The sequence below is a fragment of the Halichoerus grypus genome, chromosome 3, assembly GCF_964656455.1.
Source record: "Halichoerus grypus chromosome 3, mHalGry1.hap1.1, whole genome shotgun sequence".
NCBI lineage: Eukaryota > Metazoa > Chordata > Mammalia > Carnivora > Phocidae > Halichoerus > Halichoerus grypus.
The window spans coordinates 151,589,571-151,661,659 of record NC_135714.1 but is presented as its reverse complement, the minus strand read 5'-3'; positions in this window follow the sequence as shown (position 1 = coordinate 151,661,659).

Below are 72,089 nucleotides of genomic sequence, written 5' to 3'. Positions count from 1 at the left end.
CGCAGTCTCTCATGGTTCGTCTCCCCCTTCGATTTCCCCCCCTTCATTTTTCCCTTCCTGCTATCTTCTTCTTCTTTTTTTTAACATATAATGTATTATTTGTTTCAGAGGTACAGGTCTGTGATTCAACAGTCTTACACAATTTACAATGCTCACCATAGCACACACCCTCCCCAATGTCTATCACCCAGCCACCCCATCCCTCCCACTCCCCCACCACTCCAGCAACCCTCAGTTTGTTTCCTGAGATTAAGAATTCCTCATATCAGTGAGGTCATATGATACATGTCTTTCTCTGATTGAGTTATTTCGCTCAGCATGATACCGTCCAGTTCCATCCACATCATTGCAAATGGCAAGAGAGTAAATTCTGAGAGTTCTCATCAAAAGGAGAAAAAATTTCCTTTTCTTTTTATTTTATCCGTATGAGAAGATGGATGTTAGCTGAACCTATTGTGGTAATCATTTATTTCACAATATATGTAAATCAAAACATGATGCTGTATGCCTTAAACTTATACTGTAATATATGTCCATTATTTCTCAATAAAACTGGAAAAAAGTTTAAAAAAGAAAAAAAACTGAGTGTTACAAATATAGTTGCAATTTCTAAAAATGTTAAAAAATTGTTTTCTAGATAATTTTTTCCCCAGCAGCAATGGATCAAGAATATTTATTATTAAATATTTATATATAGAGTATAATTCTGTCTCATGTAATTATCATTATGTCACAACAGGATTTAGTTTTTCTGATCTTGCTACTGATTATCTTTCCGATCTTGGCTGCCTAAAACAAAAGGATATTTTGGCTTGTGATGTGTGGTTGAAAATAAATATGACAGATGCTGTATGACCAAAACAAAGACCCATCTAATTGCTTTCATTTGGGGTACAGAATTCTGTTTGTGTCAGAGCAAAAAAGCAGCCAAGTAGTGTGGTGGGTATATTTTCCTTAATAAAATTATTCAGATAAAACATACTGCGCAATGGGAAGAGAGGTTAGGGAATAGAAATATGATCATAAAAATATTTTGCATCCTCCAGAAGGTATAGACTACCTTAGAGGCAGGAAAGAACACACCATTACATCTTAACAGAACCACGTGTACTAGTCAGGGTTCCCTCATAGACACACCTAGAATACTGTTTGGCCAACTGTCTATGGCCCAGTCAAGATGACACACAAAATGAACCATCACACCATATAAATAGGAAAAAATATTGTTCCCAGCAAGCTGTGGTGGAATTGTCAAGGGTAGAAGGCGATTCTTGTTTCCCATCACTGTAATAATAGCTACACATACACTCTGATGCTCATCCCATCAATTTAAACTACTTGTTTAAGTAGTTTAAGAGGGAGAATTCACATTAGGGTCCAAGGACATAGAAAGCATCAATTAGTCCTTTTCATAAGGAGTTGCTGATGCAACAAGTTCAGGTTAGGTACTACTTACGTCATTCTATATGTTGTCATGCTCTATGTGACGGTGTCCTTCATTACAGTAGTTATTAACAATTGTCTGTGACTTACTGGTGTTGTCTGTTAGGTGGTAGATGTAATATTGAGGGCAGTCACAATGTCTGTATTTTCATTATGATTTCCCATGTGCCTGGTGTATAAGAGTAGATATTGAGTAAACTCAGATCAAAAGGAAGGGAAATATAGATAGGTAGATCCAGAAATTAAAATCAATCTAAACAATATGGAAGAGCTAAGCACATAGGAATTGGAAAAATATTTTCTATGAGAAAAATAGAATACCTTTGGCTAGAGAGGGGTGGATACCAGAGTGGAGCATTATTATAATAGAGGTATAAACTTTGGGAACACAGTATGGGAATAGAAAATGAACAAAGCTCTTTATGTGCTGAATCTTATTGGATGGCTTCAGACTGCTCTGATTTGCTTCCACAACTTATGGACCTAATTGAGCTTTGGCCTTTGGTCTCCTAGTTTTCTCTTGATTACCACCTCATTTTTAGACTAAGATGTACCTCCTGCTGAGGGGTTATTTTAATAACGTTGAGTACTAGAAGGGTCAGGTTTGGGTCAGAAGAATTGGTAATTGCAAAACTCAATGTTGCTGAATTAGAAGGGATAATTATTAGAGTCAGTCATTTTGAGGAACTGGGGAAATTTTACATGCAGTTTCTGACCTCAAACTTGCCATTTTCAGAAAGCTTCACCAGGAATGTTCCAGCCTTCGCAGATTTGACTGGGTATATTTGCTGGTCTGTGTCAATCTAATGATTTAATCAACAGCCCTCCTAGAGGACAGCAGATTGCAATAGGTAGACGAGCTTCGTATCTGTCAGAGTATGTTTTGAAAAAATGTGTAGCGGTCATGGAGAGTTCAAACATGCAAATACAGAGGTCCCAACACATGTCCAAATTTATGAGTTTAAGGCGCTTCCACAAAACAGGGGTTCGCACTTGAATAGATGAGGCCCTTAGAAAAGTCATACTGTGGGACAGGAAAAGCAGCTTGTGAGGAAGAAACCCAAAAGGGTCATTATGAGCAATGACAAAGGAGGGGGCCACAAAGCTTGAGCTGGACTGACCAGTACACTCTGATTCTTAGAGGGAAGTATGGTCAGGCTATTGTTATCCCCCTAGCCAGACACTATCTTTCTTCCCAAATGTTGATGTTCACCAGAAGGAGGAGGTCTGTGGAATAGGTAAGAAGTTTTCAAAAGCTCTGCTGTAAGAAACTTTATTGAAAAAAGTTGTTTACCACCAACTCAAGGATGGGTAAGAATACGATAAAGTCCCTGGGGAGGGCCTGGAGAAGTCTGGCTACAGGGCTGGCAGTGACTAAAATTAGCTTGATTGTTCAACTTGGTGATTACACAAGTAAAATGTCAATGGAAAGAAATGAAGAGAAAATTGTTTACTTACATTAACTATTCATTTTTAGTGTTGGCAAATCTAAATGTCAAAGATAGATCTGATCTTTATAGTGAAAGGGTCAGAAACATCACAAGATCAATTATAAGAAATAAATTAACACTGTAGTCATGGAAATGTGTGCTGTATTTTTTTTAAAGTAAATAAGCACATTTGACTCTGACAAGGAAACTGGAGCCTGTGTCGGGTCATAGCTACAGGAAGGACTTGTCAAAAAATATGATGCAATTTTCTTCTTCAGCATCAGCTGGGGACTATCTTGGAGTGTGAAGCCTACCAGAAAGGAAGAGCCGTCTCCAACAATTATCCTCTGGGGTCAGCTCTGCCAAGTTGCTTCTTCATTAATCGTCTTGTTCCTTCTTCCTGTTCTGACTGAACCCATTCCTTAACAGCCTAGATTTTATTCTCAGTAGCTCTCATGAGAGCAGCTTGTTGTGGATGGACAATAAAGAGGGGTGATGTGTGTGGAGAGCCTCTGTTTTACACAGGATTTATGGTAGCTTATTTTGCGATTGATTTCAGAGCTACCTGTTCACTAAAACCTTCCTCTACCCCTAACCACATCCACAGTTAACATGCTGAAATGAACTCTTGACTGTTTACCTCCATGTACAAAATGATTTTCCCTGTGGTGTATTTCCTTCATTTATTATCCCCAATTCTAAGGCACACAAAGAGATAAAATGAAAATCAAAATTCCCACAATTAGTTTGATTTTAATGTAAGTTGGGGAAGATGTATATACTAAGCATTTTATTTTCAATTTCATTCATCTCTAAAATAATTAAATAGCTTTTTGTTTCTTGGTGTGTGTTTCTTTTATAGACAGATATCTACCAATATCTACCAATAACACAAAAGGTGTCTTTAATCTGTGGTGACATTCTCTAGTTCACTGAACTTATTTTATTTGTTGGGAGTCTTTGGGGAAGTCTCTGTTTCATAATTGGCTTACTGATCACTCCTTGGCAGAGTTCATTAAATTAGTTTCATTGCTCTTTATGACATAGACTGATTTGATTTTGATTCATTTGCTTACTCTTATTTTCCATTATTTCAGCCTCTGAAGAAGAGTATCTTTATTAACACTCTGGAATTGTACTCCCACAAAACAAATAAACAATTGAAACTTCTACTTCTGTCAAAATTCTTTTATCTTTAAAGGTCAGCTCAAATTGTACTTCCCTTCTGTGGTTTTTCTAGATTTCTCCTGAGTCAGAAGTATCTTTTTCATCTTGTATGATCCTTTAGCACATTGTATCACTTTAAAAAAAACCTCTTTCTGTGAATGACATTTGACATTCAGGAAAAGTACATCCCAAGGCTTTAAAAGTCATGAAATGTATAAACACAATTTAGCTTACATTTTTTTCTTTCACAGCTGTAGTAATTGAAGACACTACTTTATAAATTTTCTTTCTTCTTGTTGCCACATAGTAGGATAATGGAAGATATCCATATTCTTTTTTTTTTTTGAGAGAGCATGCACGTGAGCAAGTGTGGGGCGGGGGGGAGGGCAGAGGGAGAGGGAGAATCTTAAGCAGGCTCTGTGCCCATCTTGGAGCCCACTTGGGGCTTGATCTCATGCCCCTGAGATCATGACCTGAGCTGAAATCAAGAGTCTGACCACCCAGGTGCCCTGGAGGATATCCATATTCTTAATCAATTTACTGTTTGTCACTTTTTTTCAAACTTCTATTCCATGGTAAAGGGTGGAGGTGGGAAAGCTTTTTTAGACATGTCTACTTTTTCTGCCCTTCAATCACAGCACTAGTAGCTGATTTTCTTTGGACCTTTTTTTTTTCAAGAGAGCCCCCTCATTGAGATGCATATGGTAGAAGGACAGTTAGGTTTCCGAACTATCTGAGTGCTTCATACACACAAATTAATGTCAGAGAACCCAGTTTTAATGTCTGTTAGAATAGAGCCAAAAAAAAAAGAAAGGGTTACACATCATGAACTTTTGGAGCTCTGTATGAATAGTAAAAACTGCAGTTGTCAAGGACTAATGGTCTTCTGCAGTTATTTATGTCCCTCACTGGATTAAATGTATATTTAAAGAAAAATCTGATACTGGTTGACTTTTTTTTTTAATTAAACACGCTACCTAGATCAAAACCTTACACAAAAATGGTGTTTGTACAAACTGGACTTGTTTGTGTGGGTTTGTATTTGGTGGACTGGTCATAGCAATGTGTTGTGAGGGGTTTCAGGAGAAGAATAGAAGGTGATAGTTAAGAAACAGCACTCAAAATCACAAATGCCATTGTTAGATCACGGAATTTATGTTCTACTGCTTATTAGATTTCTCATCTTGGAGGAATTATTTACTCTGAAAATTTTGGAAAAGTTCATCCACAAAATAGAGTAGAAAATAATGGTATGTACTCCCTAAAATTCTCATTAGGATTAAATTAGGTAACACTTTCAATTAATCCTGGCACTAATAAACATTCAGTAGAGAGCAGTTGTTGCTATTAATTTTAATTATGGTCATTAATCCATTAGTTATATTTATTTTCCATAAACATGTTCGTGGAGGGATATGCTCAGAAGATATTAAACAGGCAGAGAACTGAACAACAATGGAAAGCATTCTTTATTGAGGCCAAACCTACTGAGAATGTGGTGTGGGAGTCACTTGAAGCATGACAGTGAGTAAAGAAAGGGTTAAGGTATAGGCAGGGAGAGATAGGGGGCCCCTGACTAGGCTCTGAAACTCTTCCTGGCCAGCAAAAGAGCTGAGCCAGATTGAACAAGAGATGAGGGACTAGATCAGACCACTTGGCCCCGGGTATTAGGGAATATTTTTCTTGGGCGACTAGGGTGTAATCACAGAAAACAACCAAACCTCAAATAAGTTATTAAGGATGTTATCAATAGTTCTTGCTCAAACCAAGATGGCGCATGAATCTCAAGGCCACAAGCTCCCCGGTGAAGTTTTTGATAAAAGACTGGCTCTAAAAACCCCCGGTAGCAACCCATTTGGGACCCCTCTCACTCTAGAGAGCTTTCTCTTTCCTTTCTGTTCTCACCCTCACTTAATAAGCTTTCATTTCACTTCACCCTTTTGTGTCCCTGAGGTTCATTCTTCACCTCCGTGAGACAAGAACCCTGCAACACTAGGTTTCTTTCTAGTGTAGCATTGTTATTGTTGATTTTTCTTTTAAACTAGTTGTTTATCTACTATAAGCCAAATCTCCTTGCATTTGCATCCACTGATCTTGATATGCACTATTATAAAAATTACAGTATGTGTCCTGTGTCATCTGACGATTGTGCTTCATTAGCTATCCTGTAAATAAGGTTACATAGTAACAGGTGATTTTTAATTGTTGTGACAGTTTTGAACCTCATTCTAATTAAGTCTAATGAATTTTGAAGGGCATTCTCTTGCCTTAGTCCCGTGGTTGAGATTATGGACTCTGGTATTAGATTGTCTGGATTTGAAAATCTGTTCCCAAGAGCTGAGAACATTTACTAACCTCTCCTTCCTTCAATTTCCTCAATGGTAAAAAATAAATGTTAATAGTACTTACCCCTTAGGGTTATTGTAAGAACTAAATATCTTAGTACATTTAAAGTGCTTGGAACAATGTTTGGCACAAAGTAAGTGCTTAACAAATAGTAGTTATAATTATTACTAAACATATTTTTCAAGAGAGAGAGAGAAGAGGGAGGGGCAGATGAGGAGGGAGAGGGAATCCTAAGCAGACTCTATGCCCAGCATAGAGCCCAATGTGGGGCTCGATCCCACGACCCTGAGATCATGACCTGAGCAAAAATCAAGAGTCCAATGCTTAACTGACTGAGCCATCCAGGCATCCCTAAACATTTTTAAATTGCCTTGGAAAGAAATTGGTCTCATTGAACTTAATACACTTTATGTACTGTGAACTTCATATACTGTGGAGCCTGAATGCAAATATGCTTGTAGGACAGAGTTCTTTGTTTGCCTGCTATAAATTTATGTGTGTGTGTGTATTGGAGGCCGCTCCTTGTTATAAAGGTTAAAGTTCAGTGAAAAGGCAAATGGGTAGATGTACATTATGAATGGGACATATGTGATGTGCACTTGGTCCCCAAATGGCTGACTTGATGCCAGTGTTTAGTCACCACGGCTGATCAGTTGTAGTGAGCCCTTCATTGTGACGTGTTTGGGAGGCAAACTGTCAACAACAAAGCGGGGTTCTTTTTTTTTTCATCCTTAACGAACCACAATTTATTAGTAATAGGAAGTGTGCTGCACAATTTTTCAAGCCCTGGAATTACACTGTATGCCACCATTCTTATTACCTGTTCCACATTGACTTTTTAATTAATTTTATTTTACTATGTCATGTTAGTCACCATACATTACATCTTTAGTTTTTGATGTAGTGTTCCATGATTCATTGTTTGCGTATAACAGCCAGTGCTCCATGCAATATGTGCCTTCCTTAATACCCATCACCGGGCTAACCCATCCCCCCACCCCCTTCCCCTCTAAAACCCTCAGTTTGTTTCTCAGAGTCCATAGTCTCTCATGGTTCATCTCTCCCTCGATTTCCCTTCCTACTATCTTTTTTTTTTTTTTTTTTAACATATAATGTATTATTTATTTCAGAGGTACAGGTCTGTGATTCATCAGTCTTACACAATTCACAGCGCTCACCATAGCACATACCCTCCCCAATGTCTATCACCCAGCCACCCCATCCCTCCCACCCACCCCACTCCAGCAACCCTCAGTTTGTTTTCTGAGATTAAAAATTCCTCATATCAGTGAGATCATATGATACTTGTCTTTCTCTGACTGACTTATTTCGCTTAGCATAATACCCTCTAGTTCCATCCACGTCGTTGCAAATGGCAAGATTTCGTTTTTTTGATGGCTACATAATATTCCATTGTGTATATACCACATCTTCTTTATCCGTTCATCTGTTGATGGACATCTTGGCTCTTTCCATAGTTTGGCTATTGTGGACATTGCTGCTATACACATTGGAGTACATGTGCCCCTTCAGATCCCTACATTTGTATCTTTGGGGTAAATACCCAGTAGTGCAATTGCTGGGTCATAGGATAGCTCTATTTTAAACTTTTTGAGGAACCTCCATACTGTTTTCCAGAGTGGCTGCACCAGCTTGCATTCCCACCAACAGTGTAGGAGGGTTACCCTTTCTCCGCATCCCTGCCAACATCTGTCGTTTCCTGACTTGTTAATTTTAGCCATTCTGACTGGTGTGAGGTGGTATCTCACTGAGGTTTTGATTTGGATTTCCCTGATGCTGAGCAATGTTGAGCACTTTTCATGTGTCTGTTGGCCATTTGGATGTCTTCTTTGCAGAAATGTCTGTTCATGTCTTCTGCCCATTTCTTGATTGGATTAGTTGTTCTTTGGGTGTTGAGCTTGATAAGTTCTTTATAGATTTTGGATACTAGCCCTTTATCTGATATGTCATTTGCAAATATCTTCTCCCATTCTGTCGGTTGTCTTTGGTTTTGTTGATTGTTTCCTTTGCTGTGCAAAAGTTTTTATCTTGATGAAGTCCCAAGAGTTCATTTTTGCCCTTGCTTCCCTTGCCTTTGGCAATGTTTCTCGGAAGAAGTTGCTGTGGCTGAGGTGGAAGAGGCTGCTGCCTGTGTTCTCCTCTAGGATTTTGATGGATTCCTGTCTCACATCTAGGTCTTTCATCTATTTTGAGTCTATTTTTGTGTGTGGTGTAAGGAAATGGTCCAGTTTTATTCTTCTGTATGTGGCTGTCCAATTTTCCCAACACCATTTGTTGAAGAGACTGTCTTTTTTCCATTGGACATTCTTTCCTGCTTTGTCGAAGATTCGTTGACTATAGAGTTGAGGGTCCATTTCTGGGCTCTCTGTTCTGTTCCATTGATCTATGTGTCTGTTTTTGTGCCAGTACCATAACTGTCTTGATGATTACAACTTTGTAATAGAGCTTGAGGTCTGGAATTGTGATGCCACCAGCTTTGCTTTTCTTTTCCAACATTCCTCTGGCTATTCGGGATCTTTTCTGGTTCCATACAAATTTTAGGATTATTTGTTCCATTTCTTTGAAAAAAGTTGTTATTTTGGTAGAGATTGCATTAAATGTGTAGGTTGCTCTAGGTAGCATTGACATTTTCACAATATTCGTTCTTCCAATCCATGAGCATGGAACGTTTTTCCATTTCTTTGTGTCTTCCTCAATTTCTTTCATGAGTATTCTATAGTTTTCTGAGTATAGATTCTTTGTCTCTTTGGTTAGATTTATTCCTAAGTATCTTATGGTTTTGGGTGCAATTGTAAATGGGATCGACTGCTTAATTTCTCTTTCTTCTGTCTGGTTGTTGGTGTATAGAAATGTCACTGATTTCTGTGTATTGATTTTATATCCTGCCACTTTACTGAATTCCTGTATGAGTAATAGCAGTTTTGGGGTGGAGTCTTTTGGGTTTTCCACATAAAGTATCATATCATCACAAAGCAGGGTTCTTGACATGCCTATTACTTTTGCTAGAATAAAACTTCCCAGTATAGGAATCTCAAAAAACAGCTGCTTTTCATTAGTACACAATAGTGTAGTATATTTTCAGCGGTAAATCTTTTATTCAAATATTATACAGAACCCATTATATAATACATATTTTTTTTTTAAAGTACTGATGTCTTTGAAATGGAGCTTGAGTTCCAAGAGTCTCTCTTACTAAAGGCTCTACTTATCTACACTGATGGTCCTGAGACATTTTCAGGGAACCACTGGTAGTTCCTCGTATACCCTTGGCTAGGGATTTTAAGATCTTTGCTCTCCCATAAACTTAGTCATTTAGTAGCTGTTTCACTTTGGACAATTTCTCTCAATCTGGTCCTATTTCCTTAAACTTAAAGTGAGCGTAATGACAGAGTGGCTGTACAATTTTATATTCCTACCAGCCATAGATGAGTGATCCAGTTTCTCTATATCCTCGCCAGCATTTTGTGTTGTCACTATTTTTTATTGTAGTCCCAGTCTGACAGGTGTGTAGTGATATCCCACTGTTGTTTTAGTAAGCAATTCCCTCATGGCTGATGATGTTGAGCTTTTAGCATATGCTTAATTGTCCTCTGTATAGCCTCTTCAGTGAAATGTCTTTCATGAAATTTGCCTACTTCTCATTGGATTGTTTTTATTCTTACTGTTGTTTGAGCATTTATTTATTTATTTATTTGTTTGTTTGTTTTTGTTGATCTCCAATTAAGCACATTTTCCTTATAAGGATTTTATTTCTAGTATTTAAGTTAAAGAAATCTTTTCCTACCCTTAGATCTGAAGATTTTCTCCATTTTTTTCCTCTAAAAGGTTTATAGCTTTGTATTTAAGCCTGTGATGTGTTGTAAGTTTATTTTTGTATAAATTGTGAGACTTAGTTCAAAGTTTTTTGTTTTTTTTTATGCCTATAGATGTTTACATGCTCCAGTATTATGTGTTGAAAAGCAATTTTTCCTTCATTGAATTCCCTTTGTAACTGTGTCAAAAATTGTTTGAACATAGTTATGTGCATCTATTTCTGACTTCTCTAGTCAGTCTGTCTATATGCCTATCCCTTAGCAATATCACAGAATTCCAATTGCTATGGTTCTACAATATCTTTAAATTAAGAAACCTGATTCTTTCCATTTTATTCTTTTTTTCCCAAAATTGTTTTGACTATTTTAGTTTTTTTCCCTTTCTTATAAATCTTGAATAGGCTTTTCCATATCTGCAAAAACATGTTGATAGGATTTTGATAGTAATTTTGTTAAACTTGTGTATCAATTTGGAGAGAATGGATATCTTGTCTATGTTGAAATCTCCAGTCCATGAACATGGTATCTCTTCATTTACTTAATTTGTCATTGATTTATTTACTCAGCATTTTGTAGTTTTCATCAAATGAGTCCTGTGCATGTTTTGCTAGATTTAATACACCTAAGGATTACTTTTTTTTTGAGTGATGGCTAATGGTATTTATTTTCAATATCATTGTACATGTGTTCATTGTTAGTATAGAAATATAGTTGATTTTTTTGTATGTTGATCTGTATCCTGTAACCTTGTTGAACTCATTTATTAGGTAGGTACTTTCTCTCACTTCTAACTCATTGTCTAAAATACCTCCTGTATTCACATTTAGAACTGCATTGGACAGTATTGTAAGTTTGCTTATGCTGTCAAATATAATTTTGAAAACTCAAGAGGAAAAGGAAAATATATTGAATTTACCCAAGTTTTTCTTACCATGTTCTTTTTTCCATCCTGGTGTTCCTAGATTTTTTTTTTTTTTTAATCATTCTCTTTCCATTTAGAGAACTTCCTTTTGTCAGTTCTTTTAAGGCAGTTCTGCTTGTAACAAATTATCTTGGTTTTCCTTCATCAAACAGGGAACTATTTTGATTTCTTCCTAATTACTGAATGATATTTTCATGGATATAGAATTCTGGGTTGACATTTTCTTCTTTCAGCATTTATAAATATTCTGTTACTTCCTTCTGTGTGAAATAGTTTTTCATGAGGAATCTGCTGTCATTTGACTTGTTCTTCCCTTACCAATAAGGTATTTTTCTCTCTCAGTGCTTTGGTATTTTTTCTTTGTTTTTAGGTTTCAGAAGTTTGACTATGGTGTCCTTGGTGTGAATTTCTTTGGGTTTGTTAAGGGTTCAGTCAGCCTTTTGAATTTGTAGGTTTACGTCTTTTTAGAATTTGGAGAATTTTCTGCCATTAATTCCTGAAATACGTTTTCAACCCTACCATCTTTTTCCTTTCCTTCTAAGATTCTGATGACATTAATATTTGATCATTTTTATAGCCCCATACACCTATGAGACTCTGTTGATTTTTAAAAAATCCTATTTACTCTCTGTTGTTTACATTGGGCAATTTCTATGGTTTTATTGTCAAGTTCACTGATTTTCCTTTTCTGTCTATTCTGTTGTTGAGCCCATCACTGAGATTTTTCTTCCTTTTGGTTTTTGTATTTTTCAGTCCTAAAAGTTTAATTTGGTTCTTTTTTATATCTTCTATATTTCTTTTTGCCAAGTCTTCCTATTTCTTTGCTGAGAATCTCTATTTTTAATTTGTTTCAAGCATGATTGTGACTGCTCATTGTATCACTTTAATGATGCTGCTTTAAATTGTTTGTCAGATATTCCTAACAATCTGACATCTCAGGGCTGACATCTATCTATTGTATATTTTTCATTCAGTGTGTGATCTTCCTAGCTTTGGTATACAAGTGCTTTTCAACTTAAATGTGGCTATTTTATATATTATGTATGAGTCTCTGGATCTTATCAAGATCTTCTTTTTTAGCATGCTTTCTCTGAAGCGACTTTGGTAGAGGAAGGGTAGGGTGCTGACTCATTACGACCAGATGTGAGAAGTGCAGATTCCTCACTTGGTTACTCTTGACAACCAAGGGGAGGGTTTCTCATTATTTTTGGGTGAGGATAGAAGTTCTGGTTAACCGCTAGGCCTCCACTGATGCTTCCCTGGCTGAGAGGGATAAAAGTTCCTTTCATCTCCTTGGCCTTGACTTACACCATGGGCGCTTGGGAATCTTGTTACCATTGGGCAGCAGTTAAAGTCCTTAATTTACACTAAGCCTCTTTTGACTCCACAGTAGAAAAAGGGAGAAGTATCTTGTTACTGCTGGGTTGAAATAGAAATCTAGGCTTTCTGCATGGTCTCCACTGACACTGAGGATCAGGCTCTTGTTGCCCTCCTAGTAGAGATGAAAGTACAAGCTTCTTACTTGTCCTTACCTGATAACACTCAGTTGATGGTAAAGATGGGAGAGGGGAGTTAAGAACTCCTTGTTACAACCTGGCAGTGGTGTAAGTCTAGATACCCACTGGGTCTTTGCTGGCCATAATTTTTTCTATTTTTTTTCCTGCTGGTAGAACAATTATTTTCTAAATGTTTTCTGCCTTGCTAGGCTCCCCCTCCCTAGCTGATCTGTCTTCTCTCCAGCTTTCAGAATCTTCTTCTGATTGTTTTATATACAACATCCAAGGTTTTTAGTTGTAATTAGTGAAAAAAATTGGTAAAAGTGCACCTACTCCATCTTCCCAGAACCAGAAGTTCTGTAGTTTGTAAATACATAGACTTTCACTGCCTTATATTGTCTAGTCCTTTATGATTAAGGTCTTATCCTCATCACCAAAAGTTACAATAAGGAACCAAAAAACAAGCAAGGGAATTTAACATCATCAGCTGTATTTGAAGGACAGTATTTGAAGACATAGACAACTTTGTTCAGAGTAGTTGAAATCAGTGCAGCATAATTTTATTTGAAGTCCAAAAAAGAAGACCACTGAACCCCAATTTCTTTTGAAATAGAAAGCATAAATGACATATTAGTTCTGTAATTTTTTGCATCCTATTGTTCATTTAACCAGTGGAATCTGCAGTATAACATCTATAGCTACAGGGTAAAATATGTATAAACCACTAATTGAAAACACAGTTCTGTCATGTCACTATCCTCAGGTATTACAAGTTATGTTTTAACATAGGACGCTGGGATTCATCAAAGCAAATAAGCTACAGTTGAAATTTTGCTTGTTTAAAGTGTAGACTCAATAAGGCAAAATAAATTGTAAATAGAGCCCTAGATTTAAGATAACAATCAGCAGGAGACTGATAAAGGAGTTTGATGAAAACTGCAGATGGGAATGAAAAACTTCCATGTCCAGATTGATGTTTATTTTTTGACTTTGGTTTATTGTTCCTGACATTACTCTACATGATACGGAGATCACTGGGATCAAATAAATTTTTTTAAAAGATTTATTTATTTGAAAGAGAGAGAGTGCAAGGGGAGGGGCAGAGGGAGAGGGAAAGAAGTAGACTCTGCTGAGCACGGAGCCTGATGTGAGGCTCATGACCCTCTTATGACCCTGAGATCATGACCTGAGCTGAAATCAATGGTCACTTAACCAACTGAGCCACCCAGGCTCCCAGGGATTAAATTTTATATTCTTGCAGAATACCCATTTGAACCCCACAAGGACACATTTAAAACAAAGATCTATCTGTTAACATTGATGAAAAGAGCAAGTTTACCTAGCAATAATTAATGCTCAAAACTGACCAAGTTAACCTGTGTCTCATAGATTGCTGAACAACCCTCTACTACAGTTGCCTGCCCCCTACCATTCCCGTCTACCCACCCCCCGGCACCATTCAGGCTGATCTACTTGAACAAGTCTCTAAGGATCATAAAAGTTTCTGTAAGAATCCTGAATTGTTAAAGAAAATGGAGAAAAGCAAAACTGTGACCTAAAATCTGCATGATTTTTTCTGGCAAGTTTATGCAGAGATGCACAGCAGAGAATTCTGGTGCCATATAAAGCAAGGATCTACAGAAAATAGGTGCCACTGCTTGCTGTTTGCTGTGGCAGTTACTAACTTTTTACAATTTTTCTTTAAAAAAGCATCTTGATAAAATGTAAAGAAAAGTTGAAAAATCTGAGATGTTCTAGTTCTGTTTTCTGTGTTTTAAAAATCATTCCTCATTCTTTTGACAAACTGGTGTTTCTTTTCCTATACATTCCCCCCCCCCAAATCTTCTATTTATATTTAGTACATAAGGTTAAAAAAATAGAAGAAAAAGGGTGTGGTTGACTTCCTTGCCATGCTCTTGTAGTTCCTTCCTACATTCTGACATTTATTTTAATTTTTACTTAAATTCATTTTCCTAGCTCCAAGCTCCTTGGAGATTTCTCCTTCCTTCCTAAAAAGAGAGGAGAGAAGAAACTCTGGCAAACATGTTGGATATTTTCTTCTCATGTGGGAGACTTGATTGAAAGCACTCTTGACCTCAGTTTGTAACATTCTGAAAAGAAAGGAAAAAAAAAAAGAGATGATTGAGAGAAAGTGGGAGCAGGAGCAGGAGTGAGATGGAAAACCTTTCCTCCCTTAAGACAAAACAAAACAGGAAAAACATCATTAGTGAGAAGGGATACTCTTGTATGAAAATCCTGCATAAGTGGCCACATGATGTTGTAGTCTGGCTTCCAGGCTGTGTGGAGCTAGCCCGCGATAACCACCCATAGTGGGCTTATAGGAAGGGCTTGCCAGCCAAAGGATCATGTTCACTTGTGGTCTGAATTTCTTAGCAGGCAAAATCCTTAGGCCAAACCTTGGACACTTTTTTTTAATAGTCATTTTCCATGATCTGTTGATCATTAGAGACCAAGCTAAACCAAAAATACATTTGAAAATTTCAAGCTTATTTGTCCTCAGCCTCCATCTGAATATGCCCTGGTGCTTAATAGCTTAGCACACTAGCCCCAGTATAGCCTCCAGACAGGAATCAATGGGGAGTGTTTTAACTGCCCTTTACAGTTAAAATAAATAAATATGATATATTTATTAATAAAAAATGATCTTAGAATTTACAATCAGATGGACTCCCAAGAATTTGAGGGCTAATGTTTTTTCAAAAGAAGTTCGAAGTTCAAAAGAAGTGATAGCTTTTTAATGATCAATTTAGCTAGGCTGAACTATAGTTCCAGATTATTCAATCAAACATTGAATGTTGTGAAGATTTTGTAGAGATGATTAAAGTTCCTAATCAGCTGATTTTAAATTAATCAAAAAGAAGACTATCCTGGGTGGGTCTGGTCCAATCAGGTGAGCCTTTATAAGAAGCCCAGAGCCTTTGATAATCTCACACCCTGAGTTTTGGATTTGAGTTCCATGTTTAAGTTTTTCCATTTGATTGCCTTTGGAATCAGCCTCAGCTGGTGCTCATGAGGTTCCAGTCTGCTTATGATCTTCCTTTTCTAATCATCTACCTTATTGATTTTCGGTTTGTTTAGAAGGTCCACACAACTGTAAAAGCCAATTACTTATAATAAAACCCTTACTATATACTTATTACACAGTTCTGCTTCTGCAACTCATCCTGTTTCATCATCAAACCCTCAGAAAAAGTTGTGAGGCAGGCTGACAGCATCTAAGCAAAAGGCTGTGTCCCATTGTGAATGGGGAGACACTGAGTAGCCACTGCTGTCCTGCTTTGACATTCCTGTGTCATGTTGTTGTTTGAGGGCTGCTGGGTCCTCTTCCATCTCTGGGTCCTCCTTCCTCATCACTGGAGAGGAATAGGCATTTTGAGGTATTACACTGTATTTCTGTTTTTTTTTTTTTTTAGATTTATTTATTTATTTTAGAGAGAGAGAAGAGAGATGCACGAGAGAGATACAGAGAGAGCATGCGTGGTCAGGGGAAGGGGCAGAGGGAGAGAAGCAGACTCCCACTGAGTGGGGAGCCCCAGCTGGGGTTCAATCTCACAACCCTGAGATCATGACCTGAGCTGAAATCAAGAGTCGGTCGCTTAACCGACTGAGCCACCCAGGCACCCTTGTCTTTCTGTTCTTAAATGGAAACAGTGAAATAAGAAAAAAAAAAATAGGTGGATATAAAGTAAGCCAATCCAAATTGCATTGTTATTAGAAAACTTGGAACTTGGGATTCTTGAAATCTTACAAAAGACTAGAGAAAAATGGATGTTGGTACAAATTTGGGCTGACAATAGACCTCTCACTTGCTTAGCTGCTAATGCACATAACTACTTCCCATTGTAAATATAAAGTTTATGTCTTGAAGGACTATAATATTTCAACCTGTACAGCCAAGAGATGGAGTAGTCACTCAGGTGCAGAATTCTTCAGATTTATGGGCCCTCAGCTCACTCACATAAATGGACTGAGACTTTGAGACATAAAACTAGTGACTGGGTGATGAATGAACTGAGAAACAAAGCCATAAACCAAAAATGAGTGCAGATGACAAATGAATGAGTCTAGAGCCAAGGCAGTGAAATGGCTTTTTTGTTGGTAGAGAAAGCTGCTTCACATGAAATGGTTTTCATTCTGGATGGCTTCCTTCTTTATTACTCTATAACTATATGTATATTGTCCAAATAGATGAAAACAAACCTGATGAAATAGAATTCACAGTGCCTGCAAAATACAAGAATAGCTGAGACCATTTTCCTGAATAAACATTATATTGTAAGTGAGTTTTCAATAAGGGAAAAATGCCTTTGGGCAAAAAAGCAGGTAGAGATCAAAAACAAACAAACAAACAAATAAACAAAACCCAAAACAAAACAAAACAAAACCTTTTTGCCAAATTTTAGAAATACTGCTTCATAATGAAGCTAAAATGGTGAGTATTTGCTTATGGAAATGAATTTTTATTTAAAAGCACAATGATTGAAATACATATTTTCTTTTAAAGTTTGCATATCTCAATGTATGTGTCACTGAGTTCTGAGGATTTATCTTCTTTAGGTTTATCTTAACCTATCTGATTCTATCTAAATTCCTTAGCATTTGGTGACCACTAGATTGCCTTTATTCTGCCTAAAATTTTCCTGGTGTTTTTGTTAGCATTGGTTGACATTGAGTAAATTCAGAGGAGAAATAATATGAGGTCATTAATTAATTAATTAACTAATTAATTAATTAAATTTAATTTTGTATGCCAGGCACTGTGCTCTGGGCTGGAGATGTGACAGTGACCACAGCAGATTGCAGGACTTTTATCCTTGAGTCTCAGATTCACTGGAAGTCTAAAAAAGTCTAAAAAGTCTAAAATTCTAGTCAAGAATTTGATTTATACTCTTAGTTGAAAACAAATGATAATAGGGAATATTATCCTCCTTATAGCTTAAGTAAGAAAAATCCTAGGAGTACTTTATTTAATTAATTTATTTTTTAAAGATTTATTTATTTATTTTAGACAGAGGGAGAGGGAGAGAAAGTCTTACGCAGACTCTGCACTGAACATGGATCCTGACAGGGGGCTAGATGCGGGACTCGATCTCATGACCCTGAGATCATGACCTGAGCTGAAACCTAGTCAGAAGCTTAACCAACTGTGCCACCCAGGAGCTCCAAAAGGGAGTATTTTAAATACATATGGTACTAAGTTACTTCTATTTTGATATGTAAGAAGTTATATGAATTCTAAAAGATGATTATAGTTCAAAAAGCCTAGGAAGATAATGTTTTAAATGGTCATTTTACAGATAAGTTCCTACGCACATAACATGAAAAATAAAAGTATATTGTTATGAATCAAGGGCATACCTTCATAATTCTGGAGATAAAGAAAATGCTAATGTACTTTCCTAGTCTGTTATTAAAGTTTTACAACTTTCTTAATTTGGAGGCTACATTTTTAAATCTCTGATGCAACCAATTTTTTTGTACCAAGATCTGGCATTCTCATTCCATTAGAATTTACATAAACAGGGACCATAAAAAATATTTTTTTCTGACTTCAAGAAGCAAAATAAAATCTCAAACAAACAACCTAACCTTACACCTAAAGGAGGTGGAAAAAGAAGAACAAACAAACAAAAAATATTTTTTCCTGCTGACAAACAAAACAAGCGATGGAACACTGTGTGCTCCTGCAAATTCACAGAAGTCACAGATAATAAGCACATTTACAATCACCCAGCAGCAAGGCTGAAATTATCCCTGCTCCTATTAGGCTAAAATATAATGAGCAGTGGTAGGTAACTACATGGTCACACTCCCACAGTCACCACGAGAAAATGAGATCTGTTGCTAAAATAATGAGGAGAAAAGAAGAGACTCTTCTCTACAAGATATGTCTTTTAAAAAAATGTTCTTTGCCCTCACATGATGAGAAGAGACAGAGAGTGATTTATTTTGCTTAAATTTGCTACTATAGCTACTTCCAAGCAATATAAATACATTTTTTTCCTTCTCTAATACTCAAATCCTTTAGGGTATCTGGAAAAATTCTACGGCATGTAAAATGGTTTTTATTCTACCCTGTTTGATTTCTTCTGCTTTCATGTGTGTACACACACAGTGGTTAAACAATCAAGCAAGCAAACTAAAAAACAAAATGAGAGAAAACTAGTTAAATTTGGTAAAACAGCCCATTACTTTGAGAACAAGTTAAAAATGGATAAAAAATTATATAATGATTTTGAAATTCAATCCTTTGGACAAATTTTGAGAGTTATTTTTGTATGAAGACTGATTATATGTATTAGATCTCTAAATGAGCGTGAAAAATATCAGAAAATTCCAAGAAATACCTCAAAATAATGATTTCTTGGGATTCCAGAGTTTAAGTGTATTTGGGAAAGTGAAAAAGGAGAAAAGTCAAGGAATTCTATAGACTCCAAAATGGATATTTTCAGTATACTGTATCTTGAAATATTTTTGATCTTTTTTCCCATTTCAAATGGAAGAAAGAAGGCATGGACAAAATTGAAGCCCAGCCATGGCCATGATACTGACCCTTATGATTATGTTTCTTTAAAGTCACTTTCATTTGCCATTTCAAATTCCAAAGTCACTTCAAATTGCCACTTCCAAATGTGGTCTGTGTTATGGACTGAATGTTTGTGTCCCCCTCAGCCACAACCTCCAATGTGACTGTATTTGGAGGCAGGGATTGTAAGTCATAAGGTTAAATGAGGTCACAGGATGGGGCCCTAATCCCCTAGGACTGGTGCCCTTATAAGAAGGGGAAGAGACATCAGAGCAAGTGCTCTCTCTCTGTCTCTCTCTCCGTTATATGAGGACTAAACAACTTAGTACCATATAACAGCCAGGAGGTGGCTGTCTGCAAGCCAGGAAGAGAGCTCTCACCAGGAACTGAACTGGCCAGCACCTTGATCTTGGACTTACCAGCCTCCAGAACTGTAAGAAAATACATTTCTGTTGTTTAAACCACTTGGTTTATGGTATTTTTTAATGGTAGCTCAGGCAGCCTAAAATAAATAAATAAATAAATAAATAAATAAATAAATAAATAAACAAACAAATAAAAATCAAACTCTAAAAAAAATCAAGATCCACATACTCTCAAGTCTGGTAGCCTCAGGATGGGTGAGTTCAACCCCTGAGGCCAGGTTTCAGGGCCCTGAGGAGTCATTGGAGAGAAAGAGTCATTAGTCAGTGGTTTATAAAGCTCAGGTTCAGGCATTGACTTAGATTGCACATGAGAAATTCTTGCTAGCTACCAGAGACATTTTTTGAAAAAGATTTTGCAAGGGACTCATTTACTTATAAATGTGTAGGGTCTAGAAACTGCTGAGTTTCAGACATTAATGTGGAAATGACTTTATTTGTATTCTCAGGCCAATGAGAACTGGGACGTTCTTTATTTTATTTTATTTTATTATGTTATGTTAATCACCATATGTTACAACATTAGTTTTTGATGTAGTGTTCCATGATTCATTGTTTGCATATAACACACAGTGCTCCATTCAGTATGTGCCCTCTTTAATACCCACCACCAGGCTAACCCGCCCCCCCCACCCAGAACCCTCAGTTTGTTTCTCAGAGTCCATAGTCTCTCATGGTTCGTCTCCCCCTCCAATTCCCCCCTTCATTTTTCCCTTCCTGCTGTCTACTTCTTCTTCTTCTTTTTTTTTTAACATATAATGCATTATTTGTTTCAGAGGTACAGGTCTGTGATTCAACAGTCTTACACAATTCACAATGCTCACCATAGCATACACCCTCCCCAATGACTATCACCCAGCCACCCGATCCCTCCCACCCCCCACCACTCCAGCAACCTCAGTTTGTTTCCTGAGATTAAGAACTCTTCCTATCAGTGAGATCATATGATACATGTCTTTCTCTGATTGACTTATTTCACTCAGCATAATACCCTCCAGTTCCATCCACGTCGTTGCAAATGGCCAGATTTCATTCTTTTGATGGCTGCATAATATTCCATTGTATATATATACCACATGTTCTTTATCCATTCATCTATCGATGGACATCTTGGCTCTTTCCATAGTTTGGCTATTGTGGACAATGCTGCTATAAACATCAGGGTACACGTACCTCTTCAGATCCCTACATTTGTATCTTTGGGGTAAATACCCAGTAGTGCAATTGCTGAGTCATAGGATAGCTCTATTTTAAACTTTTTGAGGAACCTCCATACTGTTTTCCAGAGTGGCTGCACCAGTTTGCATTCCCACCAACAGTGTAGGAGGGTTCCCCTTTCTCTGAATCCCCACCAACGTCTGTCGTTTCCTGACTTGTTAATTTTAGCCATTCTGACTGGTGTGAGATGGTATCTCATTGAGGTTTTGATTTGGATTTCCCTGATGCTGAGCGATGTTGAGCACTTTTCATGTGTCTGTTGGCCATTTGGATGTCTTCTTTGCAGAAATGTCTGTTCATGTCTTCTGCCCATTTCTTGATCGGATCATTTGTTCTTTGGGTGTTGAGTTTAATAAGTTCTTCATAGATTTTGGATACTAGCCCTTTACCTGATATGTCATTTGCAGATATCTTCTCCCATTCTGTTGGTTGTCTTTTGGTTCTGTTGATTGTTTCCTTTGCTGTGCAAAAGCTTTTACCTTGATGAAGTCTCAATAGTTCACTTTTGCTCTTGCTTCCCCTGCCTTTGGTGATATTTCTCGGAAGAAGTTGCTGTGGCTGAGGTCAAAGAGGCTGCTGCCTGTGTTCTCCTCTAGGATTTTGATGGATTCCTGTCTCACATTTAGGTCTTTCAACTATTTTGAGTCTATTTTTGTGCGTGATGTAAGGAAATGGTCCAGTTTCATTCTTCTGCACGTGGCTGTCCAATTTTCCCAACACCATTTGTTGAAGAGACTGTCTTTTTTCCATTGGACATTCTTTCCTGCTTTGTCGAAGATTAGTTGACCATAGAGTTGAGGGTCCATTTCTGGGCTCTCTATTCTGTTCCATTGATCTATGTGTCTGTTTTTGTGCCAGTACCATACTGTCTTGATGATGACAGCTTTGTAACAGAGCTTGAAATCCGGAATTGTGATGCCACCAGCTTTACTTTTCTTTTTCAACATTCCTCTGGCTATTCGGGGTCTTTTCTGGTTCCATACAAATTTTAGGATTATTTGTTCCATTTCTTTGAAAAAAGTCGGTGGTATTTTGATAGGGATTGCATTGAATGTGTAGATTGCTCTAGGTAGCATTGACATCTTCACAATATTTGTTCTTCCAATCCATGAGCATGGAACGTTTTTCCATTTCTTTGTGTCTTCCTCAATTTCTTTCATAAGTATTTTATAGGTTTCTGAGTACAGATCCTTTGCCCCTTTGGTTAGATTTATTCCTAGGTATCTATGGTTTTGGGTACAATTGTAAATGGGATCGACTGCTTAATTTCTCTTTCTTCTGTCTGGTTGTTGGTGTATAGGAATGCCACTGATTTCTGTGTATTGATTTTATATCCTGCAGTTTACTGAATTCCTGTATGAGTTCTAGCAGTTTTGGGGTGGAGTCTTTTGGGTTTTCCACATAAAATATCATATCATCTGCAAACAGTGAGAGTTTGACTTCTTCTTTGCTGATTTGGATGCCTTTTATTTCTTTTTGTTGTCTGATTGATGTGGCTAGGACTTCTAATACTATGTTGAATAGCAGTGGTGATAGTGGTCATCCCTGCCATGTTCCTGACCTTAGGGGGAAAGCTCTCAGTTTTTCCCCATTGAGTATGATATCCGCTGTGGGTTTTCATAGATGGTTTTTATAATATTGAGTTTTGTACCCTCTATCCCTATACTCTGAAGAGTTTTGATCAAGAAAGGATGCTGTACTTTGTCAAATGCTTTTTCTGCATCTATTGAGAGGATCATATGGTTCTTGTTCTTTCTTTTATTAATGCATTGTATCACATTGATTTGTGGATGTTGAATCAAACTTGCAGCCCAGGAATAAATCCCACTTGGTCGTGGTGAGTAATCCTTTTAATGTACTGTTGGATCCTATTGGTTAGTATTTTGGTGAGAATTTTTGCATTCATGTTCATCAAAGGTATTGGTCTGTAAGTCTCCTTTTTGATAGGGTCTTTGTCTGGTTTTGGGTTCAAGGTAATGGTGGCCTCATAAAACAAATTTGGAAGTTTTCCTTCCATTTCTATTTTTTGAAAAAGCTTCAGAAGAATAGGTGTTAATTCTTCAAATGTTTGGTAGAATTCCCCTGGGAAGCCATCTGGCCTTGGGCTTTTGTTTGTTGGGAGATTTTTGATTACTGCTTCAATTTCCTTAGCGGTTATAGGTCTGTTTAGGTTTTCTATTTCTTCCTGGTTCAGTTTTGGTAGTTTATACATCTCTAGGAATGCATCCATTTCTTCCAGATTATCTAATTTGCTGGCATATACTTGCTCATAATATGTTCTTATAATTGTTTGTATTTCTTTGGTGTTGGTTGTGATCTCTTCTCTTTCATTCATGATTTTATTTATTTGGGTTCTTCCTCTTTTCTTTTTGATAAGTCTGGCCAGGGGTTTATCAATCTTGTTAATTCTCTCAAAGAACCAGCTCTTAGTTTAGTTGATCTGTTCTACTGTTCTTTGGTTTCTATTTCATTGATTTCTGCTCTGACCTTTATTATTTCTCTTCTCCTGCTGGGTTTAGGCTTTATTTGCTGTTCTTTCTCTAGCTCCTTTAGGTGTAGGGTTAGGTTGTGTATTTGAGACCTTTCTTGTTTCTTGAGAAAGGCTTGTATTGCTATATACTTTCCTCTTAGGACTGCCTTTGCTGCATCCCAAAGATTTTGAACAGTTGTGTTTTCATTTTCATTTGTTTCCATGAATTTTTTGAATTCTTCTTTAATTTCCTGGTTGACCCATTCATTCTTTAGTAGGATGCTCTTTAGCCTCCATGTATTTGAGTTCTTTCTGACTTTCCTCTTGTGATTGAGTTCTAGTTTCAAAGCATTGTGGTCTGAAAATAGGCAGGGAATGATCCCAATCTTTTGGTACCAGTTGAGGCCTGATTTGTGACCTAGGATGTGATCTAATCTGGAGAATGTTCCATGGGCACTAGAGAAGAATGTGTATTCTGTTGCCTTCGGATAGAATGTTCTGAATATATCTGTGAATTCCATTTGGTCCAGTGTGTCATTTAAAGTCTTTATTTCCTTGTTAATCTTTTGCTTAGATGATCTGTAAATTTCAGTGAGGGGTGTGTTAAAGTTCCCCCCATTATTGTATTGTTGTTGATGTGTTTCTTTGCTTTTGTTATTAATTAGCTTATATAATTGGCTGCTCCCATGTTAGGGGCATAGATATTTACAATTGTTAGATCTTCTTGTTGGTTAGACCCTTTAAGTATGATATAGTGTCCTTCCTCATCTCTCTCTCTTTTTTTTAAAAGATTTTACTTATTTATTTGACAGAGAGAGACACAGTAAGAGAGGGAGCACAAGCAGGGGGAGTGGGAGAGGGAGAAGCAGGCTCCCCGCTGAGCAGGGACCCTGGGATCATGACCTGAGCCGAAGGCAGATGCTTAACGACTGAGCCACCCAGGCGCCCCCTTCCTCATCTCCTATAGTCTTTGGTTTAACATCTAATTTGTCTGATATAAGGATTGCCACCCCAGCTTTCTTTTGATGTCCATTAGCATGGTAAATGGTTTTCCACCCCCTCACTCTCAATCTGTGGGTGTCTTTGGATCTAAAATGAGTCTCTTGCAGATAGCATTTCAATGGGTCTTGTTTTTTTATCTAATCTGATACCCGGTGTCTATTGATTGGAGCATTTAGCCCATTCACATTCAGGGTAACTATTGAAAGATATGAGTTTAGTGCCATTGTATTGACTGTAAGGTTACTGTTACTGTATATTGTCTTGTTCCTTTCTGGTCTATGTTACTTTTAGGCTCTGTCTTTGCTTAGAGGACCCCTTTCAATATTTCTTGTAGGGCTGGTTTTGTGTTTGCAAATTCCTTCAGTGTTTGTTTGTCCTGAAAGTTTTTTTATCTCTCCTTCTATTTTCAATGACAGCCTAGCTGGATATAGTATTCTTGGCTGCATATTTTTCTCATTTAGTGCTCTGAATATATCATGCCAGTCCTTTCTGGCCTGCCAGGTCTCTGTGGATAGGTCTGCTGCCAATCTAATGTTTCTACCATTGTAGGTTACAGATCTCATATATGTACAAATATAAGGGTTAATTTTGATGAAGGGGTGGAATATGACTGTAGAAATAAAAATTATAAAAGATTTTAAAAAAGGAATTGATAAGAAGTTAGTTGAAAAAAGCAAGAAGAGGATTTAAGAAAAAAAAAGGGAGAGGATGTGATCAGGCAGGAGACTAGAAGGAAGCCATAGACTAGAGATTTAGGGTATATTTTGGTCTGTTAGAAGAAACTGTATCCCAGAATTTTAAAGAGAGAACAACTTATATATATATATATATATATATATATACACACCAAAAATAAGGTTAACTACTATGAAGGGATAGAATAGGACTCTAAAAATGAAAAATAAAAAAGATTTTTTAAAAAAGGGGTTGATAAGATGTTGGTTGAAAAAAGGAAAAAGAAAAATTTGAAAAAAAAAGAAAATTAAAAAAATTAACTTTGAAAGACTAAAGAATAATGGGAAAAAGGCCATGAATTCTATGTGCAGTATTTCCCTAGTGCTGGCGTTCTGCCGTTCTCACTGATTGGTAAACTTGGTCTTGGCTGGCTGTTCTTGCTGGTCTTCTGGGGGAGGGGCCTGTTGCCGTGGTTCCCAAATGTCTTTGCTGGAGGCGGACTTGCCCCGCCCTTGCCAGTCCGGGCTAAGTAATCTGCTCGGGTTTGCTCTCGGGAGATTTTTTTCCCTGCAAGCTTTTGGTACAGCTTTAGAGACGAGAGTGAAATGGTGGCCTCCCAATCTCCGCCCCGGAGGAGCCGAGAACTCAGGGCCCCACTCCTCAGTGTGCCCCCAGTGAAAAGCAATCACTCCCGTCTCCCCGGTCTCCGGCCACACTCGGTGCTCACCCGGCCTGTGACCAAGCATTTCTATCTCTGGCACCCGACCCCGTGTGGAGTCTCGAAACCCAGCAGATCCCTGCAGTGTGCTCCTGCACCGCTCCTCCCGGGGGAGGAAGGGGTGTCTCCCCGGATCTGCCGCTTATTGGGTCCCTGCTGGAGGAGCAGTGGCCCGACTGTGCCGCGGATCATGGTTTATGGCAACCCCGAGCTGAGAGCCCATGCCTTGGCTCCCTCTCTGCAGCCAGCTTCCCCACTCCATTACCTGGGAGCTCTGCTGCACTCAGGCACCCCTGGTCTTTCTGTGACCCCGAGGGTCCTGAGACCACTCTGTCCCAGGGAGGGTTCCACCCCCCGCTTAGCCACTGGAGCGATGTCCCTCAGCAGAGCTGACTTCTAAAAGTTCCGATTTTGTGCTCTGTGACTCTATCACTTGCGAGAAGCGGCTGATGGAGGCCCTCTCCCCTGCCGTCTATCTTCCCGAATATCGCCTCAGATTCACTTCTCCGCACGTCCTACCTTCCAGAAAGTGGTTGCTTTTCTGTTCAGAGAGTTGCTGCTATTCTTTTCTTCGATCTCCTGTTGAGTTCGTAGGTGTTCAGAATGGTTTGATAACTATCTAGCTGAATTCCTGGGACCAGACGAAATTTAGGTCTCCTACTCCTCCGCCATCTTGCCCCTCCCCCCTCCTGGGGACTTTCTGATAATAACACTTATTTCCCAATTCTTGATGTTACAATTATTTATTTACTTATTTATTTTAAAGATTTTATTTATTTATTTGACAGAGAGAGACAAAGGAGAGAGGGAACACAAGCAGGGGGAATGGGAGAGGGAGAAGCAGGCTTCCCGTGGAGCAGGGAGGCCAATGTGGGGCTCAATCCCAGGACCCTGGGATCATGACCTGAGCAGAAGGCAGTCGCTTAATGACTGAGCCACCCAGGCGCCCCACAATTAATTATTTAATGAGTACACACACACACACATATTGCATACTAAAATGAAAATAGTAAGGATGGTTGTAAAAGTCATATGTAACATTACCAAAAATATTTTCTGCAGAAGAGGATAGATATTTACAACTATATATTAACATTTCATTCACCCTTTCTGCCCTCTGCCACTACCAACAAAAATGCAGCAAGAAGAACCTGTGTAATCAATTAATTATATATCTGAGATACTTTAGATATTTTAATAGAAAAGAAAGACATTATGCCTGTCATGCCTGTTATGGAATTCAACAGACTTATATGTTGAAGCCCTAACACCCAATGTCATTTTACTTGGAGGTAGAGCCTTTATTGAGGTAATTAAAGTGAAATGAAATCATTAGGTTCTAATTAGGCTCTAATTTGATAGGATTAGTGTCCTCATATGAAGATGAAAGGAATCTGGAGGAAAGGCCAAGTGAGGACACATAGAGAAGGTGGCCATCTGCAAGCCAAGGAGAGAGCCCTCACCCAAACCCAATGCTGCTGGCAACTTAATCTTGGACTTCAGTCTCCAGAATGGTGAGAAAATAAATTTCTGTTGCTTAAGCCATCCAGACTGTGGTATTTTGTTATGCAGCCCATGCAGGCTAATACAGTACCCTATGGTGGTAATACCAATGAAGATTTTGCTACAGGTGACACATTCTTTTTTTTTTTTAAGATTTTATTTATTTATTTGACACAGAGAGAGAGATATCACAAGTAGGCAGAGAGGCAGGCAGAGGGAGAAGGAGAAGCAGGCTCCTCGCTCAGCAGGGAGCCCGAAGTGGGGCTTGATCCCAGGATGCTGGGATCATGACCTGAGCCGAAGGTAGACACTTAACTGACTGAGCCACCCAGGCACCCTCAGGGACACATTCTTACATATGATATAGCTTCTTTGATTGTATTTGGGTCAAGTATTTGCCACATCTCAAACTAGTAATCTCACATAAACAATTACAATGATAAGATGTTCTAGAAAGTCAAAGATTTGAATGGCTATAAAATACTAGTAGTTATCATTGCTATTAAAATCACTTTCTTCATATCACTTTCAAAGCAAACAGAAAATAATATTTTTCTAAGAAGTGAGAACAATATTAAATAACATGACCAAATTTTAGACTACTTTCATCATATTACTTGGAAAATCCCAGATAATACAAACACATATGCAACAATAAACTGTGAAAGCAAATTTCTATTTCTATAGAAATCAGCAGTATTATTTAAACAGTTTGTAGTTTTACAACAGACAGATTTTTCTCTTGAATATAAGAATTATGACTTGCTATGTTTGGGTAAAATCCACTTTTAATTTTTTCTCTCTTATGTTACAAAAGGAATAGATAAATGTGTATTTTTAAAATTGCTGTTGTTAAAAAAGAAAATAAATTCATTAGTAAAAAAGAAAAATAAAAGATCCCTTTTATTTAATGTTCTTTAAGACCATCTCCTTCTTAAAAGAACACTGCTAATAGTTTGATGTGCAAATAAATATATGTGCACATATGTGATACACTTATACATATAATCTTTAAAAATATGATCTTACTACATATAATGCAACATGCTTTTTTACTTAACATTATATCCCGGTATCTTAGTCTGTTTGGTTGCTAGAACAAAAATGCCAAAGACTGGGTGGCTTAAAAAACAAATATTTCTTTCTCACAGTTCTGTAGGCTGGGGAGTGCAAGATAAAGGTGCCAGTTCATTTAGTAACTGAAGAGATCCTGCTTCCTGGTTTACAGAGGGCTGTGTCTTCACATGGTGGAGGGGTAAAAGAACCCTCTGGAATCTCTTTAATAAAGGCATTAATTCCATTCATGAGGACTCAGACCCCTGGACCTAATCACCTACCCAAAGCCCCATTTCCTAATACCATATCATTGGGGTTAGGGACACAAACATGCAGCCTGTAGTATCTGGATACATTTTTATGTCAGTAGGTAGAGGTCTACCTCAAAGTTTTAAAGACTTAAAGATTGCATAGTGTTTCATTATATGTAACAACTAATAATTTATTTGGCCACTTCTCTTTTGATGCACATTTAGGTTGCATCAAATCATTGTCAAATTATCTGCTGAAAATATTTCATAAAATTACACACTCACCAGCCTAGCTAGTATTGACATTATCATTTAAATATTTGTCAGTTTGATAAATGGAAGTTTTTATATTATTGTTCAAATTGGAAATGTAAAGCTAAATCTTAATCATTAAAAATAAATATACTGGAGTCAGATAAGACTGTGGCTCTTTTATATGTATTTGTTGTAAGAAATTGGTGAAGGTACTATAATTTTCTAAACTTCACTTTCCTGGGGCTCCTGGGTGGCTCAGTCAGTTAAGCATCTGCCTTTGGCTCAGGTCATGATTCCAGGGGCCTGGGATTGAGCCCCTGCTCAGGAGAGGAGTCTGCTTCTCCCTCTCCCTCCGTGTTCTCTTTCTCTCTCACTCTCTCTCTCAAAAAAAAAAAATCTCTAAATTTCACTTTCCTTATCTATAACATGGTAATAATAATACCTATGATGTTGTGATAATTACATGAATCTATACCTATAATATAATGTATTATATGTATGGCACTAATTAAATCTATATGTATATTTAAAGAAAATATTAGTAGTATCAATATCATGTCCCTATTGTTGAACTAACCCTTATTTTTACTGGTAATTTTTTGGTAAAGTTATTGTTCATATCCTTTACCTTTATGTTTTTATTCAGCATCAGTCTTCTTGTTGATTTGAGGTGTTGGCATGGAGAAGAGGTAAGGATTTTCTTGAGGGTGTGCAGGTATCTTGTCATTTAGCATTGTCATCATAGGTTTTCTGGCCTGTGGGGCCATCTTTCCCTCCATAAAGCCCAATTTACTAGTCTTCTATGGCAGTCTTCTACTTCCTGATTGTATCATAAAGACAGAGCCAGTCATCTGCTAGGGCTGTGGCATTGGGCAAGTGTGTGTAGCTGACTACAGCCTTCTCCATTTGCCCAATGGACTCCCCTTGACCCACTTCTTTCTCATCTCCAACTGCTTCTAATCTTATAGTCTTGTAACTGCTTTGCAATTTTCCAGGCCTTCCAAGGTTGGTTTGGACTTAATTTTGTTTTTATAAAAGCCCTTGTCATTTCAATGAAATTTTTGAAGGAGTGATTTTTTTTTTTTTTTGTTTTGAAGGAGTGAATATTAAAAGCAGTTTGTAGGTCAACAATATTTAACTGAAAAATAATTAGTTTTTAAAAATAAAACAACAACAATAAATGATAACAAAAACCATTGTCCCTCAGCCCTTTTAGTCTGTGGTTTAAGGTGTTGGCAATAAATAAAGCAACAAACACTTCAGGAAGAGGAGGCATTCCTCAAATAAAATTGTAGCATATTGAGAGAACCAAAACTGAGTCTTCACAGCCTAAGCTCCATTGGCATATGAGACTGAGGTGATGATTTTGAGTTGGATAACAGAAAAAGGTCTATTTTGGATATTTTGAGGTATCTGGAGAAATTGCCTGGGTATGAAAAACTGGAAAAGCAGTAAGCTCTGAAGCTTTGTTCTTCTTTCTCCTTCCCTATCCCTCCTGCACATAAGCTGGGCTGCCCTGATTTCAAGGCAGAAAAGTTATAGTCTGGGAACAAGGGATCATATATGGCAGCCCTGATTGAGAAAGAAGGATGGAGATGTTAAGAAGAGCAAAGAGAAAGTGGTGAGTTTTTACAGCTACCTGCTTGAATGAGTTGAGTTTGGGTGAATTTGAAAGCACTTAAATAAAAAAGAAACATGAAAATAAATCCCTAAGTAATTACTATCAGTATTTTACTTCATTTTGAGAAAGACAGATGATCAGAGGAGTAAGATAGAATTCATTGAGATATAATTATTAAGTGCACAATATCAGTTATTTGAATAATACATTTAGACTTCTTTTTTTATGAATAATTTACATAGAACTGTCTTCAGAATCAAATGTACATTACCTTTAATAATGTGTAAGTTGGAAAATCCCTGCTCTTTAATGACGCATCTTGATTTTTGAAATATCCACATAGAGTCAAGTTAGGGTAAAAATACACACAGAGTCAAGTTAGGGTATAAGGTTTTGATCAAATGCAACCTATCAGTGTCATGTCCTTGTAAGCTCAGAAATTGTTTTTGGAAACAAGTCCAAAAGAGTCCCTGCATTAATAGAAAATGTGGGGGCACCTGGAAGGCACAGTTGGTTGAGAGTCCGACTCTTATTTTGGCTCAGATCATGATTTCAGGGTTGTGAAATCAAGCCCCATATCAAGCTCCGTGCTGAGCTTGGGATCTGCTTGAGTTTTCTTCTCCCTCTCCCTTTGCCCATTCCCCTGCATTCTCTCTCTCTCTCTCTCAAATAAATAAATATATAAATAAATAAATAAATAAATAAATAAATAAATCCTTAAAAAAAAGTAAATGTGTATAGTAGCAAAATAAATCTCAACAGGGAAAATGAATAACTTTCTCACCTGTCTTCACCTGGAGGTGAGTGGGTGTTCACTAAGTGTTGAATGAATAAGAAAAGGGAAAGAGAAAGAAAAAGAGAAAGAGAAAAAGAGTATGAAAAAGAGTAAGAAGACACAGGCTAAGTGATGTTTAATATCAAAACATTACTATTCACATTACAGGTCACTTCTATGTACATTAACTTTAGGGCATACACAAGTAACAATAAAATAAAGACTTTTGAAAAATGATATTATTCTGAAATATTCTATTTTATTCACAGTCATTTGGTCTTTATTCTCATGCTGACTTTAAGTTGTAGATTCAGTTTTTAAGATATGTAACACCTTAGAGCTTGAAGCAAAATATACTGGGGTCAGCATAATGAGATTTCTATATTTTGTGGTAGAATTTGTTTAAGGAGACACAAGAAACGTGATTTCATTTATTCAATTCATGGATATCTAATTCCAGATGAAGAATGACAAATGGACAGCAGCATTATTTCCCATTTTAATGTAAATTTCTGTTTCCTTTCAAATATAGTTCAATTTGAAAATATTACCATTGCTTTATTTATTTATTTTTGGTTGCCTGGATAAAGTGAATTGAATAGATATATATAAACATTTGCCTCCTTTCTTTTTCAGATTTTCTTTTCTGCTTAGTTTTCTTTCCCAGTTCTTTCTGTTCTGCCCTCATCCTGAATATAAAGTATACCAGTAACTGCAAAGCTCTAGAGATATTGCTACTTTATATTCTTTATTGGTGATGAAATTCCATATCTAAGTTTTCTAAAAAATAACAAAAATTCATCATACAAAAGAAAGTATTGGGGACTCACTATTCCAAAATATAAATTTCTCACAAGATTATTTAAAATTTTTTTGGGGTGGCTGGGTAATGGACATTGGGGAAGGTATGTACTATGGTGAGCACTGTGAATTGTGTAAGACTGATGAATCACAGACCTGTACCCCTGAAACAAACAATACATTATATGTTAATAAAAAAATTTTAAAAAATTAAAAATAAAAATTTTTTTGTTTGATGTTTACACTATTACCCTGGGTTTTATTTTTACTGAGAGTGAAGTCATATAAAATAACATAGACATTGTTTTTCTAATTTCGGAGTACCTTGGGCAAAGCATGTTTGGAAAATTAAATTTGGCCTTCTAAAATATTCACATATTTCCCTAAAATCTGAGATGTGTGGGTTTAGTTCAAATGCCTGTATGCCCATTTCAGAATAGTTGCATGTTTTCATTCTTTTCTAAAATAAAAAATGGAGGGTCTCAGAAAATAGTCTCACTGATTCAAAATGAGTTAACTTTGAATGAGTTAATGCACACTGAAAATATTTAACTACGCTTCAACCATGAGAAAATATTCTCTTTTGATGTCAATGATTAGTTTAAAAATGCAACACTTCACTTACATCTAATACACAGCAAACTTTTACAAGTATCTAAACTTCTTATACCAGAGAAGAGAAAATATGAAATATTTATTGATTTCTGGAGAGGAGGTAAGTATGAAAATTAAATTTTTTTATTACTGTACTAGCTCCGAATTGCATTAGGCTCCTTGTAACCATCCTTTGTGAGAGGCTTATAATTTCTATTTTACAGATGTTAAATAGTAAACTCAAAGACATTAATGAACTCGCCTCCAGTCGCACAAATAGAATGTAGGTGAATCATAATTTGCATTCAGATGTTTCTGCAAAGAATGCCTCTACCCTTGTTGCTATATTGTACTCTCCCTCCTGTTTTCTCTTTGGACATTTATATGCATTTATCTTGATGGTAGCACCATTCTAAATATGTAATTTCCATTGTTACACAATATTCATATGAGGAAGGAATAAAGAATGAAGGGGAAATGAGAAGGAACAAAGGAGGATTGAGAGCTACAGTGGGAGAGTGCAGGCCACAAAAGAAAAGCACTTGCAAGCTCTTTTGCTTTCTAAAGGTAAGCCAGGACAACCCGTCGACTTTTAGTTTTCCTTTGCTTTGGGCCATTTCTACAGTGATTCTGAGATAAAATTTATTCCCCACGTATTTCTGAAGCCACGAAAATGCCCTTTCTGCTAGTACACAAAAGAATTCCTCTGTCATTTGCTTAAATGGACCTAGGGAATAGAAGGGGACTGTCCTCTAGTGATCTTTTCTAGTTGATATGAATATCCAGTGTCACCATCTAGAGCTTGTCAGTGCTTTTGCATAACAGATTCTCTCCTTCTCTGAGGCAATAGTCTACCCAGGTCTCATATTATCCAGTCCAAAAATGTCCTCTGCCCTCTTTCATTGTTTTTGTAGTTTTTAGATATGAGCTGTGACATTTAAAAAGTTTTCTTATACACTGCCATTTGACATTCATAGATGAATCCACATGTGTCAGGGTTTTAGCAGGCTTAGTAAGAGAGGCTGTGCACGTGTCACTCTTTACTCATAAAGCCACGTTAATATACAGACTGTTGCTTATCGGAATACTAGGAGCCTTCCAGACTACAGGGACCTTAACTAGTTCGTGACATCTTCCAAGACACTTGCAATCACAGCAATGTCAGTCCTCTCTGAATTGCAGTGGAGGGAACTACAGAACATACTGATTTAGGATTTTCTTTGCTTTCTTGAATGATTGTTTTCTAGCCATCAATTTCTTACCTCCCAAATAATGTAAAAACTATTCATGTAATGATTTTTTTAAATACTCTCCTCAGTGGTCTTACCTCCAAAAGCCTAACCCAGCATCTAGCAACTAGTAGTCAACTAACAAATATTTCCATCAATATATATTTTTTTAAAGATTTTATTTATTTATTTGAGAGAGAGAGAATGAGAGAGAGAGCATGAGAGGAGGGAGGGTCAGAGGGAGAAGCAGACTCCCTGCCAAGCAGGGAACCCGATGCGGGACTCCATCCTGGGTCTCCAGGATCATGACCTGAGCCGAAGGCAGTCGCCCAACCAACTGAGCCACCCAGGCGCCCTCCATCAATATTTTTTCTCAACCCATATTTAACAGTAATAATGGTGAGGACAGACGACAAAAATCTGTTCTGCAATTCCTTAACGATAACATGTAAAAAATCATTAGGTTTCTGTGTTCACTGGCTTCCTTGGAGAAGTGTGATATAGTAGCAACAGGGTTAACATGAGAATCTAAGAGGCTTTTCATTGTACTCGTAGTCAATTCATTTGTGTCTGGGTGCATCACTTCATCTCCCTGGAACTTTTTCTTATCCTTAAAAAGAGAACATGGCAGATGTTCTTGAGGTGTTGGATTTTTTTCCTGCACTAACCTGAAAAAAAAAAATCTGATTCCTCTCCTTTACCTTTATAATCTGTAACTTCAGTTGCTGTCAATTTGTAGGCAACACATTATGGGTCTTTCCACATGTTACAGACCACAGGTTGAGACAGGCTCTCACAATGAAACTCTGCACTCTCAGGTCTTGTTCACAAGGAAATTGTGTGTTTTAAAGTTAACGTTATCCTACGGTTTCTTAGAAGAATGTTAAGGAAGAGTGATAAGAAGCAAGAGGAAGTGTGGGGGGGGAAGGAGCAAGATGGTGGAGGAGTAGGAGACCTAAATTTCATCTGGTCAGAGGAATTCAGCTAGATAGTTATCAAACCATTCAGAATACCTACAAACTCAAGAGGAGATCAAAGAAAAGAATAGCAGCAAGTCTCTGAACAGAAAGTTTCTGGAAGGTAGGACGTGCAGAGAAGTCAATTCGAGGTGATATATGGGAAGACAGACAGCGGGGGGAGGGAGACTCCCTCAACCCGCTACCAGCAAGTGATAGAGCAGTGGAGCACAAAATCGGAACTTTTAGAAATCTGCTCTGCTGAGGGACGTTGTTCTAGTGGCTAAGCAGGGGGTGGAACCCTCGCTGGGACAGTGTGGTGTCAGGACTCTTGGGGTCACAAAAATACCTCAGTGTGGCAGAGCTCCCAGATATTGGAGTGGGGAAGCCAGATGCAAAGACAGAGCCGAGCAGTGGGCTCTCAGCTCAGGGTTGCCATAAACCGTGATGCGTGGCACAGTCGGGCCACTAGTCTTCCAGCAGGGACCCAACAAGCATCAGATCCAGGGAGACTCCCCTTCCTCCTCCAGGAGGAGCGGCGCGGGTGCACACCGCAAGAATCTGCTGGGTTTGGAGACTACATACAGGGTCATGTGCCAGAGATAGAAAAGCTCAGTCACAGGCCCAGGGAGCGCGGAGTGTGGCCGGAGACCGGGGAGACAGGAGTGATTGACTGCTTTTCTCTGGGGGCTCACTGAGGAGTGGGGCCCTGAGCTCTTGGCTGCTCCTCGGCCAGACATTGGGAGGCTGCCATTTTCATTCTCGTCCTCCAAAACTGTACGGAAAGCTTGCAGGGAACAAAAGCTCCCAAGAGCAAACCCGAGCAGATTGCTTAGCCTGGCCCCTGGCAAAGGCAGTGCAATTCTGCCTCCGGCAAAGACATTTGGGAACCACGGCAACAGGCCCCGCTCCCAGATCAGCAAGAACAGCCAACCAAGACCAAGTTTACCGATCAATAAGAATGGCAAAACCCCAGTGCTAGGGGAATACAACACATAGAATTCATGGCTTCTTCCCCATGATTCTTCAGTGTTTCAAAGTTAATTTTTAAAATTTTCTTTATTTTTCTCTTTTTCTCTCTTTTTTTTTAAGATTTATTTATTTATTTATTTATTTGACAGAGAGATAGTGAGAGCAGGAACACAAGCAGCGGGAGTGGGAGAGGGAGAAGCAGGCTTCCCGCTGAGCAAGGAGCCCAATGCAGGGCTCGATCCCAGGACCCTGGGATCATGACCTGAGCTGAAGGCAGACACTTAAGGACTGAGCCACCCAGGTGCCCCTCTTTTTCTATTTTTTTAGTTGAATTTTTCTTCTTTCCTTTTCAACCAACATCTTATCAATTCCTTTTCTAAACTATTTTTTAATTTTTTATTTTTATAGTCATATTCTATCTCTTCATTGTGTTTAACCTTATTTTTTGTATATATATAAGTTTTTCTTTCTTTAAAATTTTGGGGTACAGTTTATTCTAACAGACCAAAATATTCCCTAAATCTAGTGTATGACGTTGTCCTAGTCTCCTGCCTGATCACATTCTCTAAAAATTAAAAAAAAATTTTTTTTCATTATTTTTCCAACTAACTTCTTATCAATTCCTTTTTTAAAATCCTTTTTAATTTTCATTTTTACAGTCATATTCCATTCCGTCATTGTATTTACCCTTATTTTTGTATATATATAAGTTTTTCTTTCTTTAAAATTTTGGGAGGCAATTTCTTTTAACAGACCAAAATACACCCAAAATCTACTATGTGGCTCTGTTATATTCACCAGCCTGATCATATTCTTTTTTTTGTTTGTTTGTTTTATTTTTCTGCCTGGTTTCAGGTCTCTTCTGATTTGTTTAGTGTATATTTTTCTGGGGTTGTTGTTACCCTTTTAGCATTTTTTTAGCATTTTGTTCTCTCATTCATCTATTCTCTTCTGGACAAGATGGAAAAAATCACCTCAGGAAAAAGAACAAGAGGCAGTACTGACTGACAGGGAACTAATCAATACAGACATTACTAAGATCTCGGAACTAGAGTTCAGAATGATGATTATAAAGATACTAGCTGGGCTTGAAAAAAGTAGAGAACATACTAGAGAATCCCTTTCTGGAGAAATAAAAGAACTAAAATCTAACCAAGTCGAAATCAAAAAGGCTATTAATGAGGTGCAATCAAAAATGGAGGCTCTAACTGCTAGGATAATGAGGCAGAAGAAAGGTAACATAGACCAGAAAGGAACACAGACAATATACAGTAACAGTCACCTTACAGGCAATACAATGGCACTATATTCATATCTTTCAATAGTTACCCTGAATGTAAATGGGCTAAATGCCCCAATCAAAAGACACAGGGTATCAGATTGGATAAAAAAACAAGACCCATCAATATGCTGTCTGCAAGAGACTCATTTTAGACCCAAAGTCACCTCCAGATTTAAAGTGAGGGGGTGGAGAACCATTTACCATGCTAATGGACACCAAAAGAAAGCTGGGGTGGCAACCCTTATATCAGACAAATTAGATTTTAAACCAAAGACAATAATAAGAGATGAGGAAGGACACTACATCAAACTTAAAGGGTCTATCCAACAAGATCTAATAATTTTAAATATCTATGCCCCTAACATGGGAGCAGCCAATTATATAAGCCAGTTAATAACAAAAGCAAAGAAACACATCGACAACAATACAATAATAATAGGGGACTTTAACACCTCCCTCACTGAAATTTACAGATCATCTAAGCAAAAGATCAACAAGGAAATAAAGACTTTAAATGATACACTGGACCAGATGGACTTCACAGATATATTCACAACATTCCACCCCACAGCAACAGAATACACATTCTTCTCTAGTGCCCATGGAACATTCTCCAGAATAGATCACATACTAGGTCACAAATCAGGTCTCACTGGTACCAAAAGATTAGGATCATTCCCTGCATATTTCTGGACCACAATGCTTTGAAACTAGAACTCAATCACAAGAGGAAAGTTGGAAAGAGCTCAAATACATAGAGGCTGAAGAGCATCCTACTAAAGAATGAATGGGGGGCGCCTGGGTGGCTCAGTTGTTAAGCATCTGCCTTTGGCTCAGGTCATGATCCCAGGGTCCTGGGATTGAGCCCCGCATCAGGCTCCCTGCTCCGTGGGAAGGCTGCTTCTCCCTCTCCCATTCCCCTTGCTTGTATTCCCTCTCTCGCTGTGTCTCTCTCTGTCAAATAAATAAATAAAATCTTTAAAAAAAAAAAAAAAGAATGAATGGGTCAACCAGGAAATTAAAGAAGAATTTAAAAAGTTCATGGAAACCAATGAAAATGAAAACACAACTGTTCAAAATCTTTGGGATGCAGCAAAGGTGGTCCTAAGAGGAAAGTATATAGCAATACAAGTCTTTCTCAAGAAACAAGAAATGTTTCAAATACACAACCTAACCCTACACCTAAAGGAGCTGGAGAAAGAACAGCAAATAAAGCCCAAACCCAGCAGGAGAAGAGAAATAATAAAGATCAGAGCAGATTCAATGAAATAGAAACCAAAAGAATAGTAGAACAGATCAACAAAACTAGGAGCTGGTTCTTTGAAAGAATTAGTAAGATTGATAAACCCCTGGCCAGACTTACCAAAAAGAAAAGAGGAAGTACCCAAATAAATAAAATCATGAATGAAAGAGGAGAGATCACAACCAACACCAAAGAAATACAAACAATTATAAGAACACATTATGAGCAACTATATGCCAGCAAATTAGACAATCTGGAAGGAATGGACGCATTCCTAGAGATGTATAAACTACCAAAACTGAACCAGGAAGAAATAGAAAACCTGAACAGACCCATAACCACTAAGGAAATTGAAGCAGTAACCAAAAATCTCCCAACAAACAAGAGCCCAGGGCTAGATGGCTTCCCACGGGAATTCTACCAAACATTTAAAGAAGAATTAATACCTATTCTTCTGAAGCTGTTTTAAAAAATAGAAATGGCAGGCAAACTTCCAAACTCATTTTATGAGGCCAGCATTACCTTGAACCCAAAACCAGACAAAGACCCCAATTCAAAAAGGAGAGTTACAGGCCAATATCCTTGATGAACATGGATGCAAAAATTCTCACCAAAATACTAGACAATAGGATCCAACAGTACATTAAAAGGATTATTCACCACGACCAAGCGGGATTTATTCCTAGGTTGCAAGTTTGGTTCAACATCTGCAAATCAATCAATGTGATACAATACATTAATAAAAGAAAGAACAAGAACCCTATGATCCTCTCAATAGATGCAGAAAAAGCATTTGACAAAGTACAGCATTCTTACTTGATTAAAACTCTTCACAGTGTAGGGATAGAGGATACATACCACAATATCATAAAAGCCATCTATGAAAAACCCACAGCGGATAACATACTCAATGGGGAAAAACTGAGAGCTTTTCCTCTAAGGTCAGGAACAGGGCAGGGATGTCCACTATCACCACTGCTGTTCAACATAGTACTAGAAGTCCTAGTCTCAGCAATCAGACAACAAAAAGAAATAAAAGGCATCCAAATCAGCAAAGAAAAAGTCAAACTCTCCCTCTTTGCAGATGATATGATACTTTATGTGGAAAACCCAAAAGACTCCACTCCAAAACTGCTAGAACTCATACAGGAATTCAGTAAAGTGGCAGGATATAAAATCAATACACAGAAATCAGTTGCATTTCTATATACCAACAACAAGACAGAAGAAAGAGAAATTAAGGAGTTGATCCCATTTACAATTGTACCCAAAACCATAAGATAGCTAGGAATAAATCTAACCAAGAGGCAAAGGATCTATACTCAGAAAACTATAGAATACTCATGAAAGAAATTGAGGAAGACACAAAGAAATGGAAAAACGTTCCATGCTCATGGATTGGAAGAACAAATATTGTGAAAATGTCAATGCTACCTAGAGCAATCTACACATTTAATGCAATCCCTATCAAAATACCATCCGCTTTTTTCAAAGAAATGGAACAAATAATCCTAAAATTTGTATGGAACCAGAAAAGACCCCGAATAGCCAGAGGAATGTTGAAAAAGAAAAGCAAAGCTGGTGACATCATAATTCTGGACTTCAGGCTCTCTTACAAAGCTGTAATCATCAAGACAGTGTGGTACTGGCACAAAAACAAACAAAACACAAAAACACACACACACAAAGGCAGTCTTTTCAATAAATGGTGTTGGGAAAATTGGACAGCCACGTGCAGAAGAATGAAACTGGTACATTTCCTTACACCACCCACAAAGATAGACTCAAAATGGATGAAGGACCTAAATGTGAGATAGGAATCCCTCAAAATCCTTGAGGAGAAGACAGGTAACAACCTCTTTGACCTTAGCCACAGCAACTTCTTGCAAGACACATCTCTAAAGGCAAGGGAAACAAAAGCAAAAATGAACTATTGGGACTTCATCAAGATAAAAAGCTTCTGCACAGCAAAGGAAACAGTCAACAAAACCAAAAGACAACTGACAGAATGGGAGAAGATATTTGCAAATGACATATCAGATAAAGGGCTAGTATCCAATATCTATAAAGAACTTATCAAACTCAACACCCAAAGAACAAATAATCCAATCAAGAAGTGGGCAGAAGACATGAACAGACATTTCTACAAAGAAGACATCCAAATGGTGAACAGACACATGAAAAAGTGCTCAACATTGCTCAGCATCAGGGAAATCCAAATCAAAGCCTCAATGAGATGCGACCTCACACCAGTCAGAATGGCTAAAATTAACAAGTCAGGAAATGACAGATGTTGGCAAGGATGCGGAGAAAGGGGAACCCTCCTACACTGTTGGTGGGAATGCAAGGTGGTGCAGCCACTCTGGAAAACAGTATGGAGGTTCCTCAAAAAGTTGAAAATAGAGCTACCCTATGACCCAGCAATTGCACTACTGGGTATTTACCCCAAAGATACAGATGTAGTGATCTGAAGGGGCACGTGTACTCCAATGTGTATAGCAGCAATGTCCACAATAGCCAAACTATGGAAAGAGCCTAGATGTCCATCAACCGATGAGTGGATAAAGTAGATGTGGTATATATACACAATGGAATATTATGCAGCCATCAAAAGGAATGAAATCTTGCCATTTGCAACGACGTGGTTGGAACTAGAGGGTATTATGCTAAATGAAATAAGAATTAGAGAAAGACAAGTGTCATATGATCTCACTAATATGAGGAATTTGAGAAACAAGACAGAGGATCATGGGGGAAGGGAAGGAAAAATGAAACAAGACAAAACCAGAGAGGGAGACAAACCATAAGAGACTCTTAATCTCAGGAAATAAACTGAGGGTTGCTGGAGTAGGGGGGGTTGGGGGGGATTGGGGGGATGGGGGGGATGGGGCGGCTGGGTGATGGACATTGGGGAGGGTAGGTACTATGGTGAGCACTGTGAATTGTGTAAGACTGATGAATCACAGACCTGTACCCCTGAAACAAATAATACATTATATGTTAATAAAAAATTAAAAAGAAAAAGAAGAATGTTAAGGAGCAGCTGGTATGCTTAGCCATTCTCAACTAGTCTGAACCACTAGATATTACTTTACTGCTCTAGGGGAGAACTCACATGGAGGACACATAAAAAAGACCATTTCCCCTATACTACAGGGCTTGATTTTTCTATCTCATTTTTCTTCACAGAGGTTAGCTCTCCCTGGTTACTGTGTTCTGTCTCTTTAACCAGCAGTAAGGGACTCAGACATAACAATATCTTCTGGTGTATTCTCTTTTGTTTGTCTCTTCTGAATACCCTCACTTAGATCTCCAGCATTGAAATGGGAAAGAGTGGTTGAGGGAGTAGCGATAGTGAATTACCCGGAAGAAGCAAACCAAAGAAAAATAAGTGAGTTACAGTCCTGGGAGTTTGCAGAGCACCCGTACTAGCGGGAGATGTAAGTTCACTGGGAAGGATGGGAACACTGGGGGGGTGCAGGTGCCGGGGTGGCAGAACAATTCGGGAGACGATAGGGGAGGAATCCACTGGTTCTTCATGGCTCAAATGTTCCTGCTGTGCACAGCAGAAGTTCTTGGAGGTATTAACTGACGACCAGCCATAAATGATCCTTCGGAAAAGTGAAATGTGTTCAGAGTGATTTGTGTGAATATGAAGTAGAATAAGGAAAGTAAAAAGTGAGCTTGCATCTGAAAGAGTATCAAATATGTCAGAGAAGTCTGAAAGACTCCAATGTCATTCACTAAAATGGATAGTGGTCACAGTCCAGGTGACCCCAGGAGCTCTCCCACAGAGACATTTAGGTGCTTGCCGACATCTACGGGTGAGCCTAGGTGACTAACCAAGGCTTGCCAGCGCTAATGGGCTAACTGTGACTAATCTTCTATTTTAGGTACGTCTAAGCATATAAGTGTATCTTGGGATAAAGAAAAGGTGGAGTAGGGTACTGAATATGCCAGATTTAGAATTGCTAAATCATACTGTGACTAGAACACGAACCTTACGTTTTTCAAGAAATCAGTGGCTTGGGCTAAACATTTAAAATATGTTTTCTGACATCAGAGAGATGGGAGTTCAGAATGAAGGAAAAATATTTAGTTATTAGGGAAAATTTCAGCTTGCTCTCCTTTTATTTTATGTTTTATGATTCAAGACTAAAAAATTTACACTTACTAAAATTTTGTCATAAGTTCAGTAACTATAATGCCTTTATTAAATGGATATTGTTTATAAGTGTGTTATAAATTATATGATGATATATAAATTCTCTTTCAACGTTACCTTTTTTTTTTAAGATTTTATTTATTTATTTGAGAGAGAGAGAGAGCATAAGAGGGGTGAGGAGCAGAGGGAGAAGCAGACTCCCTGCTGAGTAGGGAGTCCGATGCGGGGACTCCAGGATCATGACCTGAACCAAAGGCAGATGCTTAACCGACTGAGCCACCCAGGAGCCCCTTTCAATGTTACTTGTAACTTAGGGTCTAAATAACTTGGCAAAAGGATTGGATGCACCAGGAGACATAATCATATACCACAATATTAACAAGATCATGCCACACATACATCATTTAATTATCTATTGAATGGGCTGTTGAGGAAGACACGAGTATCATGAATATTCAAAGTAATGGGTAGATATTGTTCTAGTAAGGAGATTATTTGAGAGACAAAGCACTTGATTAATTCTATAGACTGACTTGCACCACACTCCATGAATGTTCACAATAAGAAAACAAAGGTTTGGGGACATACTTTAGTCTGTAAAACTATCTGGGATCATAGGGCATTTCCTTAGGCTTGTTCTAGCCTTTTCCAAAATTTCTTAAGCTGTTTTTTCTTGCCAGAGATGGGAGATCTAGAAGGAATGATAATATAAGAATGAACCCTCAAGGACTTCTGAAGCTGAACAGAACTCTAACTAGTAGTTGAGAGTTATTTCCAAGTGTGAGGAATTCTGCAGACTGCCTGATATTTTTCTTTTCCCCCAAATTTTATTTTCATCTGAAAAGGTACACAATTCGTACGATGAGGATGGAAACACGTAGTACCAGACAAACTGAAATACTAAATCCAGGCAATACTAAACCTTTAAAAAAATCTTTTGAAGAGGGGCGCCTGGGTGGCTCAGTGGGTTAAGCATCCAACTCCTGGTTTTGGCTCAGGTCCTGATCTCATGGGTCATGATCTCATGGGTTGTGAGATCAAGCCCCCATGTCGGGCTCCCCGCTTAGTGGCGAGTCTGCTTGAGATTCTCTCCCTCTACCCCTCCCCCCACTTGCAGTGTGTTCTCTCTCTTAAATACATAAATAAATAATCTTTTGAAGAAATGCTTTCTCCTCCTTTATCCTTCTTCCTTGTCTCTCTTATCATTCCTTTCTTTCCTTTCCTTCCTCTTTATTTCCATCTCTCCATCTTCTTTTTTTGGTCCCACCCTCTCCCCTACCTGCCCTCCTTTCTTCTTTCTTTCCTCCTCCTTCCCTTCTTCTTCCAACCCTTTATCCATTCTTTCCTTCTTTTCTATCTACCTTTCCTTTTTCCTTCCAACTTCGTTTTCATGTGATTATTATTTTCCTTCTGCATGGTCATTTGTTCTTAGCACATTTTTTGCTCTTCTGATAGCATACACACAGATGAACTTTCTTTGTTGCCTAAGTAAAGGTGAAGAAAGGGTGTTCCATTTTTCTTCAAGAGTACAATTCTTTAGTAATTATTCATGGTGCCCATCCTGTATTAAGTGTAATATAAATTAAATGTACTTATATTAATAAAATGTTTCTCCCTTTTGTAGTAGTGATAATTATTCCTGATTTTTCAAGTTAAAGTTTTTTTTTTATTATTCAGAAGTGTCCCATTGCTCAACCTCACATCAGCTTCTCTCTTTAGCAGTGGGAGTTAATCTGGCTGCTGCTTCCTTACATTTATAAAATTAAGTCAAAAGAGACATTTACATCATTTTCCATTTGGCACACTAAAAATTCTAATAGTTTTTGTCTAGAAACTAAAAAGTATTACTGAATTACATAATCAGAATTGAGCAAGGTATTCCTAAAGATTCAAATAACCAAATAATCTGGCTTTTGTTACAAATAGGTTTATACTCAGTTTGGGGAGATAAACTGACACACACACCACTATTAAAGGGTTGTCAAACTGTAATAAAATGTAATATATACTCAGAATATTTTTAGTAATCTGTGAGGTCAATATCAACTTGATTTATAAAGTTCTACATATCAAATATATAGACATTAAAATAGATGGAAAATAATCAAGATCTTTTCAATGTACATTTTCCCATGTCAATTCATGTTACTTTTTTTTTTTAAGTAGCTAGATTTGAATTATTTTGATAAAATTCTTAGCGTTAATTCACCTCATTGCCATATACATTATAATTGAGGATTTCTAAGGCTATCCTTTGTAATTCTTTCCAATTTTCTGAACAAATAAGTCTAATGTAATAGGTATTTATCAGTGAGGTGGTATTCTTCTTGACTGTGGCACAAAATGAATCACTCTTTTTCAGAGAACAATTCTTATCATGCCGTTCTTCATAGATGACTTACACACCCACATTTCAGCTACTATCTACACATTTATACATTAACAAGTCTCTGCTGTTAAACATCTTCATTTTAGTGTCTCATTCAAGCCCACCATGCTGGAAGCAACACTCATGAGCACATCTCTACTTGCCATCCGTAAAGCCAGTTTCTCCCCCAGCATTTTCTATGGCCACGATGGCACCCATTTTCCATACACTTGGATAAGCCCCAAACTGGGTTTGTTAAGCTGATCCTGACATTTCCCTAATTTTTACCCCCTTTTTATATCATATACACCATCAAATCCTGGCCATTTTTCTTGCTACATTTTCCTCAAATTCTATATTCTTTCCATTTACAATGTCACCATCCTATTTTAATATCCAAGACAATTGCAACTATTAATTGGACCCTCCATATTCAGTCTTCTCTGTGAAAATCGATCTCTACTCTGCAACCAGTTATTTTTTCTAAAACATATCTCTGGTCATGTCAATTATGCCTAAAGCCTTTTATGTTTCCCCATGACCCTAAGGAAAAATTTCCCAATTCTTACTTTGGTCTATAAGACCCAACATGATTTGGTTTTTGCTTGTTTCTCCAGCCTCATTTTTGTCCCTTTTCTCCATGCGTTGGGCACACTGACCTTTCCTTTTTCATTTTTTGAATATAAGGGATTCCACATAGAATTGCAAAGTGCCCTTTTTTGTCTCCTAATTTTTTCTCAGACTGAAAACAATGCAAATGTTTCATTCTCAAAATGAAACAACGCCCTCAGAATTATAAGGAATATTTTTCAAGTGCATATTAGTGGGGTTGAGACTGCATTTTATTAGATATCCCAGGGAAATGTTATACACACCAAAAAAATCGAGAACCCTTATTCCATATTTTAGGTTCCTTTATATTTGATAGTGGGTCTTCTCTCCTCAAACAGTACTCTCAATTTAGGTAATTTTATCCATTGCCCACCATTAGCTCCCATGTATATGCTAGAGAAACCAGCATGTAAATCTCAAGCCTCTCTTCGAACTGTAGACTTGGACATTTAATTCCCTCCTTAACGTCTTCACTAGATGACTCACAGCATCTCAAATTAATAAATGGGGGTGCACTGACCTCCTCATGGTACCCCTGTAAATCTTTTCCTCCTCCAGTGTGCCTCCTCGGGTGTCTGCCTATCCACTTGCTCTTTCCAGAAACTTTTCTTTCATCTCCCACAAATCCATAACTATATCTTGTCTTTACCTTGAAAAGTTCTTGTTTTTATTATTCACTTTTTCTCTATAAAAAAGGCAGTCCTCTTGGCCAAGCTCCAGAGGTTTTTGTCTGTACTATTTTCTAGTTTCCCCACTTTAGTAATTATCTCTTATACCCACCCTAACAGTTGTATACATGATAACCAAAGGGAGCCTGCTGCTCCACTATTTTGTTTAAGATCCTTCAAAACTTTCCCATACATTAGTATAAAATTAAAAATCTCCAAGACATCCCATAAAGTTGTGCATAATCTGGCCCTTTATTCCATCCTGGTCTTATCTCTTGCTGGCTCTCTCTCTGTGCTACAGCCACACTGGCCCCCTGTCAATTCTTTCTGACCTCAGGCCCTTTGCATATTCTGTATCTTTCTTTCTACCCTCTTCTCTCCAACTTTGCTTGCCTAACTCCTACTTATGTTAAAGTATCTATGTGTGTACATGTATATTATATATCTACATATACCTATTTATATATATGATACACACACACAAATATATGTATTTATGTGCTTGCAGGTATACATGGACACCTTAAACATGAGCAGGAATTACATGTATGCGTGAAGCTTTCCTTGAGCCCTAAATTAAAACCATACTTTCTTATTTCATTTTAATTTATTTTTTGTCTTAGAATACATCCATCATTTTTAATCGAATATTTGGCTTGAAGAATCAGTGATTTAATACCTGTTTCTAATCAAATGGCATCTTCAGTAGGACATGGACATTTGGTCTCAGTTCAGCACTACACCCCTGATGCCTAGTCCAGTGTTTGGCACATAATAGGCACTCAATGAATATTTATTGAATAAGTGAACAAAAATGCAAATGGAGTATCAATGTGAGACTACTGAAATGAAAAAAAAAAAGAATCATCCTTCATCTTTTTTTTTTTTTTTTTTTAATTTTATTTATTTATTTGACAGGGAGAGACAGCCAGAGAGAGAACACAAGCAGGGTAAGTGGGAGAGAGAGAAGCAGGCTTCCTGCCGAGCAGGGAGCCCGATGCGGGGCTCGATCCCAGGACCCTGGGATCATGATCTGAGCCGAAGGCAGACGCTTAACGACTGAGCCACCCAGGCGCCCCAGAATCATCCTTCATCTTAATTGTCTCTTCTGTTATTTATTTTTTTTAAACTTTAGAGTAAAGAGGAGGCAACCTTTTGTATCAAAATTTCAATGCAGATTTGATTTATTGGACATTTAGGAAGTTGTAGATCAAGATATTTGTCAGGTTTCTTGGTACAAATGCAGTCATTCTGGACATAACATTTTGCTGGTGAAAAACATTTCCGAAAACAATGACTAACAACTAGTGGTCAGTGCTATCAAATGCTAAAATTATAATCTAAAGAGGGAGTAAACAACTGATTAGGTATTTAGTACAATACAATCATTATGATGGCCTAAATACCTGATCAGATACTTATCTTACGGTGAATAATCCCTTAACTGAACTGGCTAGCTAGAATGAATATCGTTTTTGAGCACACAAACTAATTCTCTCATCTAAAAGTTTTACCAAATGAATAATGTGTGAATTGGGGAAAGTAGGACTACTGGATATTTTTTGGATACTTAAAATTTTAGAGGATTTATGCTACCAGCTTTTCCCAAGTAGTCAGAAAACTGCATGTGGTTTTGTATCACAGCAAATAATTATAATTACACTACTCAGAAATTTTAGAATCAATTCTGCTAAAGATGGTTAAATTCTTATAAATATATTTTATGTTTATATATTTAATATGCTTATATTTATGTTTCACCTTCCTCCCCACCTTTATTGGTATAGCTAGGGACAACTATAACATTTAATCCCAGCCTAAAAATTGTCCAAGGCCATCATTACTGTATCTTAAAGCAAAAGAGAGACAATCTAAGCATTTATTTGGCTGAGCCTCAGCTTAGGAGAATTGGGTTGGAGTGGGGTCTATTCGCTTAAAATAGAAAGCTGCAATATGACCTTTGCTATTTTCCTAGTGTCAAAACTTATGCATTATGGCTCTCACCTTAAAATGATATCCTCAGACTATGTTGAAAAGAGAAATAACATAAGGACAGGGTTCAAATATTGCATATTTGTTAAGGTAGAAAATGTTATGCAAGTATTTCTTATTAATTCTTTTGTTTACAATTTATGAAATGTTTTTTCTCATGGCATTTCTATTTTTATTTTTTTTAAGATTTATTTATTTTAAAGAGAGAGAGAAAGACAGAGAGAGCACGGTGGGGAGGGGCAGAGGGAGAGGGAGGGAGAGAGAGTCTTTAGCAGACTCCACGCTGAGCATGAAGCCCGATGTGGGGCTCTATTTCACAACCCTCAGATCATGACCCGAGCTTAAACCAAGAGTTGGACACTTAACTGACTGTGCCACCCAGGTGCCCCTCTACTTTTAAAATAAAATTATATTCCTCAAAGTGAGGTAAGGCTGTTCAGAAAGTAATGAGATAAGTAGTATATGGGGAGAAACTCAGTTTACAGATGAACAAAATATTTTAGTTCATCTTATTGTTTCATCCAAAAAAAGGTAGTTGTTATCTAAAATAATTTTCAGTTTGACATGATATTTTACATGATTCTCTTAACCCTTCTTCCCAAACCCTGAACAGACACAATAAGCACATTTTAAAATTATTTCTGTCTATGACATTATTTCTGTCTATGACAATGACATTGTCTTTAATTGTAACTACTGTCAAATGTAAATTTCTATAGCTATATATGATTTGATAGGAATCAGAGTAGATAAAATTAAACTGAGATCAGCATTTGGATTATTGCTCTTTTCAGTTTTTTCTAGTAGTGTCCAATAAAAATAGGAGAGTATTGCATCTTTGATTTCATATAACACATACAGTTTAGAGATACTCATGTATTAATGCTTTCATTGGATATTTAAAATTAAAATAGCTTCAAGGTGAAAAATACCTGACCTGAATTACTTTGAAATAGTGCAATATACTATAAACAATGCTTACTTTCAAAAGATCATTGAAATACATGTTTTCCTTATATTTGGTAATAAGAAGTGGAGGGAAAAACTATGGCCTCATTCCTCAAGCAATTTTTTAAAAAGATTTTTATTTATTTACTTGAGAGAGAGAGAAAGCAAGCAAGCATGAGCCGGGGGGAGGGGAAGAAGGAGAGGGAGAAGCAGATTCCCCACTGAACGTGGAGCCTGATGCAGGGCTAGATCCCAGGACACTGAGATCATGACATGAGCCAAAGTCAGATGCTTTACCGACTGAGCCACCCAGGTGTCCCTCCTCAAGCAATTTTTGTTAACTATAAATTATTTTAAAATATCTTACTTAAGACGAATGTAAATAATAATATAAAAATTGGCCACATGAATTAAAAGATTACAAACTGGAAAATGGTTTAAAATAATATAACTTTCTTGGTTTGTCTTTTCCTCAAATGATTGTTTTTAGGTGAACTCTTTTTGATATATGAAGAGATAAACATTATAATAGCCCTATTATAACATATTTATATTGCCATATTTATCATATAGGTTGCAAATTGAAGTGACAATATTATTGAAAATATATTTGTATTTATGACTATCCATAAATCTTACCTAAACATGTATTAATCAGTGGAGAATTAAATTAGAAGAATTAGACATATAATATATAAATTTCAAATTCCTGACACTTGATTTTTGATTTAAGAAATAAGCAATTTCAGGATCATAGATTTAAATGTAAAAATGAAATAATTCAAGTATTAGAAAAACAACAGGATGGATTCCTCTATAATCTACATGTAAACAAAGGTTTTTTAGCTATGACATATAATCCAGTTGTAGTAAAAGAAATGACTGATAGAATTGCCTACAATTTAAAAAAATGCCCTGTAAATGGCCAAAAACATTTTTTTTTAAATATCAAGAGGTGACTTACAAGAGACAATATTAAGACATCTTGGAGATGATATTTGCAACGCCTATCACAAAGGACAAATGTCCTAAGTAAATAACTCTTATCGTTTGAGAAGAACAAGACCCAAACCAGATAGAAAATGGGCAGCTCCTACTCCTCCCCACCCAAAAAACCCCACAAAAAACCCACGTGTGTTTGTTCATTTGTATAACACACATGCACAGGATAAATCAGCAACTAATGCGATTATTTCACTTATAGAAGTCAGGTGGGAAGTCAGTAGAGAAGATGGGAGGATTGGAACAGCAGGAGTGATGTGGGCAGGACACTTCTTTGAGTATAATTTTTTAGAAAAATTCTGAATTTTAGAATCATAGTAATGTTTTACAAACTCAAAAACTGAATTTAGTAATCAAACATAGGGGCTAAACAAAAAGTAGAATTTAACTAGAAACAAATGAACTTAACTGCATTTCAAATGGACAACACACACTGAAGGGGAAAAACAAAGCAGTATAATTAATTTTTTTTAGTATAATTAATTTAATAAGGAGTTAAAAGAAGTGAAATCAAGTGTATTTTTCTCTTTCCCTGGCTATATTTGAAGCTTACCTGATAATTATATTTGCTTTGGAAGGAGACCAACTTAATCATATCATGGCATTTATTTGGTTCTAACACAAGCATTTTCTTCATATTTAAATATCACAATGGGAAAGTAAGAGAAATGCCAAAAGTTTATTTCTAACACCCTTCTCCCTCACTCTTTCCCATTTAAATGATGGAAGGGGAGATACCCAATTTCCCAGACTCCCTTGCAACTTTGTGCAGCCATGTCACTCAGTTCCAGTCAGTCAGACATAAAGAAAGTCTTTCACTTTCCTGCTAATGACAGATACAGGAGGCATGATCACTTTCCACAAAAACGATGCTCTGACTGCCGGAATTGACCTACCACTCTATTACTTGTGCTGGCCATGGAAAATATAAACCTAGTCCTTCAAACTACTTTTAGTTTGTTTTTATGTTAAGTGAAAATAAAAAATCTTCATTTATACACAGAAGATCTGCGTGTTCAGATCATGTTCTTAAGCTAGGATTACACAAATAAAATGGTTTCGGGTAATAAAGATCAATTAGTTCTTACACAAATTAAGATCGTCTATACACAATAGTTTCACATTTGATCTTAGCCAATATGAACAATCTCATTGAACCCTCAGTATGCTTAAGAGAAAGGCTAATGAAATCAATCTTACATAAGATAAAACTGAGATTGCAAGATTTGGATTATAGCACCAGGAGCCTTAGCTCATTCAAGGAGCCAGGATTCAACATTATGACTTTCTTAAATGATTTCACCACACCATTCAGCTTTATATAACAGATAAACTCAAAGAAACTTTAAACAGACTTAAATCATGGTACCATTTTGGAGACAGAATCCAGATAAGCATGATAAATATAAACCTTGGTAGGTTTCACCAGGACTGCTGCTTTTCTATGTACATGGGATTAGAGTGGCCTTCACAATTTTAATGTGCATTGAAAGATCAAATAACTTAATATTTGTTTCATTAATAAAACTGTTTCAAAGTGTTATGACTTTGCAGTTTTTCCTGAATAGACTTTAATAATTTTTTGATTCTGGGCAGAACAATCCTCAACCAGATTACTTATTCAAGATGGATATAATACTGAGAAAAAAAATTTTTTTTTCCTGAGTGACAAAACAAACAACTGAGTATACTGGTATTTTTAAGAAATTATGTATAGGATTTGAGGCATAAAATTAATAAAAATTCCCATTGAAATATGACCAACTCAGTAGCATATGATTGTGATGAGCAGGATAATATTAGTAAGATTAAAAAGCTGTATTGGGATTCGAAGTATCCTACATTCCAATTTAATTAATTCAGTAAAGCTTCATTGCATGCTACTATGGATCAGTTTGTATAATTCCTGAGAGTATAAAGACAATACATATATAGTATAGCGAGCTTATAGCTTGGGAGGTCAGTCTTCAAAGTAATTACTGAGGAAAATGCATTATAATGAGGGGATAAATAAATATGGAAATTCTATTTAAAAAATGGTGACATAGAAAAGCAGTGACCTCTGCCGTGGAATGTCAAGGGAAGCATCTCGGATGAGTTACTATTTGCCCCAACTTGACATTCGCTCATGAGAGAAGTACAAATTTCTCCTGAGAGAAGGAACAGCTGATGAGACAAGGATAAGGGACAGTCAACTACAGCACATTTGGGGAAGGCTGGGCGTCTGTATGGGAGCCAGCTTATGAAAACCCATGCAAGAGTTTTACTGTAATAAGTGAAGCCCTTGGGGAGACTTTAAGAAGGGGAATGAACTTGTAAAATTTTGCTTGCCAGATCAATTTTTGATTTTTCCTTAAACTTTGTCTTGGAATGAAAATAAATAGATCCTCTGTCAATAACTGTTTCGGGGCTTCTGAAGTGGTTGTTTTTCTGTTTATTTGTAATTTTCCTTTAGTTCATTTTGTACCGTGTTCCTTCAATTAGGAGTAAGAATCCTTTTGAGATTTCCAAATCCTCCTTAGATAAACCAAGGAAAAATGGAATTTACATACATCTAGTCAAAAAGATGGGCCTTAAGTTGGTGTGGTGGTAGCAGCCATAGTTAGAAATAAGAGAGGACACAAAGAAAATTTAATCATGGACAGCTACGCCTGCTTATCCTTTGCCCTGTGGTCCTCCATATAGAAGAGGATATTTATATAGATATTAATTTCCCCAAACTTTTCCATCTCTTGTTGGAAAAATGCAAGATTCAAAATATATGTTGTTACGATCAATGTGTATAGAAGAATTTAATAGTGACACAGGTAAGCACATATCTTTAACTTCTTGTGTTTTCAGTATGTTCTTTCTCCAGCTTTATAGTGTTTGAAGGCATTAGTGGTACGGAGGTAGTACAAACTCAGGTTACACTACTTCCTGTGCATGGCATCCCTCTCATTGGTAATGAGATTGTTCAACCTTTGGGGATGTGTAAGCTTGTCTCACCACCTTCCTCTCCCCTCCCTCCAACCATGTCATAGAGCTTATCAGAAAATCCTCTCATTCTTTCTGACAGAGGGAAATTCATCTTTAAGAGCTTGTCTCTGGCTTCTGGATTGCTTAGCAGAAGCTTGCTTTTTTTATATGGCATTTGATGCCTAAGAGATGTTTCTCAACCTATTCAGTTTTCTGAGCTCAGTTAACTCGTTGGGACAAAGCAATTGGAGAAATGAATTACCTAATGGATAGATGAGATTTATGAATGGAATGCTGGTAGGTAGCATTTTGTGTTTTGATTTCGCACTAGTAGTAACACATCAAGATTCTTATCAGCGTTGGCTTCATTTACTTTATCATTTCTGTATTGCCTAGGGCAAAAGAATAATAAAATAACTACATCGTCCATTTATTTTATTTATCTGTATTTAATTAATGGACAGTCTTCAAAGCAACTACCGAGGAAAATGCATTATAATGAGGGGATAAATAAATATGGAAATTCTATTTAAAAAGTGGTGACATAGAAAAGCGGTGAGGGATGCCTAAAGGGAAGCATCTCAGATGAGGTACTATTTGCTCCAACTTGACGTTCTCTGGTGAGAGAGGTTGCACGAATTTCTCCTGAGAGAAGGAACAGCTGATGAGACAAGGATAAGGGATTTATCTGTATTTAATTAATGCAAATAGCTAATGAATTATGGATCTCTATGAAAAGACAAATATGTGTTTTTAAGCTGGAATGTGTGTTGAGAGAGTATGCAGAACTGAGATACTATGGCATCCAAAATTAACAAAAGAAATGGAGAAATCAAGAAAAAAATTAATCTTTCTCTTTTTTTTGCTAAAAAATAAGACAAAGCCATAATGAGCTATCTCCACAAAAATTAAACATGCAGGGTAGCTATGCCTGCTAGAGATGACTTGATAAATAGACTCCAAGCTTTCTTAGAAAAAAGAGACAAACAAGATCAGTTACACAATAGTTAATGTCCAGAAAAGAATAGAAAACCAGTTTTTCAGAAGTACAGCTATTTCTGGTTCATATAATGAAGGGAATTTTTCCCAGGGATCTGCAAAATATATGCTGTGGGATAGCATAAACTCAGTTCTGAAAGATATCCCTGCAGTGAACACTTAATGGGTTTCTTAGTGCTTCTCATATAATGACCCTCCATGTCTGATGGTGGTAAAATGCTTACATGTAGTTTGTTAAAATTTACTCTGCTGGGTACATCTCAGGGAAACTTCTCAGGATTACTGTTCTTCCTGAGTTAATGAATAGCACCGCATTGTCGTTGCTCATGTAATTCATGCTCCAAGAATGGAGTTTTTAAAAAAGTTTTTATTTATTTATTCAGAAAGAGAGAGAGAGAACACAAGGGGGGTGGGCAGAGGGAGAAGGAGAGAGAGAATCTCAAGTAGACTCCATGCCCATCGAGGAGCCCTACATGGGGCTCAATTACACAACACCAGATCACGACCTGAGCCAAAATCAAGAGTTGGTTGCTCAACCAACTGAGCCACCCAAGCACCCCTCATGCTGATTGTTAGTATCACATAACCACTGGTAGTCTTAGGGTCAATTAACAAATATGGGAGTTATTTTTGTACAAGTTTTTGAGACAAGACTTGTGAAGTATGAGAGAATGATGTAAAGATGAATAAAATTTGATTTTTTCCAATGCTAGTCCTAAATGTTCATTTGTAATGAAGATAATTTCCTTCTGTGAGGTATGTCAGAGATCTGGGGCTCTCTACCATAGTGAACACATTTAATCCTTCCACCTTATCTTCTTGCAATGGTGGTGTGAGCTAATGGTGTAATAAATGCAGCTGAGACATGCTTGATACATTGAGTGAAATAGAATGTATTTCTTACACAGGTAGGATGGTGGATGCAGGTCAGTGGGGCAGTCTTTTTCTGTGCAGTTGTTCATGTACCATGCTCACAGGTGATTTGTCCTCTTCCAAATGGTGTTAGAGGCTGTGTCCACTATAGTCAGTTGCAAAGGTAACTGTTACAGACTGGACTGAATGTTTGCATACCTCCCTGCCAATTCATATGTTGAAGCCCTAACCCCCCTTGTAATGGTAATGGGAGGTTGGGCCTTTGGGAGGTCATTAGGTTTAGATGAGATCATGAGGATAGGGTCCTCATGATGGGCTTAGTGTCCTTATAAGAAGAGACCCGAGAACTTGCTTTATCTCTCCTCCTGATGACATGAGGGCACAACAAGAAGGTGGCCCTCTGCAAACCAGGAAAAAGGTTTCTTACCAGACACTGAATCTGGCAAATCTTGATCTTAGACTTCTCAGAACTCCAGAACTTTGAGAAATGGATATTTGTTGTTTACACCACCCCATCTATGGTATTTTGTTATAGCAGCCCAAATGGACTAAGCTAGTAACAGAATACAGGATATCTGTGTTGGAATTTTTGTGACCAGGCCTGGGACTCTAGGTCATCACCTGACAAGTTACTTCACTTGTTAGAGTTTGGTCTCATGTAAGACCAAGACCCTAATGGTAAGGGGATCTGGGACATATACTTTCTGACTGGGTAGCCATTTCTTAGTGACAACTCCACACTACTGAAAGTGGAATTTGAATTTGGGGGTATATAACTAGCCTGCTTTAGCCATAATAACTGTATTAAAAGCCTAGAACTCTACAGACACTTGTAGAATACATTCACAAACTTAACTGACAAAAAAGAGAATATAACACACATCAAATAGCAGTTATAGAATCCCCAAAATAAAAAGCACTTGGCACACGACAATGGTGTCATTTTCCTCTAATTTTTCACGTTTTAGAAAGTTAATTTGGCAATATGTCTGCCTTTGCCTCAAGAGTGGACTCGGATGAGTCATTCTTCCAGAAACATATACACAAATATTTAATACCAATTTATTAATTTACATTGAAGAATACAACTGCTGAGGGGACATGGTTTTTATCTTCCACCGAGAATTTTCTATGGGATAATCACGTATTCATCAGATGTTATAAACTAGCATTTCCTTAACAGCCAGTCAACACTTGTTTTCACAAATTCATCCATTCATGAACAAATATTTTTTGAACATTTTCTTTATTCCAGTTTCTGGTACAGGTCCTTGAAAAACAATCAGGGATAAAACTTCCCCAGACCAAAGAACTTGTAGTATAGGAGATCAACAAATGTGGAAAAATAATTTAACCAAAGAATCATTTCTGGCTTTTGTCACTATTGTAGAACACTCAAAAAAAGAATAAAATTGTATGAATTGTTTTTTTCAACTTCAACTCTCCCAGCATTCAGAGAGTAATGGAACCCAACTTTGAGTGCAGGAAGTTGTTATTTCCACTTGCCTACAGTGGAGAACTAACAGGACTTAAATCATGTGGGCTGAACATTCAGGTGATGACTCTGGATTCTTGATGATGTGATGAAGGAGTTAGAAGTAGCAGAAGTGGCAGATTCAAAACAGAGACATTGCAATCAGGGATAGACTTCCACAAGTGGCAGGGACCTGCACCTCACAACTGCACACTACAAAATATGTACCTTCATGAAACGTATTTTTTAGAGTGGTAATATAGACATGAAAATAAACATGTCAATGTCAATTAGATGATGATGTGTGTTTCAAGGAAAAATGAAGGATAAGTTACATTTGGAGACATGTGGTGGAGATGATGCTGTTTTGTATGAAGGGATGAGTGAAGGTCTCCCAAATGGGATGATATTTGAGAAGAGACCTGAAAGAAACAAGGGAACAGGTCATGTTTATGCACTTTACCAGGTTTGCTCTGCCATAGTTTTCCGCTCAGTGAATTTAATGAGAGAGATTGCTTTGTACCAAACACATTCTTATAAACCACAGAGATGAGGTTTTTTTAAAAAATTTTTTTATTGTTATGTTAATCACCATACATTACATCATTAGTTTTAGATGTAGTGTTCCATGATTCATTGTTTTTGCATAACACCCAGTGCTCCGTGCAGAATGTGCCCTCTTTAATACCCATCTCCAGGCTAACCCATCCTCCCACCCCCCTCCCCTCTAGAACTCTCAGTTTGTTTTTCAGAGTCCATCGTCTCAGAGATGAGGTTTTGACCGTTGTTGGTGAAACAGAATCATTGAGCACTGTTATTGCCTTTATGGCAGAGTCTGGGTCATGAAGTTTCTGTATGTAGCACTATCTGAGAACGTACAGAAGGACATTTCTATTGACCTGGTATTCCTTTCAATACTGCCTGAGACAAAGTGACCAGTCTTATGGCATGGGAAATACAACAATGTGACTTTAAATGTAGGATTCACGAGACTTACCATGTACCCAATCCTAGAAGTAGCTCACCTAGTAAAACAGTGGACCAGCTTGTTAAATGCTTATCTAAGATGTCTTAGGCATAGGACCGTCCTCCAAGAAGCAATCCCAGCACTGAACCAATGGCGCATCTACAGTACTTTGTTCTCAAGAACTGGCAGATATGGATCCAGGAACAGAAGTCTGGAAGTAGGACTCGCTCCTCTCATATCACTCTTAGTGAGCAATCGTGTAATTGGGTTTGATGATTCTGTAACTTTAAGCTTTGTCAAGTTAGAAGTCATTTTTTTTTCTGGGAGTAGCACATCTGCCAGAAGACATTCTACGTATTACACTGAACTGGAAGCAGCTGCTACCATCTATTTAGATATTGTAAGCCAGTGAATCAACAGGAAAAAAGAGGAATTAGCGTACTCTTTAGAGTAATTGATCCTGGCTTATCCAAATTTTGTGAAGCCTGAGCCTATAAAATGTGGTGGGGTTACTTCTTTAAAAAAACAAGAATGAAAATTAACTAAGTAGAAATTAGGTACAGGGTTTTTGAAAGAGCCTTTGTAAATCATAGGCCTTAATCTTAAGACTAATTAGTTTCACAATAAATACACCTCTGGGAGGAGATGGGACTTATTACACAATGGGACATGGAGGTACATGTCTGATGTCTAAGGAATTTTCTGAGACATTCATGTTCTTTATTCTATTCTACTTGATTTTATTTAAACTTTGTTACTTAACATACAGTACTATATTGGTTTCTGGTATAGAACTCAGTGATTCATCACTTACATACAATACCCAGTGCTCATCGCAACAAGTGAATGCCCCCCCTTAATACCCACCACCCCGGAGGGAAGCAAGATGGTGGAAGAGTAGGGGACCTCATTTCATCTTGTCCCTTGAATTTACCTAGATAACTATCAAATCATTCTGAACACTTATGAATTGGACCTGAGATGTAAGAAAAGAATTGCTGGAATTCTACAAATTTAGAAAAGCAACAACTTTTTGCAAGTTAGGAGGTGTGGAGTAGTGAATCTGAGGTGATGTATGAGAAGATAAACCACAGGAGGAGGGAGCCTCCATAAGCCAATTACCAGAAAGTGATATAGCCCTGGAGCACAAAATTGGAACTTTTAGAAGTCTGTTTCAGTGAGAGACATCCCTGCCTGAAAGGTGCTCTGGTGACAAAGTGGGGTGGAATTCTAGGTGAGACAGTGTGGTTTCAGGATCCCTAGGGTCACAGAAAGAAAGGGGGTGCCTAAGTTGTCAGAGTTCCCAAGCACTGGAGCAGGGAAACTGGCTATGGTCAGTGAGCCTGGGAGGGAGCTCTCAGCTCTGTACGCCTTCAGCCTTTAACCGTGAACCATGGCACAACCCAGCGGCAGCTTTCCAGGTCTCCGTGTGGGGGCCCTTCAAAGGGCAGAAACCTGGTGATCCTCCCCCCCACCCCCCAGGAAGATAGGCGTGGGTGTGCACTGCAGAAGTCTGCAGAGTTAGGTACACACAAAAGTGAAGACTGCTTTTCCCTGGGGGTTTACTAAGAGAGTGGCCCATGATCTTTCAGCTCCAGGGCTGGATATCAGGGCATGGCCATTTTTATTTTTATCCTCTAAAGCGGCAAGGAAAGCCTTCAAACAAAAGCCACATAGAACAACCCGAGCCAGGCCCCCTGGCAAGGGGGAGTGCAACTCTGCCCAAGCAAAGACCCCTGACAATCAGTGCAGCAGGCCCTTCCCCCAGGAGACCAGCTGGAACATCAGGGAATACCAAGTTTACTGAGCACATGGAACTGCAAAAGTCCAGCATTAGGGGAAAATAGTATATAGAATTTGAGGGTTTTTTTTCTCATGATTCTTTTATCTTTTATTTTAAAATTTTCCTTTTCTTTTTTTCTTTTTTTTCCCTTTTCAACTAGTTTCTTATTTTATCAACACTTTGTTTTTAAGTCTTTTTTTAATGTTCATTTTTTTACATTACATTTTATAGATACATTCTTCATTTTTGGCTTTCTTTCACTGTATTCAATTTTATTTTTGTATATATAAGTTTTGCTTTCTTTACAATGTTGGGATTTAGTATCTTCTAACAAACAGAGCAAAATATACCCAACACCAAATGGATCACACTGTTTTGTCCATCTGGGAGATTATATTTTTTTTTCTCTTTTTTTTTCTTTCTCTTCTCTTTTTTGGTTTCTGACCTCTTCAGATATCTCTAGTGTGTATTTCACTTGGGTTGTGGTTGATATTTTTGATTTTGTTCTCTTATTCATCCATTCTTCTCTGGGCAAAATGACAAGAAGGAGGAATTTACAACAAAGGAAAGAACCAGAGGTAATATTCTTTGCTACAGATGTAATTGATATGGATATAAGTAAACTATCAGAGCTGGAATTCAGGATAATGATTGTAAAGTTACTAGCTGGGCTTGAAAAAAGCATAAAAGACACTAGAGAATCTCTTAGTGTAGAAATAAAATCTAATCATACCAAAATTAAAAATGCTTTAACTGAGATTCAGTCTAAAATGGTTTCTCTAAGAGCTAGGGTAAATGAAGCAGAAGAGAGAGTCAGTGACATAGAAGATAAGATGATGGAAAGGAAGGAAGCTGAGGAAAAGAGAGAAAAACTACTACTAGACCATGAAGGGAGGCTTTGAGAAATCGGTGATACCATAAAGCCAAACAACATTAGAATTATTGGGGTCCCAAAGGAAGAAGAAAGAGAGAGAGGGACAGAAGGTATATTTGAGCAAATCATAGCTGAGAACTTCCCTAATCTGGGGAAGGAAACAGGCATTCAAGTCCAAGAGGTAGAGAGAACCCCCCTCAAAATCAATAGAAATAGATCAACACCCTGACATATAATACTAAAGTAGGAAATTTCAGAGATAAAGAGAAAATCTTGAAAGCAGCTCAAGGCAAGAGCTCCTTAACCTACAATGGTAGAAACATTAGACTGGTAGCAGACCTATCTACAGAGACCTAGCAGGCCAGAAAGGGCTGGCATTATATATTCAGGGTACTAAATGAGAAAGACATGCAGCCAAGAATAGTTTATCCAGCAAGGCTGTCATTCAGAATGGAAGGAGAGATAAAGAGCTTCCAGAACAAATAGAAACTAAAAGAATTTGTGATCACTAAACCAGCCCTGCTGAGGATCCTGTAAGCAGAGAGCCCAAAAGTAACATAGACCAGAAAGAAACAGAGACAATCTACAGAAATGGGGACTTTACAGAATACAATGGCACTAAATTCATATCTTTCAATAGTTACTCTGAATGTAAATGAGCTAAGTCCCCCAATCAAAAGACACAGGGTATCAGATTGGTTAAAAAAACAAGACCCATCCATATGATGTCTAAAAGAGACTCATTTTAGACCCAAAGATTGAAAGTGAAGGGGTGGAGATCAATTTATCATACTACAGGACATCCAAAGATAGCTGCTGTAGCAATCCTTATATCAGACAAATTAGATTTTAAAGCAAAGACTGAACTAAGGGATGAAGAGGGACACTATATCATACTTAAAAAGGTCTATCCAACAAGAAGATCTAACAATTATAAATATTTATGCTCCTAACTTGGGAGCAACCAATTAATAACAAAATTAAATAAATACATTGGTAATAATACAATAATAGTAGGGGACTTCAACACTCCACTCACAGCAATGGATAGATCATCTAAGCAGAAGATCAACAAGGAAACAAGGGCTTTGAATGACACACTGGACCAGATGGACTTTGCAGATATATACAAAGCATTCCATCCTAAAACAACAGAATATACATTCTTCTCAAGTGCACATGGGACATTCTTCAGAATAGATCATATATTGGGTCATAAATCAGGTATCAACTGATACCAAAAGATTGGGATTATTCCCTGCATATTTTCAGACCGCAACACATTGAAACTTGAACTCAATCACAAGAGGAAATTTGTAAGGAACTCAAACACTTGGAGGTTAAAGAGCATTTTCTTTCTTTCTTTCTTTTTTTTTTTTAAAGATTTTATTTATTTATTTGACAGAGAGAGACACAGCGAGAGAGCGAACATAAGCAGGGGGAGTGGGAGAGGGAGAAGCAGGCTTCCCACCAAGCAGGAGCCTGATGTGGGGCTTGATCCCAGGACCCTGGGATCATGACCTGAGCTGAAGGCAGATGCTTAATGACTGAGCCACCCAGGCGCCCCAAAGAGCATTTTCTTAGAGAATGAATTGGTCAACCAAGAAATTAAAGAAGAATAAAAAAAATCATGGAAACAAATGAAAATGAAAATGCAACTGTTTAAAACCTTTGGGATACAGCAGTGGTGGTCTTAAGAGGGAAATGTATAGCAATACAAGCCTTTCTCAAAAAATTAGAAAACTCTCAAATACACAACCTAACCTTACACCTAAAGGAGCTGGAACAAAAACAGCAAATAAAGTCTAATCCAAGCAGAAGAGAAACAATGAAAATTAGAGCAGAAATCACTGAATTAGAAACCAAAAGAACAGTAGAACAGAACAATGAAACTGGAAGCTGGTTCTATGAAAAAATAAATAAGATCAATAAACCTCTAGCCAGACTTATCAAAAAGAAAAGAGAAAGGACCCAAATTAATAAAATCATGAATGAAAGGGGAGCGATCACTACCAATACCAACGAAATATAAACAATTTTAAGAACATATTATGAGCTACTTACTATATGCCAGCAAATTAGGCAATCTGGAAGAAGTGGATGCATTCCTGGAAATTTATAAACTACCAAAGCTGAAACAGGAAGAAATAGAAAACCTGAACAGACCCATAACCAGCAAGGAAATTGAATCAGTAATCAAAAGTCTCCCAATAAATGAGAGTCTGGGGGGGGGGGGGGGGTTAATGGCTTCCCAGGGGAATTCTATCAAACATTTAAAGAATTAATACCTGTCCATCTGAAGCTGTTTCAAAAAACAGAAAGGGAAGGAAAACTTCCAAATTTGTTCTATGAGGCCAGCATTACCTTGATCCCAAAACCAGATAAAGACCCCACCAAAAAGGAGAATTACAGACCAATATCCCTGATGAACATGAATGCCAAAATTCTCACCAAGATACTAGCCAATAGGATCCAACAGTCTCCAAAGGCAAGGGAAACAAAAGCAAAAATGAACTATTGGGACTTAGTCAAGATAAAAAGCTTCTGCACAGCGAAGGAAATAATCAACAGAACTAAAAGGCAACTTTCGGAATGGGAGAAGATATTTGCAAATGACATGTCAGATAAAGGGATAGTATCCAAAATATATAAAGATCTTATAAAACTCAACACCTCCAAACAAATAATCCAGTTAAGAAATGGGCAGAAGACATGAACAGACATTTCTCCAAAGAAGATATACAAATGGCCAACAGACACATCAAAAAATCCTCCCTATCCCTTGGCCTCAGAGAAATACAAATCAAAACCACAATGAGATACCATCTCACAACAGTCAGAATGGCTAAAATTAACAAGACAGGAAACAACAAATGTTGGTGAGGATGCAGAGAAAGGAGAATCCTCCTACACTGTTGGTAGGAATGCAAGCTGGTGCAGCCACTCTGGAAAACAGTATGGAGGTTCCTCAGAAAGTTGAAAATAGAGCTACCCTATGACCCAGGAATTGCACTACTGGGTATTTACCCCAAAGATACAAATGCAGTGATTTGAAGGGGCACCTGCACCCCAATGTTCATAGCAACAATGCCCACAGTAGCCAAACTATGGAAAGAGCCAAGATGTCCATCAACAGATGAATGGATAAAGAAGATGTGATATAAGGGTGCCTGGGTGGCTCAGTTGGTTCAGCATCTGCATCCAGCTCATGTCATGATATTAGGGTCCTGGGATCAAGCCCTGCATTGGGCTCCCTGCTCAGCAGGGAACCGGCTTTACCCTTTCCCTTGCTGCTCCCATTGCTTGTGCTCTCTCCCTCCCTCCCTCCCTCCCCCCCTCAAATAAATAAATAAAATATTTTGAAAAGTAGATGACTTTGTAATATAGCTTGAAATCTGGAACTGTGATACCTCCAGTTTTTTTTTTTTTCAATACTTTAAAAAGATGTGGTACACACACACACACATATACATACAATGGAATATTATTCAGCCATCAGAAAGGAAGAATACTTACCTTTTACATCAACATGGATGGAACTGGAGGGTATTATGCTGAGCAAAATAACCCAATCAGAGAAAGACAATTGTCATATGGTTTCATTCATATGTGGAATAAAACAAACAGCACAGAGGATCATAGGGGAAGGGAGGGAAAACTGAATGGGAAGTCATCAGAGAGGGAGAAAAAACATGAGAGACTCTTAACTATAGGAAACAAACTGAGCATTGCTGGAGGGGAAGTAGGTGGGGAATGGGGTAATTGGGTGATGGGCATTAATGAGGGCATGTGATGCGATGAGCACTGGGTGTTATACACAACTGATGAATTATTGAACACTACATCTGAAACTAATGATGTTACTATATGTTGGCTAATTGAATTTAACTAAAAAAATCCCACCACCTATGTAGCCCATCCCCCACCCATCTCCCTCTATCAACTCTCAGTTTGTTCTCTATCATTAAGAGTCACTTATGGCTTGTTTCCCTTTCTTTCTTTTTTTTTTCTTTTCCTCTTTCCATACGTTCATCTGTTTTCTTTCCTAAATTCCACATAAGAGTGAGATCACGTTATTTGTCTTTCGCTGACGGACTTATTTCAGTTAACATGATACACCCTAGCTCCATCCACATCATTACAAATGGAAAGATTTCATTCTTTTTGATGGCTGAGTAATATTCCTGTGTGTGTTTGTGTGTGTGTGTGTGTGTGTGTGTGTGTATCACATCTTCTTTATCCATTCATTAGTTGATGGACATTTGGGCTCTCTCCAAAGTTTGGCTATTGTTGATAAAGCTACTATAAGCATCAGGGTGCATGTACCCCTTTGAATCTGTATTTTTGTATCCTTTGGGTATATACCTAGTAGTGCAATTGCTGGATCATAGCGTAGTTCTATTTTTAACGTTTTGAGGAATCTTCACACTGTTCTCCAGAGTGGCTGCACCAATTTGCATTCCCATCGACAGTGCAAGAGGTTTCCCCTTTCTCTGCATCCTCACCAACATCTGTTGTTTCTTGTGTTGCTAATTTTAGTCATTCTGACCGGTGTGAGGCAGTATCTCATCATGGTTTGTTTTGTACTTCCCTGATGCTGAGCGATGTTGAGCATCTTTTCATGTGTCTATTGGCCATTTGTATATCTTCTTTGGAGAAAAGTCTGTTCATGTCTTCTGCCCATTTCCTAACTGGATTATTTTTTGGGCATTGAGTTTTATAAGTTTCTTATAGATTTTGGATACTAACCCTTTATCAGCTATGTCATTTGCAAATATCTTCTCCCATTCCAAAGTTTGCCTTTTAGTTTTGCTGATGTTTCCTTCGCTGTGCAGAAGATTTTTATCTTGATGAAGTCTCAATAGTTCATCTCTACTTTTGTTTCCTTTGCCTCTGGTGATGTGTGTAATAAGAAGTTTCTATGGCCAAGGTCAAAGAGGTTTCTGCCCATGTTCTCCTCTTGGATTTTGATCATTTCCTGTCTCACATTTAGGTCTTTCACCAATTTTGAATTTATTTTTGTCTATGGTGTAAGTAAGTGGTCCAGTTTCATTCTTCTGCATGTGGCTGTGTAGTTTTCCCAAAACCATTTGTTGAAGAGACTGTCTTCTCTCCATTGGATATTCTTTCCTTTTTTGTTGAAGATTAGTTGACCATGTAGTTTGGGTCCATTTCTGGGTTCTCTATTCTGTTCCATTGATGTATGTGTCTGTCTTTGTGCTGACACCATGCTGTCTTGATGACTACAGCTTTGTAATATAGCCTGAAATCTGGAACCATGATACCTCCAGTTTTTTTTTTTTCAAGGTTGTTTTGGCTATTTGGGGTCTTTTGTGGTTCCATATAAATTTTAGGATTGTTTGTTCTATCTCTGTGAAAAATGCTGGTGGTATTTTGATAGGGATTACATTAAATATGTAGATTACTTTGGGTAGTGTAGACATTTTAACGATGTTTGTTCTGACCCATGAGCATGGGATGTTTTTCCATTTCTTTGTGTCCTCTTCAATTTCTTTCATAAGTGTTCTATAGTTTTCAAAGTATATATTTTCAGTATACTCTGAAGATAGGTAAACCTATTTACCTCTTTAGTTAGGTTTATTCCTAGGTGTCTTATGGTTTTTGGTGCAACTGCAAATGGGATTGATTCCTTGATTTCTTTTACTGCTGTTTCATTATTGGTGTATAGAAATGCAACAGATTTTTGCACATTGATTTTATATCCTGCAACTTTGCTGAATTAATGTATGAGTTTTAACAATTTTTTGGTGGAGTGTCTTGGGTTTTCTACATACAGTATCATGTTTTCTGCAAATAGTGAAAGCTTGGCTTCCTCTTTGCCAATTTGGATGCCTTTTTTCTTTCTTTTGTTGTCTGATTGCTGAGGCTAATGCTTCTAGTACTATGTTAAATAGTAATGGTGAGAGTGGACATCCTTGTCTTATTCCTGATTGTAGGGGAAAGGTCTCAGTATTTCTGCATTTAAGATGCTATTAGTTATGGGTCTTCTGTATATAGCCTTTATGATGTTGAGGTATGCTCCTTCTATCCCTACTTTTTTAAGGGTTTTCATCAAGAAAAGATGCTGTATTTTATCAAATGCTTTTCCTGCATCTATTGAGAGGATCATACGGTTTTTATCCTTTCTTTTATTAATGTGTTGTATCATGTTGATTGTTTTATGAATGTTGAACCACCCTGCAGAGAGGCATTCATGTTCAATGATAACAGTGATGGCTAATTACAGCAACCATGGTCTGGGTTAAGGTCAAGGCAAAGAAGAGTTTTGATTCTTCGGATTCAGGAAGACTTTCCAGGCAAGAAAATTAGACCGTTCAATTTTTCTGGCTCAAACTGAGAGGAATACGGAATGGGAAGTTGAAGAAGTTTGACAAAGACCAATTATGACTCCCAGAATAGCTGTAGTCCCAGGAGTTACAGTTTTAGGTCTTTGGGATGTTGTAACTGGTCCCATCCTTATTGGACTTGTACTTCCTCTCTAGATGGAAGAATTGAGGGCATCATGTTCTTAGAAGAGGGTGTAACTGAATCTACGTATTCAAGGAGTGGGCTGTACCAGATTCAGTGCAGGTGCTCACCCAGATCACTCAGCCACGTTTTTGAGCTCAGTGCTTCTGATGAACTTAGGAAGTATAGGGAGTTGAATGCATATGGGCTGAATGATAAGCGGTGAGAGACAGGAAGGAACTAGCAACTAAATTCTTCTCCTTCCTTCCTCAACAGACTGCCCCGAGATGCAGTACATCCATATGACCTCTCCAGAGACTTACTGCAGAGACTGGCGACCAGCTGTGTTTTTCTGTATATCTGGCCAGCTCAGTCAGACACCACTTTGTATTTGCATTTTATTCTTCCTTATCTACTTCCCTTTTCCCCACACTTCTGTTTTCTTGAGACTGCATTCAAATTTTGTCACAAGCTCTGCTATCTAGGAAACCCACAAGAAGATTGCTTAAGGCAGTGGGAACAGTAAATGCAAAAAGCCCTGAGTCAATGGTATGTTCAAGGAATATCAAGGTATCTTGTGTGGCTGGAGATTAATTAATAAGTTAAGTGAAAGTAAGTTAGAAATCAGGTGAGAGATAACCAGGTACTTGATTTTATGTGGCCTCTTTGGTGTCTATAAACAAATTCATCTCTTTTTCCCTGAAGGAAATAGGAAGCTAATAAGAGCTTTGAGGACAAAGTGAAATGTTCTTCTTTTCAGGACGCTCTTCCTTGAAGTTGTGTGCAGAATAGACCAGAGGGGAAATAAGATGAAAATGGAAATTAAGAATTTCTAATTAGGAAGGACTTACAATAATATAGGTAAAGTAATAGTGGCTGAGGCAAAGGTAGTATTGGTGAAGGTGGTGAGAAGTGACCCAATTCTGAATATATTTTGAAAGTAGAGCTGACAGAATTTATTACTGGGTCAGATAAAGGGTGTGAGAGAAAAGCTTTGGTTTGAGGTATAATAGGAAGAATTGAGTTATCATTCCTGAGATGGGGAGATTGTCTGATGAACATAGTTTAGGAGAAGTAAGTTTTATTTTTAGACATTGTAAATGTAAGATGTCATATATATGACACATATATGTAATATGCACAAATATATACACTATACATATAATATGCATGTACACATGTATATACACATATACATATAAAATGAGGAAATCCCCAATTCTGCAAATTAGAAATCAACAGTTGGTGACAACTAGCGCATTGCTATTATTTAAAGTCACGAAAAATAATTCCACTGTGGTTAATAACAAAGAGGAGAAGTTCCACACATTAAATTTAGGGTAAAATTCCTCAGTTTTATAGGATGAAGAATTAGAGGAGACAGAGGAGCAGTCCCAGAAACCAAGTGAAAGGAGTGCCCCAGAAGGAAGAAGTGATGAACTGTGCAAAGCTGCTGTAGATTCCATTTGGCAACATGGAAATTATTCATTACAGAACAACCTTTTCTACAAGGAAAGAAAAGGGGATACATTTAATTCCTTTTAGATTTAGCCTCTTTTCTCTCCTGATGGCTTGCTCTAGCTTGACTATTCCCTATCACTTCTTACTGGTAAGAGTATAGTGGAGATATTAAGGGATTCCTTGATCATCCCTGAGACCGCCCTCTATATCTCTGTACTCACTGCCTCTCTCTGTATCATTCTGGCATCAACAGTAATTCCTGTAATTCTGTCCTTGAGAGGAAGGCAGATATATGGAGAAAAAGCAGAAAAATCTTCTTTATATTCCAAAATAAACCCTTGAAGACTTATGATGACAGCTTAAGAAAGAAAAAAGTCTTTGAAATCACCTTAAAGATAAAGAACAAAAGCCAGAGAGACTACAAACTTTAAGTTTAAACTATCAACCTCAGAATAGGGAAGACTGCTTGGTGATGAGGGAAATTATTTCTGCTCCAAAAGATGTAAATTCACCGTTTGTGGGAAGAAATCAGGAACTGGAGGAGCACGATGAGATTTAAATGCTGGTTTCTAGAGCAGGAAGCATCCCCACTCTGCCCACTTCTCCACACCTTTCTAGTGGAAACCATAAAAAATGTAGTAGAAATCTCAATAATTTGGGGAATCCCAAAGCTAAAGGCTCCATGGCAAGCCCTGTAACCAGTATGGTGATTAACTGGTATGCTAGCAATTGGAGAGGGTAAGTATCTAGTCAGATGGGCTGACTCACAGTTTTCTTGGGGGGCCTGGGGGGCTCATTTGGTTAAGCGCCTGCCTTCGGCTCAGGTCATGATCCTGGGGTCCTGGGCTCCCTGCTCAGTGGGGAGTCTGCTTCTCACTCTTCCTCTCCCTCTGCCCCTCTCGCCCTGCTCATGTTCTCCTTCTCTTTCTCTGTCTCAAATACATAAAATAAAATCTTAAAAAAAAAAAAAAGATGGGCTGACTCACAGTTTTCTTTAGGACAATGTGGCAAGAAACATAGTTAAGTATTACTCAGCCCCTGTAGGAATACTGAGAGGCTAACTGACTATCAGAAGAATATGTTGAAGAAGAAGATGAGAAAGATGCTGAATACATGGCCCTTGCCACAGGAGGCCATGGGAGGCCACAGCAAATACCTTCACTCCCTTTTCATCCAATTATAGCAGCTGTCAGGGAACGATGATGGCCAGAAATAGGCAGAAGCTGTATTGTTGGACAAATCAGCCACTCTATACTGGTGGTCAGTGAGAAGAGAGAAAGTGACATGGAACAGACATGCCTGTTTTACTGCCGGAGTGTAAATGAAGCTCCTAAGAATTTAGATCACTTTAAAATGAATGACCACATTTTAATCCAGAAAGGGCAATAATTTAATTATCATCAAATTAAAGTCTGTATTCTATTACAACAGAAATAGAACATGTATGATAAGTTGAGTTCACCTTTCAAGAAAGACAGTTCTCTCACTGCATAATTGACTTTTTAAATAATGGAAAGTTTAAACTTACATCACAGAAAATATTCTATTCCCTAAGAAGACCTCCCTCTTCACCTTATGGGGTGAGAGAACAACTTTGGTCAAAACTATTGACCCACAATTCCAATTATTACTTGTGCCATATTAGGGAAAAGTAGAGGGCTCCACAGAGCAACTAACAGATGCTTGTGAACAGACATGAGAAAAATTTGGGTCCTAGATTCCCATTTTCTGAACAGTGCAGAGTAGAATAAATGGTACCCTTTTGTACTCTTTCTTCTACATAATTTGCATTGAAAAGAATAATGAGGCAGTGGACAATACAGTGGACAATACATATAAAGCAATGACCAAAAATACATGATGACTTCAAGTTATATATCTATTAAAATAATGTATCTTTTTTTTGGTTACTTATTTATTCTGCCCAATAAATATTATATTTACTTTTTCAAGATTGTTTTGGATTATTCAGACATGTATTTTGGAAGTCAGAATTGGGAAATTTGGCTTTTGTTTTAGGACTCATTTTTTGTTTGTATACAATAAGACTCCTCTAAGAATCAATTTTTTTGTCAGGATAAAGTGGCAGGTGAATATGTTTAAAAAGAAACAACTCGGGGACATAATATTTCCTATGCAAATGAAGTTGGATTTTGCCAAGAAACATTGGGCACCAGGAAAAATTGGTGGTTACTGGTATCAGTTAGACCTACCTACAGACTCAGTATGCACTCTGTGACAATGGCTTCCCTTCTCTGAGCCTCAATTGCACCATCTATAAAAAGGGATAATAAAACTACACCCACATGTTATGAAAAGGATTATATGAGATACATACATGAATCTTTGTATTATATGCACTTAATATTGGTATTTCTTTACTTAGACATCTAAAGGTTATAACTTTCAAAAGGCATGGACTGTCCCAGTTAAAATAGGTGTTGCCATTTATGCAAGTGTGAATTTAAAATTCACTAAGTGTTATCAAACACAAATAAATATAAAAAGTAAAGGCAAGGAAAAATCAAATTATGGATGATTTTGTTCTTATTCCACTATTTTCAACTTAAAATCATAGTTTTTGCTAAGGGAGTGATAGATCAATTACGTAAAATCTTTAGAAAGTTTCTGTATACTAAAATATCCTTAAAAATGACATGTTGAGAGAAAAAAATTATAAGTCATACATGGGCAATTATTTGGATAAGGCTAATTTTAGCAGTTTATGGAAGGGACTTACAGACTAATTTTTTCTTAAAGATAAACAACCATTAGGAAAAGAGACCATGGAGGTCAATTCTTGATTTACAGTAAAACAGATCTACACTGGCAACATATAAGAAAGGATGATTAAATATATATTCTTTTTCTCTGCAGAAGGAACAAAGTTTACAAATTTGGTAACATTCTTGTTTGTGAGAATTTGGGAGACTTTTACTATTAGCCAGTGTAGAAGTCTTAATTGATGCAATCAGGTTGGAAAGCAGTTAGACAATCTTCATTAAAAGCTAACATGCATGTCCTCATTGACCCAGTGATTCAGCTAGAAAATTTATCACATGGGTATTCTTTCAAGTTTTCCATGATACATATCCAAGGATGCTTTTTGCAACTTAGTAACAGCAAAAGAATGGAAATGATCTATATAATTATCAATGCAAGGTTAGTTAAATAAGATGTTTTATGTCCCTGGAATTCAGCTATTTAATACAGTGAGGAGCCCTATATACATTGGTGTTGGAAAATTTCCAGGTATATTATTAAGTGAATAAAACTTCCAGTCAAAATAAATAAGCCATAGAATGTAATGTACAGCATAGTGACTATAGTTTAGAATATTATATTGCATATTTGAAAGTTGTTAACATAGGTCTTAAAAGTTCTCATACTAAGGAAAAAAAATATATAACTATGTATGGTGATTTAGCCAGGCTTTCACAATATATGCAAATAACAAACCATTATGTTATACACCTGAAGCTTATATAACATTATATGTCAATTATATCTTAATAAAAAAAGATGACCCCCCAAAAAGCAAGACACAAAAAAATGTATCTAATATACTTAAAATTGTACAAATAAATCAGAATTGTATATATCATTTATATGAATGCATTTTTACTGGAAATATAAAGATTTCTTTAGAGAAATTAACTCCTTGAAAAGAGACTGGGGGAGGGGTAAAACTTATTATTTTTTCAGTCTGAACAGTTTAGTTTTTAATTCTCTGTTCGTAGTGTGTTTATTTTAAAAATGTGTTGGTAAACTTTGGGACAACTGGACTAGTTTTCAATACAGGTCATTTCTTAAAGCAAACATCACATTCTGAAGTATTTTAATTATTATTATTTTTTTTCTTTTCCATTGTGCTTCAGTACAATTTAAATGACTCTGGTGATATTTACCTTTAGAAACATTCCAGAATTTTGAAGGGAAGAACTTGGTTTGAAGGGCTTGCTACAGCCTTTTTTTCTAAACAATTTGTAAATGTCCTTCTAAATATGTTACAATAAATTTACAACCTTGTTTTTCCTGTATTTTCAATGGTCTCTAAGGGATTCATGAAACACCAACCAAAAAGAAGAAGAGACTGGACTTTTCATTTCTCTTCACTGAGAAGGAATAGTATCACCAGCTCCCTCCTCATATATAGATTTACAAAGGAAATAATCCCAAGAAGCTGTTTCCCTCTAGTCAGATAAAGGTATGGTGGAGTCAAAGGTTGGAATCAAAAAGGTGGTAGCGCG